General features: G+C 31.8%; 6 protein-coding genes across 8 annotated transcripts; 3 read left to right on the top strand and 3 right to left on the bottom strand.

The window, feature by feature from the left end:
- Nucleotides 1-8,500: 8,500 nt before the first annotated feature.
- Nucleotides 8,501-11,639, bottom strand: LOC133670569 (SWI/SNF complex component SNF12 homolog). Of its 2 annotated transcripts, XM_062091095.1 has the most exons (3): nucleotides 11,452-11,639; nucleotides 9,383-11,250; nucleotides 8,501-8,858 (listed from the first exon to the last, which is right to left on the bottom strand). In XM_062091095.1, the coding sequence occupies exons 2-3, from the start codon at nucleotides 10,966-10,968 to the stop codon at nucleotides 8,786-8,788; spliced, it is 1,659 nt and encodes a 552-aa protein (XP_061947079.1). In that variant the 5' UTR covers nucleotides 10,969-11,250; nucleotides 11,452-11,639; the 3' UTR covers nucleotides 8,501-8,785. The 2 variants fall into 2 exon arrangements, with proteins under 2 accessions (XP_061947079.1, XP_061947071.1); XM_062091087.1 differs by having other exon boundaries at nucleotides 9,383-11,639.
- A 5,496-nt stretch (nucleotides 11,640-17,135) lies between these two features.
- On the bottom strand, nucleotides 17,136-20,069 carry LOC133668282 (F-box/kelch-repeat protein At3g27150). Of its 2 annotated transcripts, none has more exons than XM_062088060.1 (2): nucleotides 19,755-20,069; nucleotides 17,136-18,925 (listed from the first exon to the last, which is right to left on the bottom strand). In XM_062088060.1, the coding sequence occupies exon 2, from the start codon at nucleotides 18,893-18,895 to the stop codon at nucleotides 17,588-17,590; it is 1,308 nt and encodes a 435-aa protein (XP_061944044.1). In that variant the 5' UTR covers nucleotides 18,896-18,925; nucleotides 19,755-20,069; the 3' UTR covers nucleotides 17,136-17,587. The 2 variants fall into 2 exon arrangements, with proteins under 2 accessions (XP_061944044.1, XP_061944051.1); XM_062088067.1 differs by lacking the exon at nucleotides 19,755-20,069 and adding an exon at nucleotides 19,460-19,742.
- An 8,902-nt stretch (nucleotides 20,070-28,971) lies between these two features.
- On the top strand, nucleotides 28,972-30,897 carry LOC133680802 (small ribosomal subunit protein bS21c). Its single transcript, XM_062103800.1, has 2 exons — nucleotides 28,972-29,446; nucleotides 30,588-30,897. Exons 1-2 carry the CDS (start codon nucleotides 29,028-29,030, stop codon nucleotides 30,697-30,699), a joined length of 531 nt encoding a protein of 176 aa, XP_061959784.1. The 5' UTR covers nucleotides 28,972-29,027; the 3' UTR covers nucleotides 30,700-30,897.
- Nucleotides 30,898-37,441: 6,544 nt separating this feature from the next.
- Nucleotides 37,442-41,822, top strand: LOC133670628 (chloride channel protein CLC-b). The gene is made up of 6 exons (XM_062091171.1): nucleotides 37,442-38,040; nucleotides 38,136-38,336; nucleotides 38,438-38,615; nucleotides 39,263-39,795; nucleotides 40,106-41,255; nucleotides 41,412-41,822. Exons 1-6 carry the CDS (start codon nucleotides 37,853-37,855, stop codon nucleotides 41,517-41,519), a joined length of 2,358 nt encoding a protein of 785 aa, XP_061947155.1. The 5' UTR covers nucleotides 37,442-37,852; the 3' UTR covers nucleotides 41,520-41,822.
- Nucleotides 41,823-48,353: 6,531 nt separating this feature from the next.
- LOC133670959 (V-type proton ATPase subunit D) lies at nucleotides 48,354-50,627 on the top strand. The gene is made up of 2 exons (XM_062091563.1): nucleotides 48,354-48,531; nucleotides 49,556-50,627. Exon 2 carries the CDS (start codon nucleotides 49,568-49,570, stop codon nucleotides 50,348-50,350), a length of 783 nt encoding a protein of 260 aa, XP_061947547.1. The 5' UTR covers nucleotides 48,354-48,531; nucleotides 49,556-49,567; the 3' UTR covers nucleotides 50,351-50,627.
- A 4,701-nt stretch (nucleotides 50,628-55,328) lies between these two features.
- On the bottom strand, nucleotides 55,329-59,666 carry LOC133694692 (uncharacterized). Its single transcript, XM_062116349.1, has 15 exons — nucleotides 59,431-59,666; nucleotides 59,219-59,333; nucleotides 59,003-59,114; nucleotides 58,874-58,918; nucleotides 58,735-58,802; nucleotides 58,597-58,651; nucleotides 58,417-58,496; nucleotides 58,238-58,321; nucleotides 57,685-57,798; nucleotides 57,357-57,475; nucleotides 57,148-57,265; nucleotides 56,729-56,862; nucleotides 56,428-56,581; nucleotides 56,243-56,322; nucleotides 55,329-55,704 (listed from the first exon to the last, which is right to left on the bottom strand). Exons 1-15 carry the CDS (start codon nucleotides 59,616-59,618, stop codon nucleotides 55,620-55,622), a joined length of 1,551 nt encoding a protein of 516 aa, XP_061972333.1. The 5' UTR covers nucleotides 59,619-59,666; the 3' UTR covers nucleotides 55,329-55,619.
- Between the last annotated feature and the right edge of the window lie 1,282 nt (nucleotides 59,667-60,948).

The following is a 60,948-nucleotide window of genomic DNA, read 5'->3' as shown; positions in this document are numbered from 1 at the left end:
GCGTTAGTTTACACTTTTGCTCACAGATAAATTAACATTAGTTTACACTACAGGTCTCTCATACCCTCCCCTTAATATGTATATAGAAGAAGAAGAAGAAGAAATAATCATGAGCAATGTAGCTCAATTGGTCAGGTTTTAAGTTTGTTTTCTAGAGATTACCAATTCGAGTATCACAAACCTCAGGACCACTAGAGGTTTACATGATTGTTAATTTCAGAATCCTTGAGATTAGTCGAGGTGTGCGCAAACCGGCCCGGATATCCACATTAATAAAAAAACAAGAAGAAAAAGAAATTATGATAATTGAAGATCATATGTACATGTAGAGCTCCCTAACAAAAGTTGTGTTTCTTTAAGGAGATATGAGTTCGCGCTTAGAATGGTTAGCATACAGTACATGTAGAATTATTACGGTATATAAGATGCGTTACGCTGTTGGTCAGATTATATGTTTTTTCGTAAGAAAAAAAATTATAATTCGAGTTATATATCTAATTGGGTCAAGGAAAATAATTTTATTTTAATTAAATAATAAACAATAGACAATTACAACAAATTGATTAATAAATATTTTAGAAAAATAATCAAGATAAACCAGGAAAAAACTTTTTTTTTTGAAAGGAGAAAAACAATGCATTTAAATTCTTAGACAATTAAACATGGAAAGACGAAATAAAACGTGGCTCAGGTAATGAGATATGGATAACCCGATAGAAAAAAAAAACCCACAAAGCCAATATCTTTTAAAAATCAATGTCAAATGATAAAATCAGAAAAAAAAAAGATATCAACTTGCTTTAACTTTTCAAACTTATGACCCATGTCATTAAACTAGAAGTACCGTATTTGAAAAAAAGCACAAAGCCCAAGTCCAAATCAATCAAATGTTGAAGGATATAAAATCAGAAAAAAATTAATTCAATGTTAAAGGATTAAACTGAAAGAAATAATTAAATGTAAAAACCTTGCCAAGGTAAAACAAATAGCAATAAAAATAATAATGGCAAAATTTGACATAAGAATAAAATAAAATTAAATGTCGAGGGATGGAATTGAAAAATAAATTTAATTAAGAAAAAGATTAAAAAGATAAATAACAATTAAAAGAATGAGATCAGATCTGAGATATGAAAAAAATAAAAGGAGAATAAAATTGAAAAAAGAAATTCTAATTTTATAAACCATTTCAAATAATTAAAAAAAAAGGATCAAATTTGAAAGAAAAAAATTGAAGGGCTAATTTGAAATTTTTAAGTACCACATGTGGAAATTGAGGTTAAAAGAGAAAAGAAAGAGAGGAGAAAAGAAAAAAACTTGTTGGAGTCAAACTAAAGGTTATAACACCATACGCGTCGTCTTTGAAGGAAAAGGACTCCGAGACAAATCTAACGATATTAAATAAGCCCGTCGATTACCGCTAGAAGCCATAACATGCATAACTAGAAGGCAGTAGAGCACTTGATGCATTGGCACTTGCTAAACACACGCCAACCACTTTTTTAATTAATATTTTATATTTATTAAAAAACTAAATTGCCTCTTAGTCAATATGAATATAAGAAAAAATCTAATGTTAAAAGATGAAATAGCTCCAACCTAATAGCTTATCACTTTTTGATTTTTAAGGGTATTTGCATCATTTAATTGCTCTAATCATAATGAAAAGATGAAAGTAACAATTGAGAGGTTCATTATTTTTTTTCTTTTTAACGGTACTTTAGTAATTTTATTATGTTAAACAAAGCAAAAAAAATTGAATTATCCCTAGTCAATTGCATAATAAGAACCACTGAAAAAGACTGAATTACTCTCATTGCCAAGACCATTGATTTTTTTAGAAAAAAGAAAAATAATAATTACATTGTAGTAGTGAATAATAATTTGAGTCTACGTGCATAATGAATTTGCTTTTCGTTTTAACTTTTTTTTTGCTTTTCGTTTTAACTTTTTTGTTATTTGTTTATAATCATGAAATAAAAGTAATATAGAGTTTGTTATTCATTCATGATCATGAATTAAAAGTAATGTAGAGTTTCTAACTCTTTAAGATTTTTTGGATTTCCTGTGCATATTAAATTAAGTATAAATCATAAAATCTGAAATTTTAAAACACAATTTCAATATAATTAACATTACAATTAGATGAAAAAATAAGGGTATTTTTTTTTATTACTATTATTTTGTAATTCCCGCAGAATTTCCACTAAAATATCAGTATCAAATTATCGACAACACAACTAATAAATCATTATAAGCATTATATCCATGAATTTCCACTAAAATATTAGTATAAAGTTATCTACAACACAACCAATAAGTCATTCTAATCATTATATTCATAAAGTCTAACAATCTTAGTCTTTTTTCATCTCATCATATCAACGTATTAGAATACATCTAATCCCACAATTCAACCACTTCACATTTTAAATGACAATCTTAACAAGATAATAATCAAATAAAATAAATAAATAAATAAATGTGTAGAAATCATTATAAAATAAATTCATGCATTATTAAATCTCATATATGTATTTCTAAAAGTCTAATGAGTAAATACTAATAGCATTATTACATGTATCATTAATTCTAACATTGTTTACATATCAAGATTAATCCCAAAATCACATTGCAAAATAAATTAACAATTCAAGATTACATCTTCATTTCTTAAATAAAAGATATACTAATAACATCTACTATTCCGCATGAGATTGTGATGTACCTGAAATTAATATAACATATAGTATAAACTAGTATGTTGACCTGCACTTCGCAAGCGGGTCAAAATCAAATTTTTTTTAAATATCAAAGAAATATTAAAAGTATAGAGAATGTTTTAAGCCTTTTGGATCTGACAGTCAAGTCAGATCCAAGTGAGACCCAAGATCCTTGGATCTGGCGGCCATGCCATACCTAACAGATCAACCTTTTGTTTTATCAAATAACAATTGATTTATTTAATTTTTGAAACACATAATATAATTTATAATTGCTCTTTATTAAGAATTAGGGACAAAATTGAATTATATACCACATTATTATAAATTAATAATAATAAATAAATAAATAAATAAATAAACTAACAACAATAACAATTATGCTATTAATATTAGCAGCAACAACAACAACAACAACAACAATGATAAACTTAAAAGCCTTGGGTCTGTCATAACCGTCAGACCTTAGAGATTGGTTCAGGAGGCAATGCTAGACGCAAGAGTCTTGGGTCTGGTAATTTTTACCTGACCCAAGCAAACAATAAACAAATAGAGGATAATTGTGCACTTTAGTTGTCAGGAGAGAGAAGAAAGAAAAAACGCAAACAACCAAAGAAACATCTCGTGAAAAGATAAGATGAAAAAGTGAAAGTGAAACTACTATTACAATCCATAGTGAAATGTTTCTTAATCTACAGTGATTTCCCCACGCTATTTAGCTTTTGTTATAATAAACCAAATACTTAATTCATGTAATTCATATAGCTTATTATTTTTATTAAGTTCAGAAATACATTTTCAACAACTAAACACGATTATTAATTATTCTTTCAAACCAATCTTATGGCTCCTCTAAAACATTTCACCAAATTAGGTATCCTCATCATCAGTCATACTGAAGCCACTGACACCACCCAGGGTAACCAATCAATTGAATTCCTTGTCGTCAGACATACTGATGCCCCTAGTTTTATTTAGGGTAACTATTCAAATACCAATCTCGTTCGTTAGACAATCTAAAACCACTAGTTCTATATTTAGAATGACTAGTCACATACCAACATCAGTCGTCACAAAAGTTGACATTATTAGTTCCATCCAGGGTAACTAGTCAAATACCAATTTCGGTTATTAAACAAGTTGACGCCACTAGTTTCATTTAGGATAACTAGTTAAATATCAATCTTGATCGTTAGACAAGCTAGCGCTTCTAGTCTTATTCAGGATAGTTAGTTAATTGTTATCTTTTCAATGCTCATGTCACAATTAATATAATTGCATAACATATTTAAAGAAATTACAGTTTTTTGACATTAATAAATTTAAACGTAATAAACGATTATGGTATAAAACACCTTCTTGACGCTTATGCATGCACTATAACCCCCTATTGCTATACAGGTCCTGCAGCCTCTCTTGTATTCAGCATGAACACAATATCACACTCCATTCAATTATCCTCAAAACTTCATTACAAAACTTATACCAATTTCAAGTTTTAATTCAATAACAAAAGGAAATCTCGAAATCTCTCATTCTTCTTCATCTTTTCATGCAATTGAATTCTTATCTATACATTAAAACCCATTTATTGATATAATTCTTCCCAAGTATCACACATAGTCATTCCTCTATAATCTTTATTTTAGGCCAAATCTTAAGATTAATATTATCTTGCCATATTTTTATTTATTTAATTTTTTTTATCAATTCAACCATCACATTTAAGTTTAATAACACTACATCAACACATTTGCTCACCCAATGAAGCCAATTTCATTTTCCTTCATCAAACTAATTTTTGGCCAAATAGCCTTATCATGTTACTCATGATGAATTTTTTTGATTTCTTCTTCAAAAGTCTACACCAAATAATCATAAATAGATACAATAATACATTTCTAACACAATTCCATACACAATTTAAATTAATGCCCCCCCTAAAAAATTATTTTGGTTGAACCTAATGATTTGAAAGGGAATGGAAATTTCTTTCAGTTTTCTTCATTATCCATTCTTATCACACCCAATTTTACTCAATTCTACTCGTAATTCAAGATAATTAAATCAAATGAACTCGATTTCCCTTTCTACTCTCTTTGCCAAATGTTCTATAATATAGAAGGATCTATTTTCTTTTAAAAAACATATCATTTTTACATCACCCATCCTTTTTTCACATGTATTAACATACCACAAAATCAATTAATCAATTCCATTCATTCCCCAAAAATAGTCTTAAGGCTGAATCTCTCTCTCCAATTGAATAAATTTACAACCTACTTACTCATTTAATACACCACACTTCACTATTTTACACAACTTACAAGATAAATGAATCAATCAATCTCAATTTTAATTTCTTACACCTATGTCGAAACCGTAACAATGGTGGGGATTAATTTTCTTTTCAATTCTTCTAATTGAATCATTACTCAATCATATTTCATGTTTATAAATATCATTCAAACACAATATCATCAATTTAAACAATTATTCAATCAAACCTAAATTTCATAATGCATATTTCAATCAAAATGTATTATTTCACAAGATACTTAACCAAACTTGAATCAAAGTTTCTCACCTCTTAACAACAAGTAATTTGAAGGAAAAAAGATGTTGAAAACAAGTTTTCTTCTCCTTCTAATTCTTTCCTCCCTACCAGCCACTTTAGGTTCACTAAAACCCCAAGAAAACTCAATTCTCCTAGCTTGAATCCCTCACTAACCCCCTTTTAATCTCTTTAGCAACTCCTTTTTATGTTTTAATGGAAGAATTTCTAGTAGAAAAGATGAAACCTCCCTCCTCTCTTGCTTATGAAACTCACGACAATGCTTAGCTTCCTTCGGAAGCCAAACTTATATGTATATGGCTAATTTCTTCAAATTACAAACCAAACCCTAGTTTCTCTTAAATACTACATTAGCCTAATATTTTCTTCTAATTATTCTATCTTCACCTGTTTTAAAATTCCAGTCATACCTAGAAATTTCAGCATTTGGAATTTATTTTAGATTATTCCATTTTCCTTATTTTAATTTTCCTTATTAATCCATTTGCACGTGGATTAAATTTATTAGTGTATTTTTTTCTAAAGGTCTTTAACTGGGGTTTACATCTAATACTTTGTAATTTATTTCATATATTCCATGCTCCAAATAATAGAACTAGCTTATAAAAATGTGTCGGAATTGGGGTTAAAATGGATTAAACATGTAATAGTTAAAATAAAATCAATATGAAGAAATTATTCGATAATGAGATCGCTTATAAAAAAAAGTTCTTTGATTTATAATTGATGACAAGAAATGTAAAGGAAATATTAATTCCTCATAAAAGGGATTAAATAGGTTAGAATTGTACTAGATCCTTTTTCGAGCTACATTGTGGGCTAAATTAATTTTTTTTTACATAAATAAAATATTTAGGTGTTGTTAACATGATTTTTAGCAAAATAATCTTTTAAACTATATGGGGATTGATCTCATATGACCTGGTCGATTTAGTAAGTCCAAAGATAACCTAGATGACCAATAAAAATGTAATTTGACTAAAAAAATCAAGATGATATCTTTTTCTTTAAATTAAAACAACAACATATTAGGTCAATTAAGATAAACTCGGGTTAATCTGCTAAATTCGCTATCCAAGTCATGAGACTCTGATAACCCTATAGAAAGTAAATTGAATTACCAAACTCAATTCTCAATCAACCCAATATTGAAGGATAAAATTAAAAATAAAACTCAACTAAAAAGATGAGGTAGTAAACTCGAGTTAACTTGTCAAACTTAGGTTATGAGACTAGGATAACCCCATAAAAATCAAATTGAAATAAATTATAAAACTCGACTCTCAATCAATCAAATGTTGAGGGATGATAAAAAAATCAATTAAAATGACATAAAAGCCACATGAGTCAACCGATTAAACTTGTGACCCGAGTCATGAGACTAATAAAACCTAAAAGAACCCAAATCAAAATAAATTACGAAACCCAATTCCCAAGTAATCCAATATTGAAGGATGAAATTAAAAAAAACTGAGTCAACTAGCCTAACCCGCAATCTGGGTGATAAGATCGTGATAAAATCATAGAAAGTAAATAAAAATATATATTATGAAGCTCAATCAACCTAATATTGAAGGATTAAATTGAAAAAAATAAAATAAAAAACAAAAAAAAAACCCCAAGTCAACTCAGATTAACCTGCTAAAACTAGGTTAGGAGACCAAGATAACTTTATAAAAAAAATTGAAAAAATTATAAAGTACAATTCCTAATCAATCCAATATTGAAGGATGAAACTGGAAAAAAAATTCAATTAAAAAAAGGACAAAAAAACCCGAGTCAATCTAATTAACCAATAAAACTCACAACTCGGGTAATGAGATTGTGATTATCCTGTAGATAACAAATCTAGAAATAATTATGAAACCCAACTTCCAATCAACTCGATGTTGAAAGATAGAATTGAGAAAAAAATCAATTAAATAAAGACAAAAAATAACCCGAGTCAACACGGCTAATTTTCAAAACTCATGACCCGAGATATAAGACCGGGATAACTCTATAGAAAGCAATTTGAAATAAATTATGAAGTTCAATACCTAGTAAACCCAATGTAAGAGGATGAAATTGAAAAATAAACTAAGTTTGAAATTAAAACAAAAAAGTCCTCGAAATTTTAAGGATCGAGATAAGTACTCCATATAAGAAAATTTGAAATAAACTATAATTCCAATACCTGGTAAACCTAGTGTTGAATAATGAAATTAAAAAAAAAAAACTAAGTTTGAAATTAAAATAAATTCTTAAAAATTTTAAGGATCAAAATGGAAAAAATCTCAAAATAAGAAAAACCTTAATATTTCATTGTTCATTGTTACCGTGGAATGCAAGTCATTTATGTTAATATTCGTAGCAACTTTTTAGCTACATGCTCCTGTAAATCAGTATTTGTTCCCATCTTGGCGTGGATGGTTTGCAGGAGTGGATAGGGTGTGGGGAGCTAATATGAAAGTAAGGGTGCCATTAAATATTTCTAAGTGAAATGTAAGAAACTCAAGTAAAAAAATTTATTTTTTTTCAAGTGTAATCAAAATACTTCTTTAAAAAACAAACCCTTAAGTTAACATTTCTATAACTTTACCCCCTCCCAAATATACTTGTGATGTTTCCTTGTAGATTGAGGGGGGGGCAGCTATCTCACGTTCATGTCTCTAGTTGAACTTTGGCGTCACAACAATGCTTGCAAAAAGGCCAATCGAACATGAACCTGAAAGGAACTAAGAAAAAGGAACCAAAGCTCTGACATGTGCTAACTCCACACGTGGAGAATAAAAGGCATCTCATTCACCAAGCTACGGATTGTACTAGTTGTGTACCCGGCATAAGAAATGCCCATGATACGAGAATGAGAGGCGCGAAATGATGTATGCCCAATCACAAGTCAACTGTCTATCTCGGTTACGTGCGCCGCGCACGCCATAATATCATAAAAAAAAAAAACTCTCCAGGTGAATATGCAATCTATAGTAGTCTTATGTCATGTCCTTTCTACAGGGAGCAAATATCCCACAAGACCACAACAATCCCTATCATAGATTCTCAGTGGCTTGTCGTTATCCATTATAACTAGCAAAAGCTAAAAGGAGAATCAAGTCATTGAGCCTACCAATCAAGGCGCAGCATTCACAGCATGATGCAAACCAACACAAAGTTTAAAGCAGCTGTAAATGCATCATTCACAAAACTGACAAAACATAAGCTCTATGATAAGATGGCTTTTTTTTCACTAGCATAATAATTCAAGCAAGTATGAAGGATAATTAAAGCCTAAACGATGTTCAAAAAAGAAAAAGAAAAAGAAAAAACAACAAAAAGCTACCGAACCTATTTTGTTTTAATACAAGCATGAAGCATTCCTCCCAGGGCCATTAGCAATAGGGCGATGATAGGCTGTACTATTTTCACAAAACAAAGGTGAAAATCTACAAATGCTAAGTGAAAGAATAAATGACAGGGTTACAGATCAGCAGCTCTTCAAACTCCCAACTCACATGCTCCGAGGAGCATCACTTCCGGCAGCAGGCTTGCGATTCAAATATCGAATTACAGCATCTTCAACCCTGTTCAATGACCAAATAAGTACAGATGAGTGGATGTTTCTTTTTAATTTTGTCATGTGCAGGCTTTCATAAATTGAATTAGATGCCCAAATTTGTCTCTTTTTGACTAAGCATTAGAATCCTCAAAACATTTTCCTTTCTTAATCTTCATAATTTTGTCTAGGCATCCTCATGATGATATTGCAAATTCTGTGACTAAATAACAAAAACAAGCCCGATCATGTGATCAATTAACAGTTCTTGACATCAGAACTAAAAAGAAAAAAGTGATAACAATTTGGCAAGTTGCAGGTTAAGCAATTGCATAATAGAACCCATATTTATCATCTTTCAAGTGACATTGTTTTGAGCAGGCAACAACATATTTGATATACATCTACAAGTCAAATTCTAAGATTATTCATCAAGTCAACCGTGGCATTCATATAATGTGTACATGGACAGTAGACCTAAAATAGAATCTACGGATCAAATAGATGAAATGAAAGAGGTTCAAACAAGGAGAAATAGAAAATTAAACTCACCATGGCTGGTTAAAGAAATCTGAGCGGCGCTCTTTCTCGGCATTTCTACTAGCTTCTCCAGCTACCAGCTTCAAATCCTTGCTTTGAGATTCAATGAGAGCATTGACAAATTCGACAGGTGATTGACTAAATCCAAGGAAGAATGCGCGTCTCCGACGATGTTCATGAATTTTCCTTATAGCAGTACATATCGCCTCATCACAAGTATCGATCTCTTTATTCTTCTCAGCATTTGCCAACAAAGCAGACAACTCCCTCTGTATTGGGAATGGCACGTCAACCACCACATCATAGCAGACAGTTCCAGCTGGACTATTCCCCGATAGCTTAATTTTATGCTCCAAATGTATCGGCTGTGGAGGAGATAAATGCTGAGATATCCTCTGTGAAACCATCGTGAACTTCATCTTTGATTCCCCAAATACTTTCTGAAGAGGTGCATCGCAATTGAAAAATGAAGGGTCCTCAGGGTTCTGCAGTTTCCTAGCCTTCACATAATGCCAAATTGCAGCTATTATTCTAGGACGGGTTTCAACCTCTATACCAAGAACTTCCATCAAAGCTGGAGAGAGCTTAAATTTCTCAGGCACATAATTCATTTCCAATCGTATATTCACAGAGAACTCTTTGTCCCCTTTTCTCTTGACTTCAAAACCCTCGTGAGGTGCAGGTGATCGAGCATGCTCCCATATAATGATATGATTATCAGGATATAGTCTCTGATCCAGCTGAATTGACACTCTCTTGAAAAAAGATGAGAACTTTGGGTACAATGGGTTTGATTTCTGGACTGCTCCAGGCTGGTCAGGGTCTACCCCATCTTCCAAGATTCTCCCGATAACTTTAAGAGTCCAAGTCGGAGGGTCAGCATTTGGCTTCTTGGGGATTGTTCTTATCTGATTGGCAAATGTATTGAAGACATAAATTCGAAGGGTTTTCTGAACACAAGGAGGACTTTTAAGCGCCTCCTGGATGTCGACCTTCTTTCTAGCTAAAGCAGCATCAACACGGGTTTCAAACTCAAGAAGCTGGGTGTACAGAGCAGACTCTGGCAGAATTGCTGCTACTCTATCTTGTAGCTGCTTCTCTGGTAGCTTCTGCTTCTTCCTACGTGCAGCAGAAGAAAGATCCATGGGTTTCAATGGTGAAACCATGCTCGACATGGGAACACCAGGAGGTCTACCCAGAGGTTTCTGAGGGAGCCGTTTCGCACTAGCATTGCCAGGAGTCGAGAACGACGGTGAAGATGAACCCAAATTGCCTATTCCAGCACTCTGATTTTGGTTAAGAGAAACCCCTTGCGCTTGTAATTGCGCTTGGAATTGTGCATGAGCTGCTTGAACTTGAGCAGCGTGAGCTGCTTGTGCTTGAGCATGAGCCTGCTGCGCTTTCAAATGGGCTTGCAAAGTAGCCTGTGCTTGGGACAGCTGGAACTGACCACCCTGAAAGCCAGCACCCATCTGCGCTTGCGCTTGTGGGAATGTTGGGTTCGAACCCATCGATGGATTGACCATCCCTGAATTACCAAATGGTGACGAAGATTGCCCCAAACTCTTTGGCGGGTTATTGTTGTTGTTCATAGACATAGCTAATCACTATATAAATTACCCACTAAATTAGCCTAAAAACAAGCTAAAACTACCAATCCCCAATTACCTTCGAACACCCAAAGCATCTAAAACTCTGCCATAATTAAAACCTTAAAGAAACAAAAACCCACCAAAAATATGCAAATCTAAACAAATTTCCCCCCTTAGAAATCAAGAATCAAACTTGAATGGAAATAAAGAGCTATAAGCCCTAGAGAAGCCCCAATATTTAGCAGGAACGAACAGCGACTGAGCTTCAAGAGGCAGAAATGAAAAACCCTAATTTCACAAAAGATGTTAATTCAACCCCACTTTAACACAAATCATTTTGTTCTAGATAAGGAAGATAAAGACAGGAAATAAAAATCATGGGTATCTATCTAAAAGGGAACCTTAAAAAAAAAACATGAAGAAAAGGTTTTGAGTTTGGATTTGTCAAAAGGAATTCAAATGAAAAAACCAGATGAGATGAAATCTTACAGAAGTGCCGTTAAGGTAAAAGTCTACTGCTTCTGGTTTTTTTTGGTAGTTGTTCTCTTCTGCTTCTTAGTGAGCTAAGGCTAAAGAGTTTGCAAATAGAGGAGAGAGAAGACTTGCTTTCCTTTCCTTTGCTTCGCTTTGTTTCTCTCTCTCTCTCTCTTTCTGTATGCCTTTGTTTTCTTTTCCGTACGGAAAAGAAAGTGAGAGATAGAGTTTAACGTAGAGGACGACTTGTAGTTTAGGGTTGAATGACGTGTCGTTCCGAAAGAGAGTTGTTTTAGAGAAGGTTTGTGTGAAGGGATAATGGGCTGAACCCCATGAGTATAGAAAGGCCTAAGACTTCCAAGCAAGCTTAGATTACAAGTCCGAAAACCTAAATCCAGCCGACCAATCAGAAAAATTCTAGATGAGAAATGAGGGATTTAAGTTTACATGAAATAAATGGTGAAAATCTTACATTCATTTATGGATTATGGTCATGACGTTGTGTTTTTTATCAAAAAAAAAAAAAAGAAGTTGAAAAGGTCACTAAAGAGAAAACTATAATATGTAAAATCAATTATGAAATAAAAACCAAGATTTGAAAAGACAATACATTTGGTTCGTCTCGTAGTAGGATTTCGTTACTATATTTAACACAATAAAGCCAAATCTTGTAATGTAACGGACAAGCTATTACAACTAGCATTAAAATCTTTTTCCTGGATTTATTAGTTATTAATAAATTAACAAGAGATAAATAAGTTTTTTTTTATTTTAATTACCCAGTAAAACAACCAAAACCAACGTCTAGAAGTATTTTTATATCTTCATAATGATTTTTTTATTATTATAATATTATTTGAAGCCCAATTTCATCAACCAATCAAATTTGTAATTCAGATTAATATAATTTTATAAAATATAAATTAAAAAATTAAAAAACGATGCAGTTTTACTTCTTCTTTTTCCCTCGCAATATCTAGAGAAGGTGAGAGTTCAAGGCAGAGGAACATGGAAGATATTGGAGGTAATTAAGGAATCTACAATTATAATTAGTTGTGAGATATCGTATAAGTAAAGTATTGGAGGGATTCGGAAGCTTCCGAGAGAAGATTAATGGTTAATGATGCTTTGATAAATTTATCAGGACACGTCATCATGCTCGAGCAACACAAGGCAACCATTGCAATCAAGGGGTCATGGATATCTTTTTGAATATCCAATAAATAAATTATAGGTAAATACATCTCTTCGTGGAGACATTTCAACTAGTTATTTGAGTGAAAGATGACAAATTTTGCCCTGGCTTTAGTTTACTGTGTCGATTTATGAATTTTTATAGACCTTTTCATTATAATTAGTTCTGAAATATAGTATAAGTAACGTTTCAAATCATTTTGAATATCAAGACAAGAAATTAATGTTAAAATTAGTTTTTTAAAATGCTTATTTACCTGTTTTTTTTTTAAGAAACCATTGATGAAATAAGATGAATGTAATGAGAGTAATATAAAAAATAAAATGAATTGAATTATGTCTTTTTATGTTAGCGTATATACTCTATAGCCAATCAATTGGTTACACGGAATATTAACTTTGTTCATGTGTGTGTGTCTATATATATATATATATATAAACTTATTTATCTTTAATATTCATTAAATATTTTATTAATGAATCTAGAGTAAAGAAAGAGTCATTAGAACAAAAATGTTTTGCAAAGAAAATTATAAAGTTGTTATAATTATAGAATTTCTATTACAACAAATTATTATTCCTAAATTTCATGTTCAATACTTTATTAAAACTAGACATTACTTAAAGTTGTTGACACTGATACATATTATGTTTTTTTATTTACGAAAGGAAGTAGTTGTTCTTATAAATTGAGATATAAAGACACTTAGAACTAATATGTAAGTGCTTGTCAGATGACACATGACAGTTGTGTAAGTAATCTTTAGATTTGAGATCACTAAGTTATCTTATATAGAGAGTGTTATGTTTTTATCTTGCTACACATTGTCCTGATCAAGAATAACAAATAGACAAATATTGGGTATAATATGAATTATATAAAGATATTTAAGTAATTAAGAGATGATTCATCACCCTAAGTAAATTAAGAAAAATGTTTTATCTGTTCTCAAATAATATTGATTGTAAATTTTTGCGTAAGGTGGAATGAGATTTGAAAAGAGTTTCAAGTCTTATTCAAATAATTAATGACCATGGTATTAAAAACAAACATGATTTAACATAATAGACACACTCTATGCTATAATATCTAAATGAAACATTGTTGATGAAGGAATAATAATTACATTAATATACTAGTCACAAAAAGATTAAGTCAAATCACTTATGATTTCCCTAATATTTAAGGGATCATGATAGGTTATTAGACATTGCATTTGATCTTCAAATATAAGTTAATCAATTATTGAATTGATAATAAATTAATTTATTTAAATTTAATCCTATTCATTTAGGATTGTGATTTATACTTGAGATAACGTATTAGGGAACCTAATGGGTCACACACATAAGAACCATTAATCAGAAATTAAAATGAAATGATTAATCAATTATGACTTGATTGTAAATAAATTTTATAAATTGAGGACTAAAATGTAATTAATAGAGGGCTTACAATTCTAAATTTAGAAACAATTAAGGGAGATTGAAAAACTTCTAAAATTAGCCTAAAATAATATACATGATGTTATTTAAAGGAAAAATTGATATTTTGCTATTTATAGGGTTTTTATGTTTCTGTGTAAATAGAATGTTATGCTTTTTAAGGTGAGTATAATACAATACTTCAAAATCTAAAACACAAGAAAAAAACTAGCGCTCTATGGTATAACAATTTTTTTTTCTTGAAAGGGTTTATAAGATTTCTCACTAATAGTTCATGTGATTTACCATTAGAGATCAATTAAATGGTTTGTGGTTTGTGACAACTCAACCATGAAGCAAACATTCAAAGCCGGAAAAAAAATATGATCTTCAAATTTTTAAATTTATCATTTTCGATGCGTCTATGTGTTTTAGGAAACCCAACATCTTAAACATGTAAACTTAACTTATTTATTAATTAAATTTAAATTAAATAATATAATTAAATTCAATTATAGTAAAGAATTGATTCTAATGAGTATGTTAAAGTTTAAACCTTGGAAATCAAAGAAGTGAGCAAAATCTCTTTAATCACTAGGTAAATCCTTTGGATTTATAGCTAATCTTCAATGCTATATAATACATCCACTTTTATTGGACAATGGTTATAAGAGTAGAATTTCTTTATCATTTTGAGAAAAATAGAGAGTTTTTATATATTACTTAAAGGTATTTTAAAATTCTTCAACAATGTATTTTTTTTCAAGAAAATTATTTTATTTGTTTTGATACACATAAAAAAAATCCTTAACAAAGTTATATTTATCTCAAAAAAATAAACATAAAATAAACATTTCCAATCAAATAAATTCACCATTTTTTCCATTACATTACGATATTTAAGGGTTGAAATAAAAAATAATAATAATGTAAGAGTGTCAATCAAAATATTCTATAATTTCAGACAGTGTTTGTAGCATGACTGTTGCATGTGTTTAGTACGCTAAGCAGAACATAATTAATAAGACTAAACAAGTTGTTTAATGTTTGATGCACCACATTAGATAAAACAAAGACAAGGATCTGTTCTATCTTAAATGTTTACAAAAAAATATTATTTTTCAAGATTATTCATTATCTACTTATCACTCATTTATTTTTTTAATTTGGTGGGACTAAAGCTTGACCAAGTTTACTTAATTTTACTAAAATGAAATTTGGCAAAAGTGGGCAGTGGCACTTTGAGCACTGTGTGCTTTTGGCAGAATTAACTGTAAGTCTGATCTTTCTTTTCCTTTTCCTTTCTCCTCTCCAAGCTCCAGCCTAGTGCATTTTCCTAACGGCATGTTATTGTTCCTTCTGCAGCATATTTGTCATAGCAAGTCCGTATTGAGTTCGATTTTGTCCAAAAAGGGAGGACCAATCAAGGAGGAGGTAACTTGCTAAACCATTGCTGGCATCTTAAAGCAGTGATCAATCAAGTTTCAGATGATTGCAAGCACAACATTTATTCAATGGATACACAACAAGAAGGAGATTCTTTGTAATTTAGAATAGCATTTTGAATTTATATAGCAAAGAGGCTTCAAGAGAAATCAAGTCAAGTTTCCACACTGCATTTGAACTCAGATGTGGATTTTGTATGATCCACAATATATGGTAATGGATTTTTTTTGCGTAATTAAACTCTATGGGAATATTGAACCACAATCTAAGTGTACAACATAAAAGACTGCTTGAAGTTCTTGTTGACATCTGGGTGCCTTTGAAACATTACACTGGAAAAAAGAACAGAAGATGCAAAGGATGGTCTAAATTTTACTTCACGTGCTATGTGGACCTCAGAAACGCAACGACTTGCTTCACGGTGACGGATCCTGTTAATGCAGCTGAAGGTCGTACTCCCAGATTATGCTAAACGACTGAAATTTGCTTTATAAGATCCCTTTTATGATTTTTCCCTCAACATCTTTGTTTATGGAAATTACAAATTGGGGGAGAGATATTGTGGTATAATTTGTTGGATTTGCAGCCTGAAACTCAGCTGGCGTCGAGAAAAATCAAGATAGCACAAGCTATATGCAGTGGTACTACTTATGCCCTTGTAGTCGGGGATGAAAATTTAATCTGAATTTAATAAATATCATCCTTATTCTTTCTTTGAATAAATAAGTATTTTTTAGATTATTACCTTATCTAATATATAATATAATGAATAAAATATGTATATTATTAAACTCAACCTGAAACTCGCCAACTCGAAATATATATCGGTATTATATAGATAGATACCCGAAACCTTATAGATAATTTATAAGAATCTCAATTTTTTACTCAATAAACAATGAATGAATAGAGTAGAGGTACAGATATAAAAAAATCCAAGCCGTGCCATTTCCATCCCTACCTGGAAGCAAATTTGTCTTTGATTTCTTTTTGTTCGTCTCACTTCTCAGAAGCTTTTCTTCCTGCAAGACATGTATTTGCATCAAGAACCCTATTGTGGGGGGATGCGTTTACGAAACTTGAAATGCATATCATCCCATGGTGGTAGATCATCTGTCAGTATCTTCTATCACGTAAAATCTAATGCAGAAAAAGTTGATAGGACAAAACAATATAGCTGCTCTTAGAAATGATGGTTGACCGCATCTAGGTTATATCAGCAGTCAGCAACTACGAAGCAATCTTTATTGCTGATTTTGAAGAATTTATGTTCACTTTGAATTCCTGCAGCAACTTCGCAAGAACCTTCAAAGCGATCCAGGTTACATTCTCGTGGTTAGTGGAAAATTCATTTTCACGAATTAACTGTGGAGTCAAACCAGCAAAGTGTTCCAAATTAAGAATCAGTGACGGCAGTAGAATATGACAATTCTCCACGGGATTTGCTTGGGCAACAACTCAGCTTATTTGGGTGCGGCATTGCTTTATACTCTCCCCGCTTCTTTTCTTCTTTTCTGGACAATTTTGGTGAAAATACCCTATTGGAACGTGATAAACTGCACTTCATGATGGTAATAGAAATCAAGTAGATGGAACAGGAAAAAGGAATAATAAAAATGTTTTGACAAACAGAGTTAAGAGTATCAAATATCCCAATTCAGTAAACAGGTAATGCTCCTTTGCTGTACCGATCTTTCAAGAGTTCCAACAAATCTAACCTAGACTCGTTGGTATCAAGGTCATAATTATTGCCATATGTTCCTTGATCTGAATATGACATCAAACAAATTGACAAGCTGTGTTATCAGAAGATAACATCAATGCCAGAACACAGTTCAACATGCCAAGATCCGAAGTCATTGAGAATAAAAGTACATACAAGACACTCGACCGCTATAATTCAGCTAGGTTTCTTAAATACCCACATCCACCACACAATCTGGAGAGACACCTAACGAAATACCTGAGGGATGTATTGAAAATATATATTGAAGCATCTAGTGTGCCAAATCCTAATTTCAAATGTAGCTATTATTCGATACTCATATAACAACTCTATAGAGTTACTGCCTAGGAGTGTCAAAATTCAAGCTACCATAACAGAGCAGTTCAATATAAAGTTACTCAGCCTGTTTTTGCCACACTCAAGAGGCCTCCATTGCAATTCTTCAGCTTCAGAATCAGGTCTGCAGGTGTATATAGCCATGCCATCCCCGGAATAAGAAACTGTGGATGTAGATGCACCTATTACAAGTAGTTCATTGCCCAGAGACTTGAAGGCTACACCCCATCCTTTGTTAGAATCTGCTCTTACCGGCACTGCTCCTAATTTCTTCCATGTTCTGCTCTTTTTCAAGTATACCTTCAACTGGTTTGATGAAGGCTCAAGGGAGTAAAGCTCATTGTTCACAACAGCAATGAGGGGTGGAGATTGGAAAGTAGCGATTGGTGTATCCTCCAACATGTCTGGGATCAGGTCCCATGCTTTTTTATCCTCATCATAGGCTTCAGCACAAGTCAGAACATTTCCCTCCTCGTTCCGTCCTCCAATCACATAAAATTTGTTATCCATGAAACAACCAGAGCAAAGCTTTCTTCTTTGCCGCATCCTTGGAAGGTCTTCCCATGATTTAGTATCTGGATTATATTTCTCTGCACAATTTAGAACATCAACACCAGTGCCGGTCACTCCACCAGCTACAAAAGCAAAGGCACCACAGGATGCAGACGCAAACAAACACCTAGGATTGATCATGGAAGGACCCTTATTCCAGCTGTTTGTTTCCAATTCATATCTCCAAACAACAACCCCCTCTATCTCCCTGCCTGAAATAATCAGATGGGTCCCTGCACAAAGGGATTCCTTATCTCCAAAAGAGAAACAGCAGTCTGCTGGTAGATCTGGAAGTTTCCTGCGAGAACAGAATTGTCTATCAAATGCCCACCAACTTTTGTCCCCGGTTGCAAAAATAAAAACAGATGATTCTCTAACACCAATTTCCCTCCTAATCTTAAAGAGCTCACCACTCTTTACAAGAGAGAGTATCCGCTTGTTCACGTTTGGAAACTTCCAGTACTCTGATCTTGGAACTCTTGCCAAAATCAGATTCTCTAACTCATCACTTAGTTGGGGAGCATAGGAGTAATCTGCATCCTGAGGTTTTACATTTGACGAATCACCAACTCTACCATTGCTGCAAGAGAAATTATAACAACCCGAACCTCCTCTACTAATTTCACAAACACCAATCTTTTTCATCGGGGGGCTATTAGAAGCAATCCAAGAGCTATTGCCAGAGTCCTCTGCCAGCATCCTTTTCTTACTAAGATCAGGATCATTTCTGCTCACATCCCCTCTTCCATCTTCACTCCCCGACTCTTTTCCTTTGGACATGGATCAAAGACCTTTTCAAAGCCTGAAATTCTGTGTCATCGAAAGAGCAGAACAAATAAAAAAATGCCAGATTATCATCAACAATCAAAATACCAATATGCAGAATTCATAGTATTTCAAAAACATAACGCAAACAATTTTGTTTTCAACAGCTAAACAGATGAGTGAATATGGAAAAACTAATCCCCTGAGAGTCAGAACCCAGCAACAAATATTTTCATACTATAGGAAATGATTAGATATACGTTAAAGATCTAGAAGCAGCAGTTTCTACCCAGATGATAAATTAAATCAATTACCATTTCGGAGACACGAAACTAATAAAAACTAACAAAAAGAAAATCTCCGGACCCAAGAGATTAAAGAGGATATGAATCCAGAAACATGGCTTGGATTTAGATTCCAAAAATGGGTTAACGAGAAAACCAACTACATAGACAAAGCAAACCCAGATGAAAACTTAGCAGCTCTATGCCATGAATCAAACTTGATCAAGATTCCATTAATGAATTAATAAGAACATGATTCAAATCCAAGCAAGAAACAGTGTACATATCCACCAACCTCAAACGATATATTGAAGTTCGAAATCAAAGAACACTTCTGTATCACCAGTTGATCAAAACAACAGAGCGAATCAACCCCAACAACAAAAAAACAATTTAACAAGATGAGAGCTTTAACCAAATTAGCCAAAAGGAAGGAGAAAGTACAGTGACATGGATTAGATTGGTAAGTAATCCACAAGTCAAAAGAACACAAAATGGATACACACCCAACAAAGCAAGGCCAAAAAAGTACCAAGAAATGTTCTTCAGACAAAACATATATACACACAAACAGAGAGAGGGAGGCGTACCAGTTAAGGTAATTCCCAGTCAAGTCAAGTCAAAGGAAGTGAAGTAAATGAAGGGACGGTTATAAAGAGAGATAGAGAAAAGAAATCATCAAAGAAACGAGGGTTTTAAGGGTTAGAATTAAGAGAAAAAAGATGAGAGAAAATATTTAAAAATCAAGAAGGGAAGAGAGAGGAAGAGCAGAAGGAGGAGATAGAGAGAGGTTTATAATAAGTGTATGGATGATGGTGAAAGAGTTCAATTTGAAGACAACCCATTTGTTAGAGAGGATTTCTTTTCTTTTCTTTTTCTGAAAAACATGCTTAATTAATTTAGCTTGAGCTATTGTTTGTGGGATCATAATATAATTAATTTAATTATTCATTTTCAGTTGTTGTTGTTGTTGTTCTTGGCTGTTACTGCCATCATCACCTCCAACAACACAACAAAGCATTAACTATCTATCCTTTTCTTTTTCTTTTTCCTTTTCTTTTTGTATGGTAATTTATAATTTCCTTTTCAAGAATAGAGGATTCATTATACAATATTGTTTTTCTTTTTTTATTTGATTTGATAGATTCAAAGTAAATTTATTTCTCCAATCGATTAAATTTTTAAAATTCATTTAAGAATTTGTTTTCCAACTATCAATAATTTGAAAAATGATTCATAGAGTTAAAATCCAAAACCGAAAATTCATGGATGAATTATTCTTAAACAAGTTATTCATGAAATAAGTGTTGATTATAAATATTCACCATTGAAGTGTAGGCTTACAATATTTATAAAAACAAGAAAAAAAAAACTAAACATTTCAATTATTCTAAAAATAATATTTTACACGCGAGGAAAAAGAATTAAGGAAAACTTGATCTAATATATGAATGATCTCGGACACAATTGATTATGTTAAGAAAGTATATCCTTTCATGGTTTGATCAATTGATTATGTTAAGAAAGAATATCCTTTCATGGTTTGATCAATCAACTTCCTTGCATGTTTGAAATTCCATCCAATGGTTTGAAGCATGTGGGTCAAAACGATGAACATGTCTTAATCCCTTAATCCTAGTCCTTAAAATTTATTAATATATATATATTGGTTTTAAGGCCAAGAACGCTTGAGAGATTCGGTAAAACATGGTTTTTCTCATCTCTTTCTTGTGTTGTGTAAAGCAAGAAAAAAAACGAGATGTTGGGAGAACCATAATGAGATGTTTTTTGTTTGATTAGGAAGGTGTCAAAAGTCCATTTTGATGGGTGAGCTTATAGCTAGCGTGGAAGAAATCAAGGCTTTTGAAAACGATTTTATGCTGCTTTGTTGAGCCCGGTGTCATGGGCATAATTATCACATCCCATCTAAGTTTTGGTTAGGGATTGGATTTGAGTAAACGTAAATCTATTTTAATAAAACACATTTTGAAAAATAAAAATAAATATCACTTTGAATCAAAATAATAAAAGATATATTTGAAGTTTATCTAATTCCATCTTATCCAAGTTTAATCAAGTCAATTAAATAACATGTAATTAAATCAACTGACACCGTTTAGGAACACGGTGTAAACCGTGTTCTATAAAAATTTATTTTTTTTGTTAAAAGTTAATTTTATTTTATATTTTTTGGATCGTTTTGATGCGCTGATCTCAAAAATAATTTTTAAAATATAAAAAATAATCATTTTGATGTATTTCGGCACGAAAAGTACTTTAAAAAACAACTACAGCCACACTTCTATACATAATCTTAAAAAATTCAAAAGCAAATCTAATCCAATTTAAACTTCAACTTCAAATAAGGGATCACAAAATTTATCCATAGAGCTAGAACACATTTGATAACTGTGATGGTGAGTAGTTACTAATTTGGATTCTAATTTTTAATTTTCCTTATTATTAATATAGGATTTACAAAAAAATTAAATTAAGAATTTTGAAATCACCTTAATTTATGTAATTTTCTTCTAATGAGAATTAGCTTGTCTTTTTGTAAGCAATATAGGGTATGAATTCATAGTTTCTTTTGTAGTTTTTTTGTCGGTAAACTAAATTCGTTTATGCAGCTTACCTTAATTTCTGTAATTTTCTTAATGCATCAAATTAATACATGATGAACTGTTTTTTATATTTTTATTTTTCAAACTGATATTTTTAGGTATTTTTAATAGTTTTGATGTTCTAATGTAAAAAAATATAAAATAATTATTTTAATATATTTTTAATTAAAAAATATTATAGTAAGAGCACCCTACACGATTACACTAATTTAGACCGTATTTTGGGATGCAGAGGGGAACAAAACTATTGTTTCTGAAAGAAAAGGTTGTGTCGACTAATTTGAACCTCTTCTTTTATCAGATCTTGTTAGATGAGCTTTGCGGAAGCAATTCGAATCACGTTGTTGTATAATTTTGACCTAAACAAATCCTTTGATTTTGTAGTGGAAACGAGGATAGAAATTAAAAACTTTTTCATGTAGCACTTGTACTTAGTTTTAGTTAATCAAATTATTTATTTGTCAGTGTTTCAAGAAGACTGGTAATCATAATTAAAGAGATAGCGTAAGAGATAACGAATGGTTGTGGTTATTTTTTAAAGTGTTTTTTTATTTAGAAATATATTAAAATAATATATATTTTTATTTTTTAAAAATTATTTTTGATAGCAGTATATCAAAATAATATGAAAATATTAAAAAAAATATTAATTTGAAGAAAAAAAAATAAAATTTTTTTAAATTTTTTTCAAAAATATTTTTAAAACGCAAAAATAAACAGACCGAGTGAACTATTCTTGTTCTAATGTGTAATGCCACGCATATAAAGGAAGCATTAAAAAAAAAGAATGGCCAAATATTTATTAAAAGAAAATTATTTTAATGAAAAAAATTAAAAAACAATAGGGTTTTATTGTAGATAAACTTGAATTTTTTCCAAAAACAAGTTATGTTTTATATTGTAATTGATGAAGTTTGGGATGAGCCTCATGAAGAGTTCTTTTTTAGCTAATTTTTTATTCAGTTATTGTTATATTTTTATTTTTATCTATTTAAGTTATTAGTTTTTTTTATTTAATTATACGTTGTCAATTCAATATATTAAGTGTATATATGTGTTGGGTGTCTCTTGGTACATATATGATAGAAAGTGATTTACAATGAAGAAAATATGAAAACAAATTATATTTAGTGTCCAACTTTTTATTATTTTTATGTTTTATGCTATAAATAAAATGATAATTCTCTTACGAATTAGAATCTGAGGTTAATTTTATCAAGACACTTCATATTCAAACTCTAAATAAATAAAAAAATTATATTTGAAAAAAAAAAAAAAAACTATCCTCCCATTATACCCGAAAGCTAGTTGAGCTTTAACCTCTCGTTGAAAACCCAAAAGAAGAAAGAAAAGGAAAGAATCCAAGCAGCTCAATCATGGTTATCAAGACACAAGTACTTTTATAAATGTTGATTGGTACCGACTAATATAATCCGATTAGGCCACTTACTGCCTACCTTTTTTGTTTGGATTTTTAGCTGTAACGCTAAGGTAATTAGTTCAAACTCTCGCAGAAATTACGTGTTAGTGACGTTTGATCATGCCTTGAGTTCTGTAGAAATTTTACATCAAAATTATTCAGCAGAATTCCCTCTTAATTAATATATATCGTGTAATTAAAGCAATTAGGAAAGAGGATTATCGAGCTTGTAGCCCTTAATTAAAATAATTAAGGGAGTTCTTAAGCAAAAAACATAATGATAATAATTCCCGATTACTTTCAAAATTGACCCCATTTATTCAAAGAAAAAAGAAGAAAAATTAATCAGGGTCAAGTTTACATTTATCTAAAATAATGGATATATAGCTATAATTAATTTGTTTCCAGCACGAAATTTAGTGATTTAATTCATTTTTAGATCGTTTATAAGAAAAGTATAATTTTGTATTTGCGACTATTTAAAAACTAATATAATATACCTCTGATTTGTTTCTTGTGCTGTAACAATTAAATGGACTAATTAACTATGCCTTCTTAAACTTTAAATATATATAAAAACTTGGTTAGATAAAAAATATGATTTTTTTTTAAAATAAATTAAGAGGATGCTTTTAATAATTGATTAATATATGGGCTAGTACGTAACTTAATATGTATATTAATCTGATCTCCTGGTAAAAACAAAGACAAGAGACATGTTTATCTCTTAACTATCATTCAAAACTAAATTGAAAGCCAAAAAATAAATAAAATAAAATTCCAATTGAGTCCCACATATATATATATATCCATTGAACATTATCCAATTAAATCTCATCTTAAAATTCTTACTTTTAAAAAAAAGTGAAAAGGACTTATTTTCTTAAGATAATGCACCACCTCTAGACTGGTGGGTAATGCATGATAGATGGAGGATTCAATTGATAATTGCGACAAATGTGTCCTTTTCTTGTAAGAAATAACAACAATAACATTTTATTGTAAGAAATAATAATAATAATAATAATAATAATAATAAAAGTCCTCCCGCGTGTTGTGACCAGGATTTTCCCTTCATGAATTGGCTTTAGATGTTTCTTGTTAGCAGCACTTAGCACTAAAAATAGAAAAAAAGAAGAAGCTTGGGAGGAGTTAATTAATCCACGAGGACTTCAGAGGGTTCATCCTTAATTAATCAAAGTTTCTGAGTGAACAATTTGGAATTTGAGAGAATTGGCAAAGCTGACTCTTTTGTCGTTTGCCTTTACGAATTTGGAATTTTCTTCTTTCATTTATCCTTTCCCTCTTTGAACAACCAGACAACGAGCAAACCAGAAACCTGACTGCAATTATCACTTATTCAATTATGCACGCTCGATATAAGTTAATTATGCTCTTTTTTTTCCTTAAAAAAAACATTTTAAGATGATTTTATGGATATATTTTCCTCATCGATTAATTTAGTGTATTTAGAAAAAATAAAACCCTTCTAAAGATAATAAATAAATTAAATCTTTTTTCCACCAAGCTATGGTTACAAAATTAATGGGAGATTTAGGTTGAATAACTGAATTAATTTAATAAAAGAATAAAAAGAAAGAAACATAATATAAAAAGAGATCATTACCATCTTTTTCTTTGCGGCAAAGCTAATATTCTTTCTTCCAAAAAAAAATATATAATATTTTTCTCAGACAATTGGATGCTTTAAGAATCCTGGAGCTTACCTATTCAATTTGAAGTCTAATTAAGTGTTCATCTTTCTTTCTTTTCTGCTGTATGGTGAAGATATTCTTCGACCAGTTGATTGAAACTAAATTTATTATTGGATGATCATGAGAACATGCCTCTCGCATTGATTTAATTCATTGAAATAAATAAATCATTTATAATACATGGTCCTGGATAGTGGCAATAGGGTTTGAATCTATAAAGTCAAAGAATAAAGCAAACGCCCTCAGCCACAATACTAACCTCCTCTTTAGAGTCAATAAGAATAAATATAACAAGTGAGTTTTAACGAGGATGATCTAGTTAATATCACAACTGATGATCCTTAGCCATTATATCTGTTAATTTGTTGTAAGATTTGATAGTTTTATCCCATGAAATTAACTAGACCCGCTTGCAAAAATACTTTAAACTCTAAAATATATATGGAAGGAGGCCCCCCCCCTGATTTGATCAGAAGCTTACATGCAGCAGTCTCATTGAAGTGGCCAAGGGGGTCACTGGAGGCCTCCGGAGGCATTGCTATCTCACAAGAATCTAAGCATAAAGCGTGGACAATCACGTTTGATGGGATTCTTGAATAAACAAGGAGGAGAGAAGAAACTAAAAAGGAACCGAGAACTCGAAATCTGCCTTGGAAATTAATTCAATGAACAAGCTTTTAACATAAGGTAATTAATCTGGTCCGTGAGACATCCCATGAGCTGTCCATAATCAACTTTTTCAGGGAAAAAAGAGAGAGGTTGTTTAATAAGCATATGCAGATATGATATAGGGGAAACTTTTGAAGAAAGCAAAGCGCAACAAGTGGCAGCTGGTCTAGAAGCATGAGCTTGCTATGGTAACATTTGCAAATTAATAAACAATGGACTAGTTATAAGGCATCACGTCTGTCCTATTCAGATTGTTCTAATCAAGGTTATAATAGAGATAATTAACAATGTGGGATTCATTAGTTTAATGCAGCCAATTGCATAGAAAGTGGATGTCCATTGGATGAGGCTTTCTTTTATTAACATTAAGCATATTTTAAGGAAAGTTTATGTGTTGGCTCTCCACTGATTAGTGTGGTGGATTTACCTTTGCTCTTTATATATTTATAATCAAAAGCTGATCAAGGCTTCACTTTCATTGCATAGGTTTAGCATTTTTGCCAACACAGGTGCATGTAATCTCTTCAGCTGAGGGTGGGATTGGCTAGAGGACAAAGGCCTAATCAGCCTCAAGGACACAGATTTGGAAAAGGGCCGAGGCATTAAAAAAAAACCCTAGAACATAAAGAATGAAAGAAAGAATGAAACCCACTATTCTTGTTTTAGATGGCAAGAGATCGAAGCAGCACTTGTATAAATCCTTTTTCATGGAGATAAACAATCCTTAAAAAGGACTCGTTTACCTAAACCAGTCACTTTTTGGGATGCTCACGAGCCATGTGATGCTTCAAAAATGGGGTATAAGAGGACAAGTGCCTTGCTTTTAAAAGGGGTTTAAGCCTATAATAGATTAACGATCGATCATTCCTAATGCTAATGCAATGGCCCTCAAGCCTCGCACATACTTAAGTACCTTCTTGAATGTTTCTTTGTAATGCGACCATTTCACAGATGCCCACCTTCGTTTGTTTTTCCCAACTACTGTACTGACAAGTCACTAGCTAGCTAGGCTAATAACGAGAGAGAAGGCAACCATCAACATCAAATAGTTGAGCAAATGTCATTTCAGACGTGGAACATATTCATTTAGCTGTTGCTGTGCTTAGAGCATATGCCATTCGTTGATGCAAGCCATTTCAGGGCTATGAGCTCTCGTCAAATCAAGCATCTAGGTAAACTGTTTGGACAGTAAAAATTAAGCACAAGACGCTTTCCTTCACACCTCTATCATTGTTGACACGACTGCTCATGGACTTGGATTTGAGCAGGTATTTACTGAAGTTATTACAACTCAAAGTGAACCTTTCCGATCGAACCCATCTAACGTTGCCTGATTGCTAGGTTATACACAGCTAATTAAGTTATTTAATTAATTTGGATTTTATAGATTAAAACTATATATAAGAGGTGTTGTTTTCGCGTATTCCCACTTTTATTTATTAACTGAACAAATTGTTCAATTTCTTAATGAAAATAGAATATTCAATATGCATGATCGACATAGAACTGGACCTATATTTTTGTTCTTGTTTACCGATTCCTACCGTCTTATGGCCTAATTTACGTTGTATATTATGCTTGACTCGTTTTTACTACTGAAATAGCTAGTAACTAGCTAGATGAACAACTGACAGTTACCAAATCGCCTACCTGCTGAATTAAATAAAAAAATTGCTCAAAGCCAATATAATGATTGTAGATGTTAACCAGCTTATTTAGTAAAGTTTATTTCATTTTCACCAAACAACATGGAATCAAATCTAACTTAAAGCAACGATCGATAGTGATATTTTTTTATGATGGACTTTTCGTAATTTGGTTGATAAATAAATACATTCTTAATATTATGTTCTAGAGTTTCTTTTTTAAATCTTATGGGTGAAAGCATTAATTAATTTGAATACGAAAAGCCCTCTATTTTTGACGATATTAATAATAGATTAATATTTTTTATATATCATTAATAAAATAATAAATATAATAGATCTCTAAAGAGATCTTTTATCTATTAATGAATATATATATATATATATATATATATATATATATATATATATATATATATATATATACTGGTTTATCATATTTTTAATACTTTTATTATAAATAATCGTTCATGATTTGATATATAAGCTTAGAATTTGATAATAACTATGTTTTTTTGGATTTGATATATTCATTAGATCTATATTATTTTAGAATTAGTTGGTTACCAAGTCAAATATTTTAAATCTATCATATTAATGAAATCCATTTTATTTAATATTATTTTTATTTATAAAAATCTTAATAAAAAAGTAAAGTCATCACCTTCAATCTTCGTTTTAGACGGTTTAGAGTTTAATGTGGACGGGGGAGAGTCCTAAGGAGAGACTTTATGACTTATCTGTGTGCAAGTGAACGTGTTCTAATGTCCTCTAATCGGGAATTAATAAAATTTATTAAGAGAAAAGTGTCCCAATGGCATGATGGTGGCGGTGCATGCGGCAATACACATACATGCATATGCACAGCAGAGCCAAGTGTCGACATCTATGGTGGAAAATTCATCTTCAAAGGGGTCAACCGTCCTATCCTAATCATATACAAAGATTCCGATGACCAAGTGCCCAAAACAAGATAATATTTGACGGACACATTTGGCAGATGATTTAGAAAAAGTCCATTCAATTTTGTGAAACTCTGGAACCGTGTAAAACTAAAATTAGGGCTCCTGATTTCGGCCAACGAGGAACATGACATTTCCATTTTCACAGCAAATGATGTGACAGACATGGCCTGTTGATGACAGCACAGCTACAGCTGCCTGAAAGAGAGAGAACCATTTGATGCAATGCAGCGTTGCCATGATTAAGTTCTTCTTAAAAATATATTTTTAAAATGTAAAAACACACACAGACAGTATTTCTTTCTTTTTCAACCGCAATGAGGCCTCAAACTTCAGTCTTGCATTGCTGCTGCCTGCTGGCACTTGAATTCGAGCACACACATTAATGGGGCTGCTACTGTTTAATCATTTGACTAAAGAAATTTCATCATGAATTATCACGGGGCTGCTACTGCTATTGTAATTAAAGCTACTAGTTTTCCTCACCACAGTATATCTATGATTGGAAACTTTAAAGCAATTTTCCCCCATCTTTTGTGGTATTGTTTAGTAAAACAGTGCAAAGTTAAGCCCACCATACCAATACTGACCCATCTTGATCAGGCCTATCGACAATTCTGTTAGTTGGGCTCATACTTTGAAGGATAATGCTTGGAATCATGGCCCAATTTACCACTAAAGGCTATAATAACAGGGAAGCCCAATTCAAACTTGTCAGCCCAACACCCTGATCCAAAAGAGAGCCACCCAAACCAGAAGGAGAACCAACAAAACTCAACCACACCACAACCAAAGGACTCCCTCACTCATTCACTGTCCTTTTATCCATGGCTACCTCTTTGTCTCTCCCAAACTTCCTCTCCTTCTTCTCACCTTCAAACCCACCTCCTAAAACCCCGGTGCCACCACCCCAACTCTCCTTTTCCACCCCGCAAGCTCAAAAGTACAAGTCTTTATTGTTTTCCCAAGAGAGTGATGGTGGTCACTGTGGTTCTTTATCGACTGAATTGTCATCAGTTGTGTGCCCTTCACTTGCTTATTCAAATACCCTTTTCTTTAAATCAGCATATAATGTGCAGGTCGTTGTGGAAGATAACGAGCCTGAAGAGAGGTTGCTGAATAGGTTCAGGAGAGAAGTCATGAGAGCTGGTGTTATTCAAGAGTGTAAGAGAAGGAGGTTTCATGAGAACAAACAAGAAGAGAAGAAACGTAAGGTCCGTGAAGCTCATAAGCGTAATCGAAGAAGGTCTGTTTTGTTGTTGTTCTTTACTAATTTAATTCTTTTGTTTTTATTGCTTCTTTTGTTTGGTTGATGAGAAAATTTGAAAAGGAGGGATTTTGATGGAAGGATTTATTTAACTTGAGAGGATTAGTTGTTCATGGGTCTCATTGTAGTGTGAATTTTTCTTTTTTATGTTTGTTTAGTTGATTGGCGATTGGATTTAGGGTTGGATGAGATTTTTTTTTAATTAACATAATTTTGTAGTTCATAAGGTTCGGTGAAGAGTAAATTGTCCAGTCTTTAGAGTTTGGATGCTGACAGATTGAGGAATTCAAAACATAGAGATGGGAGTTTCGAGAGTTACTGTGTTTCTTATGATGCATTGGTATTCATGTGAATTCATCTTAATTAAGATAAATATTTATGAGTGCTAGGTGAAGCTGAGGAAAGAAATGCAGAACTTTGAATGCTTTGTTTCGTGTTGTTTTGGTTGGCCAGCCCAAATTTGAGGGGTAGAGTTTTACTTTACCTAAGCAATAGAAAGTTTAATCACTGCTGATGGGCTTATTTTGTTTCTAAGCAATCTAGCTTCACGCTCTGATTTCAATGGGGTTTCTCAGTGTGTCACCTCCTTGTGCTTGATTTTTTTTATTCTTTTCCCACTGCAATTATATTGGATTCCTTTATAAGTTCCTTTTCATCTTCTAAATGAATGGGAATTCAGATTTTCATCATTTTGTGTGTTGTGGTGCCATTTTCTGTGCTCACTGCTTACCCTCCGTGACAAAACACAACTGCTTATTTTACACACACGGGCACTTCAGTTTTTCTCAGTGATCTATTTATTGTCTGAATTCCTTTTATAACTATTTTGCTATTGAAGCGCATAACTCCACAAGCTTCTATATCTGATGAACTAGAGATAGGTTTGGTAGTTCTTGATTCTCAAGGAGGTGATGTTTAGTTTCATCCTTCATATTATAGATTCTCTATCATGTCGTTTGTTTGTTGTATTGCAATTTTTGTGAGTTATCTAGTCCCTTTTACTGGAAACTGTGTTGTTTGAATCAGCGCCTATTTGAATGGCAGGAATGAACAATGTTTTTTGTTGGATCTTTCATGACAATTGGTATTTACTGCTAAAATTGTCTCACCTCCATGACAGGCGCCCCCAGATGAGAGGCCCATTCCAAAACAAGCCAGAAGCATCTCCAAGCAAGAAGAATGATGATGATGACGATAACTGGGAAATGCCTGAAGGAGACGCTTCTTTTTGAAGCATTCACCCTGCCTTCTGACTGTATAATTTCTTTGAGATGTGAATGTAAGAGGCTATTTTTCCAATTAAGGTTTCTCAAGTAAACCATGTTATTTGTTTGACTCCATACGTTTCCTTTTTGTTGCTTTTTGTATCCAATGTAATGATATTCCAGCGTTGAATCAATTGAAGGACCCTTAATCTTGTGTGACCTGAATTATTTCTTAGATGACATAATATTTTAATTATGAAATAGGTAAACAGACGTTTATTATTCATGCATTTCATTCAGTCGAGAGGTTCACACTTTAGTAAGAACATACTTGTGTAATCAGATATATGGTCACCACTTTGGTTGATTTTTTTTTAATCAAACACTTTTGTTGATTGGATGAGAAATAAATTCTTACTTGTCGAGCACTTCATTTGAGCTCTTCCTGAAGAAATCTGCGAGGCCGAACTATTGTCCTTCACCAACAGAGCATTGAACATTTCTTGACTCTTCATGAACAAGGTTATCAAGAACAAGGTTCAGGCCATGAACCTTGCTGTCCATATCACTAACAGCAGGTAGCATGTAAGGCATATATCTCGCTCATATCTTTGCCTGGCTCACATAATCCACCGCAATAACTCGGTTCTATATGCGTAGTGCGCAATCCAACCATTTCAACAAACACCTCATCCATTATTCGCTGGCACACGGATGCAGTTGCCATGCTGGGATAAAGAAACCTACCCAGATTCCACACTTTGAGGAACTCGAGGGATGCGAAGTCTGATTTTATGAAGAAGAATCCCCCACGGGAGTATTTGTTAATGCTGCTTTGGTTGCTTGATTTTGAATCACATCCGATTGTTATTTCAGACTCAGCAACCAAAATTGGAAACGGATTCCTGAGTTGTCTCAATTGTATAGGAAGTTAGCATATGATCTGAGCCCAGTGGCTTTATGATGGAAGCAATGGGGATGAACGAACTGGCAGTAATGAAAAGCTTGGAAATCTAAGCCAACAATAACCATGTGGTTCAAGAGGTGTTCAGTCCCCTCTCCGATTTGAAAACTCTCTAGGAAGAGATCAAGAACAGAACCAGGCCTTGCCCATGACTTGTCAAGGACAGTCAATATGACTATTCTACCCGGCGTTGATGCTGCTCTTGGCAACTTCTGCAACTTTCTCCTATCTGTATTCTAGTAACAAAATCACCAAAAAGAAAACAAGGAAATAGAACACTCAATGCCTTGAGCATTACGTTTGAAAGTAAGGTACAGTAAATTCTGAAAACATATCAGGATGCGCGCCTCCGGGTTAAAAAGATCATTCATATGTCCCATGGCTTGTAAAGTTATCTTCAAATACTCAAATTTTCTTACTTCGGCGAACTCCAAAAGCCTAAACCTTAATACCTAACCATATGTAGAATGAGAGAGGTTGAGAGGGGGAGAGATTTATTTCAAATTGCAAAATACTTTTTTCTTCCTCTCATCATATATATAGAAAACATGGCAGTCCACAAGGCAAAAACATATAAACATATATTAAAAATGTCTAAATTGGCACCTGTGCCACCCTCTCCTCAAGTGGTCTCTATGTGTCTAAACAACAAATGTACAAAACAAAATTAGATGAATTATTGGAGGAAAATATATCTTTCAGATTGCTATGTGAACTTTCTTGTTCTTGTTCTGTAACCCCCAGCTGTTGGATCAAACAGGAGAACGAAAATCAAACATAAAAGGACCATTATCAATGGAAGTATAAAAGTTGGTGACTAGATAGATGGTTCACGTTATGTCGCAGATCATCTTTTTTTTTCAATGTATAAAAGATACCAAAACAATATAAATATTCTAAAAAAAAAAAATTCTAGCCATTGACTTGAATTGGTTCAATAAGGTTATCTAATTTAATAATATAATTAAAAAATAAGATATCGATAACAAATAAAACAAACAAATAAAAACGATTTAATAAAAAAGATAACACTTGTCAATATTATGGAAATATATCTTTACAATACTACTAAAATAACTCAATGATATTATTTGTTAACAAATTAAAAATTAAATGAGAATGAGATAATTGCATTGAAAAAAATATAAAAAAAATGAATCTAGACTCCTAGCAAATAAAATGAAAAATGACGAAATTGGAAAGAAAACAATTTTAAAAAATCAAAAAAGAAATTGACTTGAGTCTATCTAAGCTAGCATATAGATAAATTCTTAAAAATACGTCTTCTGAAGGAACTAAACATGATAATTTTTTATCATCCGGCTTGAGCAAAAATCATTAAATCTATAACCTAGTCGTGAGACTTGAATAATCATGTAAAAAACATATTGAATAAAATCACAAAGCTCAATTCTAAAACTAATATAATATTGAAAGGAAAAATTAAAAAACAAAATTAAAAATAATGAAATAAAGGCTCGCGTCAACTTTGGTGAACTTATTGAATCCATGACCTGTGACATAATATTGGGATAACTCTATAGAAAGGAAACTAAAAAAAAAAATTAATGAATACCAATTTCAATGAACCCAAGGATGAGGGATGAAATTAAATTTTTTAAAAGGACAAAAACTATTGAAGCTAACCTGGTCTAATCTTCAAAACTTATAACACTGATCACGAGGCCAAATTCCAGCATAAAAGACAAACCTAAAAAAATAATAATGTCAAATTCCCAACCAACCAAAATAATTAGGGATAATTTTTTTTTTAAAAAAGGGATTAAAAATATAGACTTCAAAAGAATAAGGACCAAACTTGACATAAAAATCAAGTCAAATCAAATCAAATCATAAGGGATGGAATTAAAAAATAATTTCAATTAAGAAAAAGATAAAAAAAAAAACAATCAAAAGAAGAAGAACCAAATTTGATTTAAAAATCAAATGTTAAGAGATGAACTTAAAAAAAAATAATTCAATAAAAGATTATATACCAAATACATTGCAATCAAAAGACTAAGGATCTAATTTGATTCAATAAACAAATAACCAGACTTCTTCTTCTTCTTCTTCTTCTTGTTGCAATGGGCATGATGTTTTTCTAGGAGGGTAGACAACAAAGAGAGAGGGAAGAAAAAACATGTGGGCGGAGCTCAACCGCCAATTTTCTAGTGGCATGAACCCCACCATCGTGATAGGGTCAATGCGGCATATCAAACACTGCTTCGAAAAGTGTCGTTTAGAACTTTTACGGCGCCACACACATTATTTATAGGGCATGAGCAACATCCACTTGCTAGCGCTTGTCCCTACATGAGAATAATAATAATATAACAAATCATAATAAAATGATGAAAATACCTTTTTTATTTTAATTTTAAAGGATATTAAAGTCATTATAGCATAAAAAATTCAAAAAACCAAAAAAGCTCTTTGCTCGAAGAATTTTTTTTTTTAAGAATAATTTAGTAATTACACTAGGCAACAAAGATGTAAGAAGACCTATTAACACCCGTTCATGTGGAAGTTATCATTTGTAACTTCTAGCTCGCAAAGAAATTATTTGGAAATTTAAGGATGAGGATGGGATTTAGAAATTGAGAATAAATGTAATTTTCCAGTGGGTACGGCGGTGGTGGTGTTTTGGTCAACATGCAGGAAAGGAGTTTAGGGTATTCAATGGTTGTTCCCGGTAATTAAACCATGTGCAAGAAAATTTTGGGAGAAGTCATATAAAATCTCCAGCAATTCAAGAGAAAAGGAAGGAGAAAAAGGTGAGGGTGGTGGCTGAGGTTTTTTTTTAATTGAATTAAAAAATATAATACTTGATAAAAATGCTTTAGTTATTAATTAAAATATAATAATAATTATGTAAATAATATGAACTTTTATCTTGATTTTTTTATGCGTCAAAATGAGGATATAAAATATTACGAATTTATAAACTCTAGAATGTAAAATATAATTTTTAAAAGAATAAATATAAAATTATAAAAAAAATTAATAAACTACATGAGGCTTTTTTTATAATTATTCTTTATAATTTTTTATTTAGTTTAGGAATCTCTGGAATAAATCTATTATTATTTATTCAATTTTTTTTTTTGCTTCAAGATAGATCTAGAACTAGTATAAATAATGTTGTCCCACTTGTATTTTAGTAAAGAATTGAATGAAATAAAAAAATATTTTGTGTGTAGACTCTTCATTCAATAATAAAATTTAAATAAAAGTTTTTATGTAGTGACTCTCTTTAATAAAATTCTAAATTGCTTGTAATTATTGTTTTTTTTTTTAATGTTTTTTTTATCTATATCAGTTGGTATCATGTTAATATCATATTTAATACCCTTCTAGAAAAAATTATTTATATATCTTATATGGAAGCATCAAAATCAAGACAAATCCTATAAGCTTTTGAAAAGTATATGAATCTCTAAAGTTTATTAAAATTTTATTAGCTTTGTTATGTGAATGTGTTTGAGAATAATACTTATAAAATTAATTTGATTTTTTAGTCAAATACTAATTTATCTAACCTCCATGTTTTACATTAAAATCACTAATATATTCTACATGATACTACTAGAGTCAAGATAAATTCTAAAAGCTTTAGGAAAAAAAAATCTATAAATCTTATGAAAAAAAAACTTGAGATTTAATTTATACCCCCTGCATCATGCATCATGAAGATATTGTCCACATATGTCTCAAAACGGTCCATAAAGTTAATTTGTTAAATTTGTTTTTGTTATACTTCTAATTACTATTTTTTGAAGTCTTTTAGTCTAACCGCTATTTTCTTTATTTATAACATTAGATAATCTAAATTTTATTTAAATAAAAAATAAAAGAAAAAAATTATTTACTTGAAGTTATTAATGAAATATTATTGTTTTAGGTCTATTTTTCTTCTTATAATCCAATTATTATTTCCTTAACTTGGTAAAGTCATTGTTTATTTGATTTTTTAATTGAGGTGCATTGATAAAAGAACTAATGAAATTTTTATTGATATGTTAGTGATTGTAGCATTAGTGAAATTAGAAATATATTTCAACTAAAAAGAGTTAATTTCATTATTTGATTGTAATAAATAAATCCCTCACTACTAGGCTGATTCTATTAATTTTGATGGATTTCTTTATAAAACAAACTAAGGATAACATTTGAAAATAACTTGAAAATAAAATAATATGACATGATATTAATTGCATTTTCTTAATCTATGTGAAAAGATAAATAAGATTATGTCTTTCGAACAAAGGGAGTGTATAGAAAAAGAGGTTTTTTTTTAAGTAACGAGGATTGATTTTTTTTATTATTATTATTAATTTAAAGATTAAATGAAAACCAGTCTTTTACTTAAAAAAGAAAGAAACAAAGACAAGAAAACGGCATCAAAACAATGTACAGAGATGACCCGAGGGACCCATACCATGCATTATTTCATCTCATGAACCATGACCAAAATGCTTTTCAGATACATTATATAATTTCACGTGTTTACAAGGATGAACTCTTGGGTTAAGTGAAAAGGTCAAGACATGCCATGCAAATCGGACCTCCGCGGCTACTGGGTCCTCCAAATTTGGTTGTTGCAGCCTTGAGTACCCTCGCCTCCTGTCTATGGACCTCCAACTTGCAGGCTCCGAGTTGCCTAACCTTTCAGCACCAAACCAATCAACTGCGGATTTGCATATTTGTTACGGTAATCATTTGCATAATTGACATTAAACAATGTTAATTTGCTCTCCTGGGCTAAATGAAAAGGCAAGCTACATGCAATTTGCTAGCTATAGCATCCTTGAACATTAACAAACCAATCGATTAAAATGATTAAACACTAATTTAATTTCCTGGATGAAACCCTTCAATCAAACGTTGAAGATGATCCAAACTCTATGGTATATGGGGATTGAATTGTCTTACAGTAGATATCTGTCAAGTGCTTTAAAATGATTTGCACATGGGATCCAAATCCCATGTTGATCCTCTTCAAATCGCATAAAACCAGATAATACTCCTATATATATATATATATATATATATATATATATATATATTATCATTTTACTTGTAATAAAAATAATAATGGATAAGACTGGCCTTTCAATAACCTCAAGGGCCGGTTACTTTAGACCGTTGATTTGTTCGATTCTTACTCCACTTGGAATATGACGGCGCTTATCTGTCAACAAGGGACCAGACTTGGATTTTGTAGATGCAAACCACAATGACCCCCCACAAGCAATATTTCATTGTTTATGATTTAGTGGGAACCTAGATTGGATCGATCAGCCAACAATCATGTGTTCATGGGGACGACCGGAGATCTTAGGTGGTGATTTCGGTGGCAGCATGTGTAACATGCACAGCCAGGAATAATCTTTTTTTTTTAAAAAAAGAAAATAATAAGAAAAAAATGGAGAAAAATACTAGGTATGAAAAGAAAGCTGGGATTATTATTATCTTGATGAAAAAGGAAGGTGGAACATGATCATATGACTGGCATGATTAATTAATAATTATTTACATTGTTGCTTTTCCTTTCAAGCAATTGCTTTTTATTTCATTTAAAGTCAATGGCAATAACAATTTGCAGGCTTATCTCCAAGAACGCAGGACAATTTTGAAGAAAATTAATCATACAGTTTTGATTATGCAAATCCATCATCCTATAGTTTTCGTTAAGAAAATCTGGAAGTCACTGGGACTTATTTTACTAAAAATCTTCTTGAATATTGGGCTTGGAGGGTGACATATTCACATATAAAATGAAGAAGAAAGGGACATGAGACAATAATTTTGCTGTAGGACTTCCCGTCTCTCTGTCATTCTTGATCAAACCAACTTGTCAAGTTACATTAAAGAAGACTATTGGATGTTATTTATAAGCAAAAGTCCAAAGCGTAGTTTACCTCCTTATCTCAAAATCTCCCACCCCTTTAGCTTTCAAGAAGACGTTACATTCTGATAATTGCCATGATTATCATTATATCTAGAAATACTTATGAAGTGTGTTCTAAGACTAGTATAGGTAAAGGTACTCTAGTAATGACGAAATGGACTAGAGTTGTATTGGTTGGTGCAAGTATCTAACAGCAAATCCAAATTTAAATCCCAAGAACATAGTATTTATAACTCAAGCACAAAGAAACACCAACATCCAAGAACTTCTGAGCTTCTGTCTCTGCAAATTCTGTTATCACAATGGAGGCAGATTCAAGCCAATTGGCAGAAGCAACAGCAGGTCATAACTTGGAAGTTGGTGAAGAAGGAAGAGACCCAGAAAGCAATACCCTTCACGAGCCACTCCTCAAGAGAAATAGGACACTATCTTCTAATCCACTAGCCTTGGTTGGAGCCAAGGTCTCACATATAGAGAGTTTGGATTACGAGTAAATAACTTAATGACCCTTCTTTCTCTTACATTTCTTGTTTTGCTTTTTTCCTCGAAGAACATTTAGTCTGAATTGGTATGGCTTTGATGCAGGATCAATGAGAATGATCTTTTCAAGCACGATTGGAGAAGCAGATCCAAAGTTCAAGTCTTGCAGTATATATTCTGGAAATGGACATTGGCCTTTCTTGTTGGACTTTTAACTGGATTAATTGCAACCTTCATCAATCTTGCAGTTGAGAACATTGCTGGTTACAAGATTCTTGCTGTGGTTCGCTTCATAGAGAATAAAAGGTGAGTTCTCCGTTCTCTTTTCATTTTCTTTTCCCAATCTTGATCAAGGCTGGTTGTGATCATTAGAATGTTTTCCTTTTTTCATGATGTATGTGGTGCAGGTATTTGACAGGGCTAGTCTACTTCACAGGGGCTAATCTTCTCTTAACCTTATTTGCTTCCGTCCTGTGCGTATGTTTTGCACCAACGGCAGCAGGGCCTGGTATACCTGAAATCAAAGCTTATCTCAATGGAGTTGATACTCCTAACATGTTTGGGGTTACAACGTTGATCGTTAAGGTGTGCTAGCTTTCAAATGGAATTTTCTATAATTGAATTCAAACTTAATGGTATACAAACTTAGAGCCAATAGATGTTGAATTTTAATGCTGTTGAAAACTAAAACACAAGAAGTATAAAAGGATTTGTGTTTAGAATCGTAGTTGAATTAGTATTTATAATCTTTGTTGGAATAAGATAGTTTGAGCTTAAATATACGAATAAAAGAAGGGAGGCTCAAATACTCTTGTGTGTTTTACCATTGGTTTCAGAGCTTGTTCAACAAATGCAAGCAATATAACAGAGCAAGTTTCAGCTACCTGAAAGAAAAGATCACATGTTTCTTCCATTGGTTTCTGAAGGCTAAGTTTTAAGGCCAGTTTGATTAAGTTTTTGGAAGTAAAATGTTAATCACAAACCTTCTACTTTTAGTATGCTTGTTTAGATCCCGCAATGGGACAGGAATTTACCGATTTTGTTTAGTGTAAGAATCAAGTTACTGATCAGAAATGCATTTTATGAGCTCTGTTGCATAGGCATTCAGTAATTGACATTCCCACTAAAAAACAACATGAAAGTCCACATCCGGTCAAGGACGGATCTTGGATATTAGCATCGAGTTATTTCAATTCCTAGGAATCCTGAAGTCTTTTCCTTGCTATTGTTAGATATTTGGAAGCATAGGAGCTGTCTCTGCTGGACTTGATTTAGGGAAAGAAGGGCCTCTGGTGCACATTGGCAGCTGCATTGCTTCCTTGTTAGGCCAAGGGGGACCTGATAATTACCGACTCAAGTGGCGCTGGCTTCGTTATTTCAACAATGACAGAGACCGACGAGATATCATCACCTGCGGTGCTTCCTCGGGTGTTTGTGCAGCTTTCCGTTCCCCAGTGGGTGGTGTCCTCTTTGCTCTTGAAGAGGTAGCAACATGGTGGAGGAGTGCACTCCTCTGGAGAACTTTCTTCAGCACAGCAGTAGTTGTGGTAATCCTCAGGACTTTCATTGAAATATGCAATTCAGGGAAGTGTGGACTGTTTGGAAAAGGAGGGCTGATAATGTTCGATGTGAGCGATGTTGTGGTGACATACCATGTGATGGATGTCATCCCTATCACCATAATTGGCATACTTGGAGGAATTCTGGGAAGCCTCTACAATTACCTTCTCCACAAGGTCCTTGTAGTCTACAATCTCATCAACCAGTAAGCAGACTAATCCGACTCTCTTTAATTGCATTACAAAAATAGAGTTGACGCATTACAATCTTTGAATTTCTAAAATGCTGCTAAACAATGCAACACTCACAGCCACAGGAATCCTCGACTGAACTGATTCAATTGTTTATAGCATGAATGAAACAATCCTTGGTTTAAAACCTATGCCAAATATGAAATGGGTGCTCAATTTCACAATCAAGAATCATTTCATTGTCCACATAGTTGAATGAATTTGACAGAAAGGTTTATATTAGGTGAGACTGCCTGTTAATAATAACCTGTTGTTTTTGTGCAGGAAGGGAAGAATACATAAGCTCCTTCTCGCCCTAACTGTTTCAATCTTTACCTCATTGTGTCTATATGGCTTACCTTTCCTTGCCAAGTGCCAACCTTGTGATCCCTCTGTACAAGAGATCTGCCCTACTAATTCCCGGTCAGGCAACTTCAAGCAATTCAACTGTCCAGATGGCCACTATAATGACCTTGCTACTCTCCTTTTCACAACAAATGATGATGCCGTTCGAAACATCTTCTCTTCCAACGCTCTTAAGGAGTTTCAGCCTGCATCCCTCCTAATTTTCTTTGTACTCTATTGCATCCTAGGACTATTTACCTTCGGCATTGCTGTGCCTTCAGGACTTTTCCTCCCCATCATCCTTATGGGCTCAGCTTATGGCCGTCTGCTTGGTATTGCCATGGGGTCCTATACCAAAATTGATCAAGGGCTTTATGCTGTTCTTGGTGCAGCCTCCCTCATGGCTGGATCGATGAGGATGACTGTTTCACTCTGTGTGATTTTCCTTGAACTCACCAACAACCTCCTATTACTTCCCATAACAATGATAGTTCTCCTTATATCCAAAACTGTTGGAGACAGCTTTAATCCAAGCATCTATGAAATTATTCTGGATCTAAAAGGCCTGCCTTTCTTGGACGCAAACCCTGAGCCATGGATGAGAAATCTCACTGTTGCTGAGCTTGCTGATGCCAAACCACCAGTAGTCACTCTTTGTGGAGTTGAAAAGGTATCCCGGATTGTTGAAGTCCTCGAAAACACCACGCATAATGGATTCCCAGTTGTAGACGAAGGAGTGGTGCCACTTATGGGGCTGGCCACCGGGGCAACAGAACTACATGGCCTGATCCTGAGAGCTCACCTAGTTCAAGTGCTGAAGAAAAAGTGGTTCTTGCCAGAGAAAAGAAGAACAGAGGAATGGGAAGTAAGAGAGAAATTTGACTGGGTTGAGCTAGCTGAGAGGGATGGAACAATTGAAGAGGTGGCTGTGACAAGGAATGAGATGGACATGTATGTTGACTTGCATCCTCTCACCAACACAACCCCTTACACAGTCGTGGAGAGCATGTCAGTAGCAAAAGCCATGGTGCTCTTCAGGCAGTTGGGACTTCGCCATATGCTCATTCTACCCAAGTACCAAGCAGCTGGGGTAAGTTTTTGTTCAGAGTGACATACCAACTGCATAATTCTTTCTAGTACTTGGTTTCATCGAACAAAATCAATTCAAGATGGTCAATCGACTTAGAACTTGTGAATTTTGAAGGGTTAAACCATCGCTAACCCAATGGTGATGTTTCATTTGCAGGTCCCTCCAGTGGTTGGGATACTGACCAGGCAGGATTTAAGAGCACATAACATCTTGCTTGCCTTTCCTCATTTGCAAGGATCCAAAAGCAGAGAAAAGAAGCACTAGATATCTCCTCCCAGTTCAGCAAATGAGAAGTTGAGTGATTACAGCGGCTGGAACATACACATTTCTGTCTGTCGATTTCATATTTTTTCCCTGAGTTCTACATTCTTTCATCAAATTCTACAGGAAATTGGATGATGAAATTTCTCTCCATTCTTTCTTTGGACTTCACAACATCATTTTTCATTCCTTTTCACAGAAGAAGATAAGAGGCGTATAATGATTTGCTGTTAGAGCCTTGTCTCATTACATGTAACATGTGTTGGAAATATTTGAAAGAGAAAAGGGAAACATGGTGGAAGACAATATCATTTCTTCTGGGAGAGAAAATCCTAATGAACTTGAATTTAAATTACAATACTAAAAAAAACCCGACGCACAGAACAATTTAAAATTTTATTTGAATGGACTTCAACACTTCTCTTTAATTTTAAAAGTCTAATTTTTTTTTTAAATCTGAATTCTGATGATTGTTGCATCATTCTTGATGACAAAAAATCTCAATGTCTTATTCCCAGCCTTCAATTTGTGGATGCTTTCCCCTAAAACTCTATTAAATTATTGAGTTGCTGTAGAACTCACACAAGAAAAATTTGTTGCTACACAACTTATCTTCTTATTTTAGCAATTATATTTGCTTAAACATACTTATCTAAGCTCTATTTTAGTTTGGTGGCAGCTGATGAGAGCAGAGGAGAGGTCATAGGCTGTTCGAGAGGAGGCACGAAGGCACAGCGAAGTGAAGCTTTTTATATATATATATATATATCCAATACCCTATTACTCAAATGAATTGACACTCCCCATATTTTTTTTTAATATATAAGAAAATATATTCATAAAATTTGAATTATTCAATTCAAATTAATAACATAAAACTATTTGGTTCTTTATTATTAGCTATTTTATCTGCGCTTTTTCATGGATCATAAATTATTTTCAACAAATTATTTTGGATATACAAGCTTTTTTACGCATTGTTTTACATAAAAATTATAAGTGCAAATCAAAAATTTTATGCAAATATCTAATTAAATAAATTGATAATTATTTATGTAAATAAATAAAAAGAAAGTCATTAATGATAGCTCAAAATAAAATTAGAAAAATTAAGAGATAAATATAAATCAAAATATTTGATCTTGCAACGTTGAAAATTTACTCAGTTGTGTTTACCAAATTTATTTATTAAAATCAAAATTTTATTCAATCAAACAATAATAAAAATAAACACATACATGAAATTAATTTAATAAAAAAAATATCATGCAAGATTATATATATTATAAATATTTTTTAAAAATAAAGTTCACCTATGTAAAGACAAGTTAATAAATATTTTTTTACAATATTTTTTAAAAATAAAGTTCACCTATGTAAAGACAAGTTAATAATCATAGAGGAAGGATATTAATTGAAATATCAATTAAAATAAAATAAAATCAAAATTAGAATTAGAATTAGAATTAGAATTAAAAAAAAAGCAACGAAAGTCTAGAAGTCGCAAACGCATTCAAAAGAAATAGGAAAAACAAACTACTTGGGTAACAACATTGATTGAGTTTAGTAGGTTAGTTTTATTTTAATTAAACAATAAAAAAATAGACAATGATATTAAATGGAATTTTTATATATATAAATAAAAGATCATGATAACTTGAAATTAAAAAAAAAACTTTGTAGGTATGAAATTGGATTAAAAAAAGAAGAAAAATAACTTAAGTTAACTCGAGTTAGTGTGAAAGACATGTGACTTGGATAATAAAAGGCGAGCCAACTCAGGTTAACCCATAAAAACTCGTGATCCAAGTCATGAGACTAGAATAACTCGATAGAAAATAAATTGAAGAAAATCACAAAATCAATTTTTGTTTAAGAAAAAAAATTAATATCGAATGATAAAACTAGAAAAGAAAATAAGCAAAAAAAAAAAAGATTTCAACTGTGTTAACTCTTCAAACCCTTGATCCAAGTCATTAGACCATAAGCACCGTAGATTGAAAAATCATGTAGCATAATCCATAGCAAATCAAATGGTGAAAGATAAAATCAGGAAAAAAAATAAATTACACGAAATGATTTGTAGAAAAAAAAATTGCCATTAAAACAATGAGGGTTAAAATTGAAATAAAATATAAATTAGAGGGCAACCCATAATCTTTGATTTAAGAGTTAAACTGAAAACAAAAATAACTTTAACAAAAGAAAAAAAAATCAAAAGAATAAGGACTAAATTGAAAAAAGTAATACATCATAAACTTGGATTAAAGGATTAAATTGAAAAATAATAAAACTTTTACAAAAGATCTAAGGAAAAAAAAATAAAAACCAAAAGAATAAGGACTAAATTGAAAAAAATAATATATGATGAATTGTAATTGAAGGACTAAATTGAAAATCAATAAAACTTATATAAAAGGGTCAATAACAAAAAATAAAAATCAAAATCAAAATCAAAAGAATAGGAAACTGAAACCAAAATAGCAAAAACAAGGACTAAGTAATACTTTTTTTTGGAGGGGGAGGTGTGCCCACCGATGACCAACAACTTTATCTTCTCCAACATGCACCTCATTAGGAGAGAGAAAACGTGGTGATGCTTTTAATGACACTATGGAAATGTATGTTTTGCCACTAGGAGGCGCCGCACACAGCGTTCAAAAGGCACGGACGCATCCCACGCACCAACAACTTTTTGAGTATCTATATTAATTATTCAATAAAAAGACTAAAATACCTTTCATTAGTCTGGAATTAAAAAAAAAAACCATTATGAAAGGGAAAAAAAAGCCCCTGGGCGTATGACTTGTTTTTTTTCTTAAATTTAAGGACAAAAATGTAATTTTACTATTTTTTAAAACATAAATAAAATGAAATACCCTTGGTCAACAATTTTATATTTTTTTATTTGGGGGACAATTTAATTATTACTGTTTCAAAAGGTAAACATGACGCATATACCCTGAACAATTGTTTAATGACCAATGGATCACGAGGGAAAAAAAAACATAATTTCATTGTAGTAATGAATAGTTTTTTGTGTCTATATGTATAGTGATTTCTCTACGCGTTTTAAAGTTTTGGTAATAATTAGTGATAATGATGGTGACAATGACTGTGAATATTGTTGCCGAGGGCGATGTTGAGGCTGGCGCGCTTTGAAATGTGTGCCTCCTAAGAAGTATATTGTTGGAAAGGAAAGTGTTTTTGGTTTCATCATAAAATTATTATTAAGATTCAGGATTCGCCATCTAATATTAAGGTTACTAGGAAATCTAATGGTCTGCGAGAGTCTGAGTAAGGAACTGATTGTGCAAAGAAAAGACACATCACCCTTAGTGCACCTTACCTAAGGTAAGTTGCATTGTTGTTTGATTATTTTTCTAAGTCAAGTTTTTATCTGTTGGTTTTCTTCTAAAGTCTAAAGCAAATCTCCCTTCATTAGAGAGTTTCTACCTTATTAGGTTCAGTTCTAACTGTTTTAAAGTCTAAGTTTTGGCATCGCATTTAATTTGTATTTTGTATCTTTAATACCTGAAGGTGTACTCTATTATATAGTTTTACACCTCTAAATATTAAAGTCTACATCTAAACCCTAATATAAAATGAACAAAATAATTGGTGAAGGATTTTTGATATTTTAGTCAAATACTAATGGATAATCATAAACTGGTATATATATATATATATATATATATATATATATATATATATATATTGTGTTTTAAAACATGAGAAAGATCCTCTCTTTTTTATATAGAAAATATGCTTTTTAGGATCTAGCTGTATGCATGAAAATAATTTTTTTTGTTTTTTTTAAGGGGAAATTAATTTAAAAATTTTGAGATTTTTTTTGAATTTTTAAAGTTTTAAGAAATGTTTCGAAGAAAACTAGGTATTTTAATACAAGATCTGTATTTTACAATGTAAATATATAACTCGATATTATGCAAAATTGATAGAAAAACATGGGAGAAAATTAAAAAAAATCTAAAAGGAATTTTAAAATTTTTATGAATTTTTTTTGTTTTTTGTTTTATAATAATATATATTATGTATTATTATTATTATTATTATTATTGGGCTGGGCGGACCCAGCCAAAAAAAGCTTTGATAATCGTAATGGTGACCATTAGTTTTTCGAGTAGCATCTCACTTTTACCATTTCAAATGGTTTCTCTGAGCAAAACTCCTCCTTTTGGATAGCTCACAACAAAACTTTTTATATATACTTTGAGCCCAGGAATCATATGTTAATAGAAATGAGCCTCCATCATTAAATAATAAAATAAAAAAAAACAAACTAAAAACCATCAGGCATTTACTATAGACATAGATTTAAACACTGAAAATTGAAACAATGCTTTTATGTCTTCGTTCCTTTTGACAAAATTGATAATGATTGTTTTTGTCTTCTTCAAGAGTTCACTAAACATTGGTGAATTAATTAAAGATAAATTTGTCTATGCATAATTATGCACGGTATAATGATTTTCTTACCTTTAAAAGCAAAATATCATATCATCACTTGGGAGTATTTTTGACATTTCAAATTTATTGCACGATGAATTATTGAACTTACCCTTGGAAGCCAAAAAAAGAAAAAAAATGAGTGTGCAAGGGTAATTGTGTATTTTTTCTTCTAGTTTTTGGGTAATTATCAAATTAAGAGAAGGGCTAGGGTGTCTTTTACAAGATATTAAAAAATAACTAAAAGTCATAGGGCTTTTATTGTATACATGAACTCAAAACACCGTGAATTGAAATGGTATTTTAACATCTATATTCTTCTTGACAAAATTGATAATGGTTATTTTCAAGAGTATCTTTATCTTTTCCAAGAGGTTTCAATAGGTATTGTTGAATTAATTGGAGGTAAATTGGTCTACATATATTTTTTTTGCATAGTATAATGTCGTTTTTATCCTTAAAAGTGAAGTGACATATATACCTATCACTTGAGGATATTTTTGGCGTTTCAAATTTAATTGCACAATGAATTATTGAACTTACCCCTAGAAGCAAAAAAACAATAAACAAAAGAAATGGGTGTGTGAGGCATTTGCACATTTTTTTTTGTTTTGGGTAATTATCGAATTAAGTGAGAGGTTGATATATCTTTTACAAGATATATAATATTATTTAAAACAATTAATGTTTGTGGTGATCATGCAACTAATTTACGTAGCTAATGGTGGCTGTTAAGGTGGCGATGAAATTCTCTTAACGGTACCTACCAGATCAAATGACATGTGTTTTTTCTTTGCTTCTAGTTCATCATCAATAATTTTTTTTTTATTTTCCATCTTATCTTAGGGAAGCACATTGACCCTAAAAAGAATTTAATGCAACCATTCAATTACTTTTTTTTCTCATATTTAATCCTTGGTTTTTTATTAGTATTTATGTTATTTAAAATAATTTATAAAATTCAAATTTGTTTTCAATTTCACCCTCATTGATTTGTTTATTTGTTAAATTTGATCCTTGAAAAATTCAATGCAACCCTTGAGTTAGTTTTTTGTCTAGATTTGGTCTATGATCTTTCAATTAATATTTGCTTTATTTAAAATAATTTATAAAATTAGAATTTGTATTCAATTTCATGCCCTTTGATTTTTTTCATCTATTTAATTTGATCCTTATTCTTTTAATTGCTATTTATTTTATTTAAAATGATTTGTAGAATTTATTTTTTAATTTCATTCCCCTTGGGTTCTTTTTATTAAATTTGATTCTCAATTCTTTTATTGCTATCCTTTTACCTTTAAAATATGTTTAGTTTAATTTTTATTCTTGATCAACATTAAATTTGTTTAGGGTTGAGTTTCTTACTTGGGCTTGAGTTCATAACTTAATAGGTTGCGAGTTTGAGATATTAATCCAGAATTAGAAGGTTGTTTGCTTGGTTTTTTTTTTTTTTTAATATTTTTTTTTTGATATATCATCCGGTATTTTTTTTTCTCTTTGTATGGGATTTTTCAGATGTTTTGATAGTAACAAGGTTTCCTTAGTTTTTTTTTTTTGTCATTGCTAGATCTATCTCTTTTAAAAAGAATCTTTTTTTTAGTTTGATTAAATTAATTTATTTCATATTTTAATATTAAATTGGATTGGTATTTTCTCAGTATTCTTTTTTATATCTTACTTTTTAGAAAGAAATCAACCTAAATTTCATGAATCAACCTAACCTAAATTGCATATAAAAAATTACTTATGGTGTTTTTAATATTTGAAGATTTTAACATAAAACAAATCTCTTTATTATTTGCTTCCTTTTATATTAATGAATTTTTCTAAAAAAGAAAAACATTATACCTTGTAGTATATTAACTCGATAGCTTCATCTTAATAATTATACACATATCACTCTATCATTTTTAGTTTCATGTTTCTTATATAAAAAATATATTTTTATTAAAATACAATAGATATGGTTTGATCAATAACTCAATATTGCATATTTTAGGTTGATTTCTAATAATATTGCACACAAACGATTAATAATTCTAATTATATTTTTAAATTTTGATTTAAAAATTACTAAACATACCACTCGCAATTTTTATTTTTTTTTCAATATTTTATTTATTTCGAAGGATAATATTGCTTAATAAGTGAGTAACCTTGTTGAAGAAAATCATAAATAGTTGCTCTCTCTTTATTTAGTTAAAGTGAAAATAATAAAAGAAATAAAAGGGAAAAATACACGAGTCCACGTTATGTCGGCAGGACAGATGGACCGGGGAAGCTGCTCAGTGGGCCAATGGGTCCCACCAAATAATCGTCCACCTCCCTCCCTCCCTCCCTCCTGTAACTCAATATAATTAATAAAAATAAAAAATAAAAAATAAAAATAAAAACAATAGAAGAGATCGTTTTGGCAGCAAAGAGAGAGAACTGTTGTTTGCCATCATCATTCATCAATTAACCATTCCGGTTGATTTCTTTCAAGAACAAACTTCCGACCGCCGTGCAGCTCCGGTCTAGCGATCCACTGCGTTTCTATTTTTCGGTGATCTCTGATCTCTCCTTTTCAAATTCCTCAAATGTTTTTGTGTATTTAATTATATTCTGACTGTAAAATAATCATGAAAAGTAATCAATTTGTGGGGTTAAATTTTATCCCTCTTGTTTAGTTTAATGAATATTTGGGTTGGTCAATCTTGCTTTTAGTTTTGGAGAGATTTGGTGGAAAATAAGAGAATATTGGTGCTTGGTTGCTGAGAAAATCGTGGTTTTTGATTTGGATCTTTAAGTCTATTAATGGGGTTGCCTGAATTTAATCTGTTAGCTATTGTGTGTTAGGGGATTGTTAATACTATTTTGCTTAATGGCCTCTCGTTAACATGACTATATTCATGCCCATCTTGAATCTTGTCACTTTTTCCATTGCTTTTGTACAAGCATCAAAGTGATAATTTCTTTTCAGCTTAATGAAAAAAAGTTGATGCTGCAGATACAAATCGTAGTTTTGATATGATGCTGGTTTATTTGGATTTTGTTTTTGGTAATTGTGATCTGAAATGAACAAAAAATGGGAGGATATTTAAGGTCTTAAAAAGTGGATTAGCTGTTATGGATGGCATATAAAATTGGGGTGTATTTGGTATCCATGTTTGGATTTAATTTAGAGATGTTGCTAAGGTTTATTTTTATAGAGCTTACCATGCCTCCATAAATTGTAAACTGGTTTGTGATCTGGTGAGTTATCAGTTTGGTGAAAATGTGTAAGGTAGTACTTACAATCCTTTCTTATCATTCATTCAGTTATTTGTTTTGTGGAAAAAAGATAAATGGATTATGGGAAATAATATCATCACCTATTCTCTTCTTGTACTGGTATGTATTTATGTGTTTGTTAAGAATGTGGATTATCAGAAGAAATGAAATATCTGTGAAAGTGATGATCTAAGAAACTTTAGCATTGCTTCATCATTGTATTGATGTTATATTTCCTATAAAGAGAAACACTTATGTATCAATCAATTCAAGAGAAAATGATTATTAATGTTGTCTCTTTTTTACTTTTGGTTCAGATTCTCTTAAAGATGTCAGGTTCAGGTCAGCGCTTGAATGTGGTTCCTACTGTTACAGTGCTTGGAGTTGTGAAAGCTCGCCTTGTTGGTGCTACAAGAGGTCATGCTCTTCTCAAGAAGAAGAGTGATGCTTTAACTGTGCAGTTCCGGCAGATTCTCAAGAAGATTGTCTCTACAAAAGAATCAATGGGAGATAAAATGAAAGCCTCCTCGTTTGCTTTAACTGAAGCAAAGTATGTCGCTGGTGAGAACATCAAGCATACTGTCCTTGAGAATGTCCAAACCGCAACTCTTAAAGTCCGATCTCGGCAAGAGAATGTTGCTGGTGTTAAGCTTCCTAAGTTCGACTATTTCCATGAAGGTGAGACTAAGAATGACCTCACTGGATTGGCAAGAGGTGGCCAACAGGTTCAGGCCTGTCGTGCTGCTTATGTGAAAGCTATTGAGGTTCTTGTTGAGCTTGCTTCACTTCAGACATCATTTATGACGCTTGATACGGCTATCAAGACCACAAATCGTAGGGTCAATGCACTGGAGAATGTTGTGAAGCCAAGATTGGAGAATACTATAACCTACATCAAGGGGGAGTTGGATGAGCTTGAAAGAGAAGATTTCTTCAGATTGAAGAAGATACAGGGTTTCAAGAAGAGGGAAATTGAGAGACAGCTTGCTGCTGCCAAGCAGTTTGCCGAGGGACAGGTTGCTGAGAAAGTTTCCTTGCAGAAAGGGATTTCATTAAATTCAGCTCAAAACATGTTGTCTGCTTCAGAGAAGGATGAGGATATAATTTTCTGATGCTGAGGTTAGTTTATATGTTTTTCCTTAGGATGTGTGGCTTTGGTTGCTGTTGCTTTGTCTAAGGAGGATTCCTATTACTATTTAGATGGAGAATCTCATTTCGGAATAAGAGTCTCATGTATGTTTCTATTTATTGTGTATTAAATTTCTGACCATCAGTGAAACTCTGCAAAAATATTTGTTTGTTAGTCTTTGGTTGGTAGCTTCGGCATATGTATTGGATCACTTCTTATTTTCACATAAATGCAACAACAGGCATTAGAACCTTTGAGAACTTAGATCTTCATTGATCTTTATTTGCTGGTGATGTGAGATGGTTTTGCTCACAGCTGTTCCTTCTTCCTTGCACCCTTGATTCGTTTTACGAATACTCCTAAATCCTCCACCTACTTGATACTTGAGCAAAGGATCTTGCTGAAAAGGATTTGCAAGTTATTGTCGTATCTTGTAAGTCTGCCAATTTATGACTTAACAATTATTCATCTACTGAAAGGTGCTTTATGCATGTCTGTTACTACTGGAGAGGAAGTAGGCATATCTGCTTGCTCTCTTCACTCAATTCTTTGGTCCTGGTTTTGATTTTAATGTTGTTATTAGCAAAAACTTTCTTGACAATGAATTGTCAAATCTTTAAGCGTGCATTTCTGCTGTCAAAATGGTGGTTGTTGATATTCTATGACGATGGATTTTCAAATCTCTCACGGGTGCAGTTTTTGTCTATCAAGAGCATAAATCCTACAAAGATTCTACCATTGCCCTGAATGGATTTTCAGTCACCTATAACAGAACCATGAATCACCTTGACCAAATCTTCTAGGAGAGGATGCTGAGGTGGCTTTTCATGGCCCTTAACACCATTGTTTCTTTGGCATGATCAAGGCGCAATTAAGCTGTTTGATTTTAGTGAATCGAGTATAATTTATCAAATAAAAAAAGATACTCAATAAAAAAAAAAGGAAAATGGGAAATGTGGGAACGAAAGTTGAGATAAATTTTATGTTTTGAGTTTTTTGACAAATTATACTCGACTGAAATAAAATAAAATAAAATACAGAAACATTTCTGACCAAATCCATAATAGAAAAGCTCTTAATGAATTGGTTATTTTAAGTTGCAATTCTTTGAGACCTTGTGTTGAAAATTGAGGAGCTGCAAGGGAATCCACATATCCAAGCTAGATATAAACTTTCGTTTTAACTTTACTCATGATTTCACAATCACATCAATATGCCAACATTAAGAGAACTCTTTGTTTCACTGTAGTTTTATTATTCCTATCATTCTGAATTATAACAATAAAATGATGATTTTACCTTCGTAAACATAACACATAATGATTTTACCTTCATAAACATAACACAAGTGACCTTCGAAGCAGAGATATAATAGTTTTTTTATTGTTATTTGCACAGTAAAATTATTGATATGCTCTTAGAGACAAAAATTAAAACACTGGTAGGCAAGGGTGATTTCAATTCTTATTTTATTTTTGTTGCATAGTAAAATGATCAAAATACTCTTCAATCAGAATTTTCTTTCCCTTTGATCAATAATTTTTTCATCTTTGTTTGTTTTTATATATAATAATTGAGTTTAGTATTAGCAGTTTAGTATTTTAGTATAAATAAAATATTATTTAATCTGAAAAGAAAGGTTGTGCATGAACCTAACACGGACTTGCATGGATGCTCTTGCACTTTTCAGACGATGCCTACAATGTCGTCCAACGACCAAACTTCAGCTTTCACAACAACATTTTAATCCTTATAATGTCGCCTCCATTCCTGGGTAGTATGTTTGACAAAAATATATCAGGTTTTATGTTGGTAGCCTTTTTTTTCTTTCTTCTTTCCTCTCTTCTTGTCGGTTCTAGAGCTCACCCTTGCACATTTTAAAAGTACTTATGGTTGTATGATGAGTACAACGTTGTCCGATTACCTAACTCTAGCTTCCACAGTGAAATTTTAATTCTTATAGCATTGCCTCAATTCTTGGGTTGTGTATATGGCAAAATATATTGGGTTTTGCACCGGTGACCGTTTCTTTTTTTCCCTCCTTCTTTCTTTTCTCATTCTTGGTTCCAAAGCCCACATTTACACATTTTTAAAAGCAGCCTTTCGATTTATTTTTCTTTCAAATTTGGTTCATTCTTTTCTTTGTTGCTATTTGTTTTATTTTAAATTATCCATAGAATTGCAATTTTCTTTCAATTTAATCCTTCTTTGGTTTTTTCACGTTCATTTTATTCTATGTTAGATTGATACTTATTCTTTTTATTACTATTTGCCTTATTTTTACTTTTTTTTTTATTTGAACTCTCTTTTGTGATTTTATCCCTCAATATTTTATTGATTGGGTTTTTGTTTAACTTTTGGGTCACAAATTTGAAAATTTTGATCGGTTGGCTTAGATCTCTCTCTCTCTTTTTTCAAGTCATTTTTTTATAATTATTTTTGTTGATACCATCCTTTTATAGAATTATCTTGATCTCATATGTCAGGTCATAAGTCTCACGTGTTAACCCAACTTTGCCTAGAAATATATTTTTAAATTTTTTTTATTTGTTCTTGCTGTTGCTTATTTTTTTATTTATTATATTATCAAATTAATCAAGGTTTAATCTAATTATCTAATTTCTCTTATTTCTTTAAAAACACAACCATCTCTTGAACTTTTCTTTTTCGAGTTGAAAAAATAGTTTGGCCCTGGCCACGGGTCACCAATTTAATTAACAAAAAAACAAAAAGAGAAGAGGATTTTAATATACCCCTTCTCACAAAACATTATTCAATAGAATAATGTTTTTTTCTTTCTTGTTTTTTAATATATATAATTTCAATTACATCTTTCAACATGAAATTTAGTGAAAATTGAGTTTCACAATTTTTTTTTATCTACTTTCTATAGAGTTATTATGGTCTCATGACCTGACATGTGAATTAGTAGATTAACACATGTTGATCTGAATCGATCCAATATATTTTCATCTTAATATTTATAAAAATAATCTTATCTTAAATAATTATTTTAAATCAAACTATACTTTTACATGTCATTTAGGGTTTTTTTGGACTCATCAAGTCGAATAAGTTATATCGAGTTAATCATCACGTAATGTCAATTTTTTTACTAGAAAAAGTATTGACTACCCATAAACATTTCTTTCTTATGTTTTTTTTTTTTTAATCTAATCCACAATGTAGCACTGACCAAAGATATAGTAATAAATAAGAGAACTAGTATTTTCTAAAATAATGCCAAGAGAATGATCACTCTTCTCAAGCATTGGTTTTATTTTACTTTTTTCTATCCCGCCCAATATCTTTTTTTCGCACATTAGAAAAGGTTCTAATACTACAGAATCCAAAATCTCTTCGGTCATCAGGAGTCTCAGTCGCGTCATTGGGCTGAGCAGCAGCAGGAGGTGCAGCGGTTTGTGCTGGAGGACTTTCTGATTCCTGCTTCTTCCCTGCAAAAAATCTAGGTGACAAAAATAAAGTGAAGGTATAAACAACCAAAAAATTGGAAAAAGTAAAAATAAATAAAAATGGAACAAAGTTTCATGGGAATTCATACCAAAGCATGACAACAAGCAAATCATCTTCTTACAGGAGAAAACTGATTTAGCAGAATTGGTGGTATACATGAAAACTTAACCAAAAACAATATAGAAAATTAAAAAAAAAAAAACTAAAGAAGGATAATGAATTCCAAGAGAAATTTCACTATTTATTGGAATAATAAAATGACATAATTGCTCCTATTCCAGAAAAAATAAAAACTTTGAATTTTTTATTGTGGTTTTTTCCCCTTACGTGACACAAATATCTTTACAAATTATATGAGATTTAATTATTTTATTTTACATTGCACAGTAAAATTACTAATTTAATCCTAGAATTAAAAAAATATAATTTCTATTATTTAGAGTTGTTTTGGTCTTTTATTTTTTTAAAAAAATAGTGTAATTACTTTGATATCCTTAAATAAAAAAAAAATCAACATAACTATCTCACAAAAGCATTTTTTATCCTTTTACATTGGTTTTTATCAAAAATTAAGACCTACCTTTGCAATTTATCTTTCCTTCACATTTGGTCATGTCTTTTTTATTACTATTTTTTTAATTTTGAATAATCTATAAAATTACAAATATTTTTTAATTTCAACCCCTATCATTTTGTTAATATATAAATAATATGTCAAATTATAAATATTTTTCAATTTTACCTCTGTGATTTTTAATCTTTTAAATTTGATTCTCATTCTTTTGATTTCTATTTGTTTTGTTTTACAATTTCATTCTCCTTAAGTTTTTTTTTTCCTATAAAATTTTATTCTCATTCTTTTTGTTGCTATGTTTTTTGCCCTTGCAATTTTTTTTTTATTAATTATTTTTTATAATTTCATGTTTTAAAATTAAATTGATTGAAAATTAAACTTTATGATTGAATTCGAATATAGAATTTCACAAGTTATAATTTTTATAATTTTTAAAAATTAAATTAAATTTAAAAAATTTACTCGGGTTTACTTATTTTATTTTTTTAAGTTGATTTTTTATTTTTATTCTTTTTTGTTTTGTTTTATTACTTTTTATGATGTTTGTTTTGCTTTATTACTTTTTATGATTTTACTTCTATGGAATTAGCTCTAGCTTTGAAATCATAACTAGAATCACCGGTTCACATTTTTTTTTAATTTATTTATTTTATTTTCAATTTTTTTTTCTATAAAATTATTTGAATCCTATACTATCATGAAATTTACAAGTTCACTCTTCAATTGAACCTTTTTTTTTCTTTTTATTACTGTCATTTTTTATTAATTAATTTATTGTTATTGTATATATTTTTTTCATTATTTAGATTAACAATTCAACGAATGTCGTAAATCGTTTTACCCTACCTACCATTGCTTTCTTATGTCAAAGTTTTTTTTGTCTAGGCAACAAATCTAGTATATTACTATTACGTAACAAAATTTTTTCTGCCTGAATCATAATTTTGCTCTGAGTTTTACATTCTCTAATAAAATTCTAGAGGAGATAAGGGGATACAAAAGTGATGCAATTTCTCGTCATTCTTTTACACCTCATTCCTTTTCCACTCAAGAGCAGAAAATAAAGCTGAGGCCTCTGATAAATTTCCTCTTAGCCATCTCTCACATGTTCTAATTACCTGTAGTTTGCACCTCGAGGTTTCTCTTCACCTTCACAAGCATACATTCTGTGGGTAAATTCATTTTAAATTAATGGATGTTTCCCTCATAAGCGTTTTTTCTTCTTCCCGGATTTCTTTTTCTTGAGACCTGCTCGTTGGCCCCTCTTGAACACAGCTAAAACTTCGATGCTGCAACCATTGCTCAAAATCAATTGTAATCCAACGTCATGAAACAAATAGAAACAAACATTTTTAGTGCACATATGAGGGCATCGAGTTCACGTGGATACTAAATTCACTGTCATTAGGCAACTCAACAGATTCTTCATGATAACTGCTTATGAGCCACTGTTTAGATTTTACGACCACAGTAATGCCAATTTGGACGAGAAGACACTCTGAAAATACTACAAATTTCATCCAGAGCTCCTATGTTGCTAAATTTCTACCTCGTTAAATGAGGCAAGATTTTGCATCTTTTTCAACAAGTTGAAAGATTAAAGCAACTACTATATATTAGTAGGAGCAAAGACACCAAAGGCAAGTGCTAAAATTTTGTTCAGGAATTCTATGGTGGGAAGAAGAATTTGGACCAAGTCAGGAAATGCTGTGCCAGTTGCATCAAAAACAGTAAGGTGAATCGTACTGCATTTAAGATAATGCACCCAGGCTTATAGACACAGCAGATTTGGGCAGGGAAATACATGAAAATAGAAAGGAGCAGTACCTTTGGGTGCCAGGAAAGAAGTTAAAACCATGAGCCTTTTCCAGACGCCATTTCTTACTAGATAACAATGACTTGCAATCCTGTGAAAATTAAGAAGTAGCTTGAACTTGAGAATGCCTAAGTCAGAGTTTTATCTATTCTCTTGGAACTTAAAGGTCATGCAGCCACTATAATTCCATAAGTACCTCTTTGAAGCTTTCCCATCCACAGCTTATATAAATAAGTGTTTGAGGCAGTGATTCTGAGCCCTCAAGAGCTGGCTTGCTTCCAATTTGAACTGAATCTTTCATTGCACGTAACACCCATGGTCTTTTCTCATCTTTGACTTTTGAATAAGAGCTGGAATTGACAAGAACAGAAACTATTAAATTGCAAACATCGAGTCCTGCAATACTGCAGCCAGGATTAAACACCTTTTCTTACAAGTTACATCATTAGGTGGCACATTCAACTTCATTGACCAAAGGTCTATGAACTTGGTCCTACCTCTCAGGTGCTGATTTAGCTTTGCGCTCCAGTGACGATATTGTCCGTAATACATCAAGAAGAGATGCATCGAGTCCCTTTCTAGGAGGATCTACAACGACTACTTCTGACCCCATGAGCCAAGAAAGAGGTTCCTATTCAGCATATGAACAGAAGCATATAATTAGCTCGAATCATTTGATAATGATATTAGTTTGAAATAATTTGACTGTGACATCGAAGTTAAAAGTCTGAGAGAAGACAGAAGTTGCTTTTTTGTCTCTCCAATTCACAAATTGTAAACAAGTTGTTCAAAACTACCACTGTTACTAGAGGTAAACTTGTGAAAAGAATGCAACACATAACAGTATCTAATATTCTAAATTGAAGTTTCTCACAAAAGTAACTGTAACCTTAAATCAGAGAAGTTAAATACTAACAACTGAAGTGTCTGCATGATGCCAACTAATGCTGCTATCTACATAGTTTGGAAGGCGTTCAACAGTCTTCTCAAAAGACAGCTTTGACTCTTTGTTAACCTCAACACATTTAACAGATCTGAAAAGCAATAATCACAACACTGCAATTAAAATCTTATTAATTTTAATTTAAAAATGAACCTAAATTTTTTTGGACGCATGGATCTTGCCTGCATTTCCTAGTGGCTGCCAATGATAATCCAATTGCACCAGCTCCTGCATACAAATCAGTGACAGATGCTCCATACGGAACATATTTTTGTAACCTCCGCAGCAGGTTATCAAAAGCCTGAAGTGAAATTAGTAAAGGAATAAATCAAAGTCAGGCATGCAACATGATAACATAGAACAAGCCAGTTGAGAAGGGAGAAGAGAAGACAGTGTGTGTGAAGATGCTTGAATCTACATTTTTTAGCACTAACAATTTTATCTGCTAGATGGACTATAAGGAATCCACTAAAAACAGAAAGGAGTTTTCAGATTAGAAGATTGTTCTACCCGAGTGTTTGCTTGTCCAAAACTGGACGGAGACAAGGAAATATCAATTCCTCCTACGTGTTCCCAAAAGCCACTTTCTCCTAAAAGATGCCTCCATCTATTGCCAAAAATAATCTGCATCATCAGCGAGATATTTTAGTCTCACATAATAAAAGGTTTCTTTCTTTTCTTTTTAAGCAATGGTTTTACATCTCTTCTTCAACATGTCACACCATCATTTCTGTGAATTTGCTAACCCCATCATGATATCAATCCTAACCAAAATTTACAGTTTTCTGTCTCCAATCAACACTTTATATCAGAGAATCTTAAAACAAGTAGAAACATTTGTTTATTAAATCAAGAACACGCTGTTTAAATTTTCTTTTTTGCAGACATATTCTTTAGTTTTTTGTAAATCATGAAAATACAAACACTAGCCAAACACACACTCATCAGATAAATACTTTGACTCTTCGGATGTTCATCAATTATTCACATTAAACACTTCACATAATGAACACAGAGCTTAAGTCATTATTTCCTTTCAGCAACGAAGCAACTCCCTACTCACATTGTTTGTTGATGTCTGAAAGTTAGCCCATACAGAGTGAATAAACCTGACGTCACTCTTTGGTCCACCATTCCTCCATAAAAACTGCAAAACACAACATGCAATTCAACATTTATACATACATGCAAGAGTACAAGAATTGGCAACAAAAACATTAATCAAGGGGGTGCAAAACTCACATTAGCCAAGGCATTTAATTTTTCAAAATTATGAGAATTCTCATTTCTCGAATTCCAAACTAAGGAGACCTGCACCTTACCTGGAACATACATATAAGCAATTAACTCAAAAATCTCAATTATCTTATAACTTAAAACAGTTTGAAAAAAAATCCAATTCCTAAAACAGAATATCCCAACCATTTTTATATCTCTCTGGGGCAGGAAGAGACGTATTGTAAGTCGTCACGGCCATCTGCAAAGTTCAACAAACAACATCATTTCTCAATTGGAAATCACCTATCATTTTAACTTTTGTTTGTTAATTTCATTAAGAACCTGAACATATCGCAATTCGCCTGTCCCCTCATCTTCATCGTATGGCTCGATATTCAACTTAGTAACACCTAAAACAATCATATCCAAACAATTAAACACCAAATCCAAATCATTTTCAACAAAAATGAAGAAATTAGACCTTGTCTCAGCAGTTCAACGGCCGCATTAATATTCGGATGATGAGCTGCAACAAATTAAAATAAACAAATATTAATGAATTAACCTCAAACGGAGTATTTTCTTTTTGCCTATTTAATATAATATATACCTTTACAATGGGGGATGTCCACTACGTTATGAGTGCCTTCTTCATAAAGCCCAATCAGCGGCTTCATCGAGGAACCACGAACGGCCAGTTTTGCCCGAGTCCTCCATCCCCACTGTAAATGCGAGTCAGAGAATCAAAACCATAATTAGTTTTTTATTTAAAGAAAAGAAACAGTAATTAATATTCCAAAATTATAATAAAAAAGAGGAAAAATACCAGTCTACTGCTATCAAAATCGAAATCTGAAACTCCTAGACTCTTAAAAAATTGATCAGCCTCGTCGACGATAATCGGACGGTGGAGATTGAGTTCATGCGTGCAACCAGAGCAGCTTAAAACAAACACAAAATAAATACTTAAATAAATAAATGACTTTACAGTAGGTGTATAAAAGAGATTGAAAATGAATCTATGGGAAGGGTGCGTACGATTGGAAGTGAGGACACTGGAGGGCGCAGGATAGGGAGGGGACGGGGGTTGTGTTGTTGAGGAGGTTAGGGAGTGCTGGTGGTGGCGAGGAGGGAGAGGAACGGAGTGCCGCTGGGGACGCGAGGCAGGTGATGAGAGGACAGGAAGGTAAAGGTAACAGGCGGTTAGGGAGGAGGCACAGAGGCATTTGTGAAATCGACGGTGAGTGAAGTGAAGGTATTCCGGATGGCGGGAATGGATAACGTATTGGAAAATGTTGCTGAAAATATCTGTTTTTTTTTAACGGGTTGAACGGGTTGGTGATGGAGCTGACCCGAACCCGGGTCTTTTGAGTAATACATATAAAATTAATTCATAATTGTTTTCTATGTAATATTTCGTTAATCAATATTTATCTATATATTCATAACTACATGTCACAGCTCAGTATCAAAATATTTAATTTAATAAAAAAATTAAATTTTAAAAATTATCACATGTATTAAGAGAACTTTATTGATAAATATCAAATATATTATCTTACCTGTCAAAAATAAAAATATTTCATGCATAAAAAAAATATTTACTATTTTTTATATTAGAATTTTTATTCAATTAAAAGTCTTTCATATTTTTCTCACATATCAAAAAGGATGTTTTAAACTAAAATGATGTAAAAGTTATAATGCTAATGTAATTGTATTAAAATTAAATGAAATCTTTATTCAAATTGGAAATATTTGTAGGGGTGGGTAAAAAAATCAAAAAATTGAGAAAATTGAAAAAAAATAATTGAAAAAACTGAACCATGAAAAAAACTGATTAAAATTTTAAAAAAGCTGACCGGTTCGGTTTAGGTTTTATAAGCTTGAAACTAAAAAAACGAACCGAACTGAACCCAAACCGAAAAAACCAGAAAAAACAGAGCCAAACCAGAAAAAAACCAAGCCAAACCGAAAAAACCAGAGCCAAACTGGTTTGAACCGGTTTTTATCCTAAAAAACCTAACCGAACCAAAATCGGTCGGTTTGAACTGGTTTCGGTTTTTAAAAAAAATCAGTTTGGTTACTTTTTTTTTAATAAAAACCAAATCGAACCGAAAATGATCATCCCTATATATTTGTATTACATATAAATGGTTTTATTCTTACATATTATTTTACTGTTTTTTTATTATCATAACTATTTTTAATTTCTGATTTTTTTCTTTGTTTTCAAAAGTATACAATAATGGAAAACAAGTATCATTTCATTGTTATTCAGTCAATTCCTATCATTTTCATTAATTTAGCACTTGGGCTCACTTTATTTTATTTTCAGTGCAAAAAAAAAAAAAAATCTTAGGAAATGGGATGATCACGATGACCAAGAACCAAATAATATAATAAGAGATTAGATGAGGAAAAAAGAATATTGAGTTAAGATTGAAAAATAAATAGAAAATCAAGATGAATTTGGAAAATTAAAAAAGATCATAATTCAATTAGGAGACAAAATAAATTCTCAATTATTATTTGTCTCTCTTTATTATTTTTCTG

This window comes from Populus nigra, chromosome 1 (assembly GCF_951802175.1).
Source record: "Populus nigra chromosome 1, ddPopNigr1.1, whole genome shotgun sequence".
Classification (NCBI taxonomy): domain Eukaryota; kingdom Viridiplantae; phylum Streptophyta; class Magnoliopsida; order Malpighiales; family Salicaceae; genus Populus; species Populus nigra.
This window is presented reverse-complemented; position numbering and strand designations above follow the sequence as displayed.

What these genes read in the sequence shown, in the direction of transcription:
- LOC133670569 (XM_062091087.1), bottom strand. Translation starts at nt 10,968, where the DNA reads ATGTCTATGAACAACAACAATAACCCGCCAAAGAGTTTGGGGCAATCT. An exon ending in GATTTCTTTAACCAGCCATG is followed by an intron (nt 8,859 to 9,382) that starts GTGAGTTTAATT and finishes GTCATTGAACAG; the next exon opens with GGTTGAAGATGCTGTAATTC.
- LOC133668282 (XM_062088060.1), bottom strand. Translation starts at nt 18,895, where the DNA reads ATGTCCAAAGGAAAAGAGTCGGGGAGTGAAGATGGAAGAGGGGATGTG.
- LOC133680802 (XM_062103800.1), top strand. Translation starts at nt 29,028, where the DNA reads ATGGCTACCTCTTTGTCTCTCCCAAACTTCCTCTCCTTCTTCTCACCT. An exon ending in CATAAGCGTAATCGAAGAAG is followed by an intron (nt 29,447 to 30,587) that starts GTCTGTTTTGTT and finishes CCTCCATGACAG; the next exon opens with GCGCCCCCAGATGAGAGGCC.
- LOC133670628 (XM_062091171.1), top strand. Translation starts at nt 37,853, where the DNA reads ATGGAGGCAGATTCAAGCCAATTGGCAGAAGCAACAGCAGGTCATAAC. An exon ending in TTACAACGTTGATCGTTAAG is followed by an intron (nt 38,616 to 39,262) that starts GTGTGCTAGCTT and finishes TGCTATTGTTAG; the next exon opens with ATATTTGGAAGCATAGGAGC. An exon ending in GTCTACAATCTCATCAACCA is followed by an intron (nt 39,796 to 40,105) that starts GTAAGCAGACTA and finishes GTTTTTGTGCAG; the next exon opens with GAAGGGAAGAATACATAAGC.
- LOC133670959 (XM_062091563.1), top strand. Translation starts at nt 49,568, where the DNA reads ATGTCAGGTTCAGGTCAGCGCTTGAATGTGGTTCCTACTGTTACAGTG.
- LOC133694692 (XM_062116349.1), bottom strand. Translation starts at nt 59,618, where the DNA reads ATGCCTCTGTGCCTCCTCCCTAACCGCCTGTTACCTTTACCTTCCTGT. An exon ending in AATTAAATGCCTTGGCTAAT is followed by an intron (nt 58,322 to 58,416) that starts GTGAGTTTTGCA and finishes TGTGTTTTGCAG; the next exon opens with TTTTTATGGAGGAATGGTGG. An exon ending in GATGGGAAAGCTTCAAAGAG is followed by an intron (nt 56,323 to 56,427) that starts GTACTTATGGAA and finishes TAATTTTCACAG; the next exon opens with GATTGCAAGTCATTGTTATC.